Genomic DNA, 72,089 nt, shown 5'->3' on the forward strand with positions numbered 1-72,089 from the left:
ATATGAGTCAAAATAATCTGAATATGATTAGCTATAAGGTATAGGCCATCTTATACTGCCTTTGAGGAGGTCTTTTTTAAAAAATCCATCATAAATTATCATTAGTCCTGTCTCTTATAAAGTGGTTCCACACCATGAATCCTAAGGATAGTATCAGCCAATCATCAGAAAGCCTCCGTGTGCTGGATTCTGGGAATACAAATGCAAAAGTGAGACATCTCTTGTCCTTAATAAAGCTTATACTCTAATGTAAGATTTTTCACGAGAATGAGTGGATATGTTTCATCACATTAGTGCAGAAAATACTTTCTTCCTCAGAATCCTAGGTTTAGAGATGGGAGGAACTGTTGAGGTCATTGAATCTTTCCCCTCTCGTCTTACAGTTGAGAAAACTGAAGCTCAAAGAGATTTGTGATGTCTCACATTTCGTAGGTGGTAAGTCAAAGAAACAAGATTTGAACCTGTGTCCTTTTACACCCAATCCTACAGATATTCCCCTTCACCACACATTTGCCTCTAGTTGTGGGCTATGAAAAACTCAGGTCATGAATTGACAATGAGGAGCTTCTATTCGACAGTTTCAAATGCCTGATTCCAAGAATTGCCAAATGGTAGGCAAAATCCAACAGATTCTTTTCAGGAAAAGAAAATGACAATACAGAATTAATGAATGCAGAAAAAAGGGAGAGGCTATGCATATTGGAAAGGGAAAAGGTCTACCCCCAAACCTTAGAAGCTTTTACACTACATTATTTTTATGGGAGAATTCTGATGTAATTAGTAGTGGCTTTCCACTGTTTTGCAGCTGAGCCCTTTTCACTTTGTACTGTAACCCACACAAATCATGGAGAATCCTCATGCAATAAATCAGTTAAACAGGTTGAATATATGTATGCAGTGGGTACAAAGAAACAGTAACATATTTAGTAATATATCAAAATGAAAGTAGATTTTTTTTTACCCATCATAGATAGAGACCTGTGATTTCATTGGTGTATTGAACTCCCAGTGAAGCACTTTCTTTGTCAATGCAGGTCACTATCATCTCTGTAATTCTGAAAGCTCCCATGAGTACCAAGAGCTTCAGTAACTTGCCTACTATGCATCAAAGGTGGAACTTACACCCAGGTCCTCCTGGCTTCAAAGCTGGCTCTGTATGCACTACCCCACATTGGCTCCTACACAAACACACACACACACACATATACACACACACACACATATATATGTATATATGCATACACCCATCATATATGAAATTAAACAGAACAGTCAAAGCAACCAGAAATGTTGAGTCTGCAGAAGACACATTTGCATTTCTACCCTGGGTATAAGAAGGCAGCATGTTGTAGGACAGGACTGGGAAACAGGATACCTAGGTCTGAGTCTCAGCTTTGCTATTAACCAGCTGAGAGACCTTGGGCAAGTCAACTGACATCTTTTGGTACCAGTTCCTCATCTGCAAAATGCTGAGGTTTAAATAAATGATCTCTAGCATCCTTTCTAACTTTAGAAGTAAAACAGTTATATCAAAATTTGATTGTGCTAAAAGCTACATCTAGAATGCATTCAAACTCTGCCTTTTTTTAAAACACTGTCATTACCTTGTGCATCATTATATATCCTATGTTTATAGGCATCTCTCAGGATTCTGTCCTGGGCCCTCTAGATTACTTCACTCAGTGATCTTATCCGCTCCCATGGATTTAATTACCGTTTCTCTGTTAGTGATTCTAAAATCTACCTATCCTGCCCCAAACTCTCTGATGACCTCCAATCTTGCGTTTCCAACTGCCCTTCAGACATCTCAAACTGAATGGCCAGTGGACATCTTAAACCCAGCATGTCCAAAACTGAACTCATTGTCTTTCCTCCTAAATCCTCCCCAGCTCTCCTACCTTCTCTGTTACTATAGAGGACAACACCATTCTGCCAGTTCCTCAGGCTTACAACCTAGGAGTCATTCTGGATTCCTCAGTATCTCACCCCCCATATACAATCAAAGGCCTGTTGATCTCACCTTTGCAACATCTCTCAATTATGCTCCCTTCTCTCCACTGCCACCAGTCCAGTGCAGGCCCTCGTCACCTCATGCCTTGATTATTGCAATAGCCTGGGAGCTGCTTTACCTGCCTGAAGTCTCTCCTCACTCCAATCCATCCTCCAGCCAGCCACTAATGTGATTTTCCTAAAACTCAGGTCTGATCATGTCACTCCTTTACTCAATAAATTCCACTGGCTTCCTGTTGCCCCCAAGATCAAATATAAAAGTGCTGCTTGGCATTTAAAGCCCTTTATAATCCAGCCACCTTTTACTTTTCCAGACTTTTTGCCCTTTACTCTCCATCATGTACTGTTTGATCCAGTGACGCTGGTCTCCTGGTTGTCCCATGAACAAGACATCCCATCTCTCTTCTCTGGGCATTTTCTCTGGCTGTCCTTCACTCCAGCAATGCTTTTCCTTCTCAGCTCTGCCTACTCACTTCCCTGGCTTCCTTTAAGTCCAAAGTAAAATTCCATTTTTTTACTGGAAGCCTTCTCCCACCCTTCTTAATTCTAGTGCTTTCCCTCTGTTCATTATTTCCTATTTATCCTATTTATTTGTGTGTGTGTGCGTGTGTGTGTGTGTGTGTGTGTGTGTGTGTGTGTGTGTGTGTGTAATGTTGTCTCCCCCCATTAGATTGTAAGCCCCTTGAGGGCAAGAACTGTCTTTTTGCCTTTTTTCATGTTCCCAGCACTTATCACAGTGACTAGCACATATTAGGCATTTAATAAATGTTTTATGATTGACTAGTGTTCCCCTGGGGTTGTATAACTCTGAGAAGTAATGCAGAAGGGCAAATGTGGCTGGTCAGACAGCATTGGATCTGGGTTATTGTGCCTTCCAGAACAATATTACATGTAACACCATAGGCCTGCGTTTATACATTTTTAAGACAACATCAATAAAACTGGCATACTCAGAGATTTCTTCTTAGGTCTGTTTAAGACCATGAGAGAACATACGGTCTGGACATCCAAACCCCGAATGTTTCCAAGATTTATAGAAAACATGCAGCTCACACATTCGCTATAGAAATAACCTTTGGTAAAAATGCAACCCTCAGTTATAATTTCTTTGTTACCTCCAGATTACATCACTCAGTCAGCTGAAATGATATCATTAGATCATTCTAAAAGCCAGTGATTGAAATAGTGTACAAGAGCCATTCACCAGATGAGACTCAAGTCTGAGAGCAAGTAGACACATCCCTTCAGGGTATTTATAGGGGCATTGGGGAGTAACAAGAGGCGGATGCCTGGAGCTCCTTTTATAAATCTACCTGGCTTATGAGATACTTAAAAAGTTAGTAAATCTTCAATAGGATATAAGCAGACTGTTTCTTGTCTTGAACTGTCCTCAGAACAAGGAAGACCTGGGCTTAACCCCATCTCTAACACATACTGTGTATGTTGACCATGGGTATGTTGTTTAACCAGTCAGTGCTCCAGACAACTCTCTAAAAATGTAGGAGTCCCAGGAAAGTCCAGCCTCTATTACTAGAGAAAGCTTCTTCAACCATAAATTCCCTTTATCAGTGAAATCACAGGTCTTTCATTCCTTCGTACCCCTAGAGCCCGGCACAGTGCCTGTCATATAGTAATCAGTCAGTCAACTAGAATTTATTAAGCACCTATTGTATACTAGGCACTGTGCAGCCTCTTTGGTTATAGAGAAATGGGCTTGGGGTGCAGGGGACCTGCAAAGAACAAATACCTGTTCCTGTTCTTGAGGAGCTCACAGACTAATTGGAAAAACAACATACAAACAGCTGTGTACAAACAATAAATATGCAGGATAAATTGGGGGTAGTCTTAAAGGGAAGGCACTAAGATTAAGGAGGACTAGAAAAGACTTCTTGCAGAAAGAAGGGCTTTATCTGAGATTTGAAAGAAACCAGGATGCAGAGGTGAGGAGGGAGAGTATTTCAGGCACTGGGGACAGTCAGTGGAACTGTTCGGAGTCCAGAGAGGAACTGTCATATGTGAAGATGAGCAAGGAATCTAGTGTCACTAGACTTCAGAGTGCATGGAATAAAGTTAGGTATAAGAAGGATAGAAGGATAGAAAGGCAACAGATTATAAAGGCTTTTAAAAGCAAAACCAAAGATTTCATATTTGATCCTGGAGGTAATGGGGACCTCCTGGAGTTTATTGAATAGGGAGGTGATATGGTCAGAAAGCATTTTAGTAAGATCAGTTTGACAGCTGAATGGAGATAGATTATAGTGAGGAGAGATTTGAGACAGGGAAACCAGCCAGCAGGAGTCCAAGTATGAGGTGCTGAGAGCCTACCCCAGGATGGAGGCAATGTCAGAGGGAGACGAGGGAGAGTACACAAGAGATGTTAGAATGGTAGGACCAGACAACTACTTGTATGTGGGGGTAGAGAGACAATGAGGAGTAAAGGATGACACCTCACTTTATATCTGCTGATATTTACTTATATGAGCATTTGTTGGAAAATATGTAGTTTGTATGTCTTTGTGTTCCCTAGTCTGAGAAGCAGGATGGTGTAGGGGATAGAAGAAGAGCCTCAGAGTCAAGAAGTTTTGTATTCAAGCTCCAACTCCATTGCGTGCTGGTTATATTACCCTGGCCAGGTCACTTAACCTGTCCAGTGTCCCCGGCTACTCCCTAAAACTGTGAGCTACAGAGTAACCAAATACCCCATCTAGTCCAGTGCCTTGCACACATTAAGTGCTCAATAAAGTTTTGTTGAATTGGTGTGTTGTTTTCCTCATTTTAGAGATAAGGTAACGGTAGCTCAGAGAGGTTAAGCAATTTGCCTATGGTCACAAAGTTAGCAGTTATCTGATCTGGGATTTGAATACAGATTTCCTCACAAGAATAACATTCTGTCCACCATACAGTAATGTGCTGCCAATGAGAATTTTACTATTGAAATATTCATGAGACGTAAAGAAAAGCTAAACAAATGGTCTTTTTACTCCTGAGTAATGATTTAGTTGGAATAAACAAGAGAAAACGATAGTGGAAGTTCAGGGAAGCTTTTCTTATCTTCATAGAAAGTATAACCACATATTAATAGCTAATAACTCCAAACATTTCACATACATAGTATATAATTTGTTGAGTTGAAATATAGATCTTTGAACATATATATATTCTATCATTTTAGCACATTTCAAGGATAGTAAAAAATGGATATGACTAAAAATATGACCATCTTAATGTAATATGACAAGACTTCAGTTCTCTATAATGTCATTTGACAGGCATTGTGAAAAAGGCAATTTTTCATCTGTCTTCCAGCCGATATAGTTCATGTGAGCAAACTGCCTTCTAAGTCATTGGGTCAGGAGCTTAGAAGTGAGGGCCCAGCTGAGTTACTGGCTCACAGCTGAAAAATGAAGGCATATGAAAAACTCATTTTTCATTAGTAATACCTTAAGAAGGTCATATTGATAAGTGTAGAATTGAAGACAATCTTGGGAATATCATTACTAGAAGGAAAATAGCAATCGATTTAATTGAGAACAAATACTGCATGGCTGTTTCAGTCATCTTAAAAAGAAAACATGAAGCCTGAACATGAAACTCATTCTTTGGCTCAAACTGCAGTGTGAACTTGTGTGAGATGTATCTTAAGATGTGTCATGATCATAGTTCTAGGGGCCTGCTAGATGATTTCCCCAGGGAATTCCCACACCTCATTCTCTCCACCCCCATTTATACAACGTGTCTCAGATGAAGTAGACATTGTAATTTCTTCATTGTGAATCATGGCAGTGGGTGGTTAGAAAGAATGAACCTCATTCCAGTAAAAAGATAATCATAAGCAATCTGGGAATACAGAAAAAGGATAAGTTGATTTTTTTCTGATGCTATGCTCCAAACCATGTCTGAACACTCAAATTGGGGAACAATAATCCTACTCTGCTTTTTCATTGATCCGCCAGTGCCAAAATGCTTTTAGTTGACATAATCACAATTGTCTTCCTCCAAGAGATACAAAAGAATTCTTTTTCAGTTCTTTTAAAAATATTTTAAATTACATGTAAAAACAACTTTTAGCATTTATTTTTTAAAATTTTGAGTTCCAAATTCTCGCTCTCCTTCCTTCCCTTCCCATCTCTTTGAGAAAGCAAGTAATTTGAAACAGTATACGTGTGCAATTATGCAAAATATATTTCCATATTAGTCATATTGTGAAAGAAACCAGACCCAAAAAAAATCCAAGAAAAATAAAGTTAAAAAAGTATACTTCCATCTGCATTCAGACTCCATTGGTTCCTTACCTGGAGGTGGATAGTAATTTTCATCATAAGTCCTTTGGAATTGATCACTGGACTGCTGAGAAGAGGTAAGTCATTCACAGTTGATCATCATATAATATTGCTGTTACTGTGTACTATGCTCTCCTGATTGTGCTTACTTCACTCTGCATCAGTTCATCTAAACCTTTCTAGGTCTTTCTGAAAACATCCTGCTCATCATTTGTTATAGCACAATAGTATTCCATCACAATCATATACCACAACCATTCTCCAATAGACGGGCACTGCCACAGTTTGCAATTCTTTGCCACCACAAAAAGAGCTGCTATAAATATTTTTGCACATATAGGTCTTTTTCCTTTTATTAAAAAAAAAATTTGGTATACAGATCTAGTAGTAGTAGTATTGCTGGGTCAAGAAGTACGTGCAGTTTTATAACCCTTTGGGCACAGTTCCAAATTTCTGTTCAGAAAGGTTGGATCTATTTATAACTCCACTAACAGTGCAGTAGTGTCCCATTTTCCCTATATCCCCTCCAAGACTTGTCATTTTTCTTTTCTGTCATATTAGCCAATCTGATAGGTGTGAATAGATACCTCAAAGTTGTTTTTATTTGCATTTCTCTAATCAATAGTGATTTAGAGCATTTTTTCATATGACTATAGATAGCTTTGGTTTCCTAGTCAGAAAACTGTGTGTTCATATCCTTTCACCATTTATCAATTGGGGAATGAATTGTATCCTTATCAATTTGACTTAGTTTTCTGTATTTTTGAGAAATCTTTATCAGAAAAACTTGCTGTAATTTTTTTCCAGTTATGATTATCATGTATTTCCCTCCATACTATTTCCCCCCTATTTATCCTTCTCTCTTTCTCTTTCCTTTTACCCTGGCCCTCCTCAAAAGTGTTTTGCTTCTGACTGCCAGCTCCCCCAATTTGCCCTCCCTTCTATCAGCAACCCCCACTTGTCTTGTCCCCTTACACTCCCACTTTCCTGTAGGGTATGATAGATTTCTATGCCTAACTCAGTGGGTTTATTATTCCCTCTTTGAGCCAATTCCAATGAAAGTAAGGTTCAAGCATTGTCTGCCACCACTACCCCATCTTCCCCTCCACTGCAAATGTTGTTTCATACCTCTTTTATATGAGGTAATTTATCCCATTTTATCTCTCCCTTCTTCAAGTGCATCCCTTTTCCTCACTGTTTAATTTTATTTTTTTAGATATCATCCCATCATAGTTAACTCATATCCATGCCTTCTGTCTATATATACTCTTTCAAACTGCCCTAATAATGATAAAGTTCTTGGGAATTACAAGTATCTTTTTCACATGTAGGGATGTAAAATAGTTAAACCATATTGAATCTGTTATGATTATTCTTTCATGTTTACCTTTTTATATTTCTCTTGAGTCTTGTATTTGGAAGTCAAATTACCTATTCTACTCTGATCTTTTCATCAGTAATGCTTGAAAGTCCTCTATTTCATTAACTATCCATTTTCCTCTCTGAAGGATTATATTCAGTATAATCTGGGTAGATAATTCTTAGTTGTAATCCTAGCTCTTTTGCCCTTTGGAATATCATTCCAAGACCTCCAAATCCTTTAATGTAGAAGCTGCTAAATCTTTTGTTATCCTGACTGTGGCTCCACAATATTTGGGTTGTTCCTTTCTAGCTACTTGCAATATTTTATCCTTGACCTGGGAGCTTTAAAATTTGGCTATATTATTCCTGGGAGTTTTCATTTTGTGATCTCTTTTTGGAGGTGATTGCTGAATTCTTTCAACTTCTTTTTTATCCTTCAGTTCTAGGATATCAGGGCGGTTTTACTTGATAATTTCTTAAAATATGATGTCTAGTTTATGTTTTTATCATGGCTTTCAGGTAGTCCAATAATTCTTGAATTATTACTCCTGGATTTATTTTCCAGGACATTTGTTCTCCTAATGAGATATTTCACATTTTCTTCTATTTTTTCATTATTTTAATTTAGTTTTAATGTTTCCTGGTATCTCTTGGAGTTATTAGCTTCTACTTGTCCAATTCTAATTTCTAAGGAATTATTTTCTACAATAAGCTTTTGTGCCTCCTTTTCTACTTAGCCAATTCTGCTTTTTAAGGAGTTCTTCTCTTCAGTGAATTTTTGTTCCTCTTTTACCCTTTGGCCAATTCTATTGTTTAAGGTGTTCTTTTCTGTTCTTTTCTTCAGTCTTTTTGTGCCTCCTTTATAAAAGCTGTTGACTCTTTTTTTTCATGATTTTTTTTGTATCACTCTCATTTTTCCCAATTTTTCTTTTTATCTCTTATTTAATTTTTTAAGTTATTTTAAGCTCTTCCAGGAATTCTTTTCTTTTTTTGGCCTGAAACCAATTCATATTTTTTCTTTGAGGTTTTGGATGCAGTAGTTTTGATTTTGTTGTCATATTCTGAGTTTGTGTTTTGACCTTCCCTATCAACACAGTAACTTTCTATGGTCAGGTTCTTTTTCATTGTTTGCCCATTTTCTGGCCTATTTCTTGATTTTTAACTTTATGTTAAAATTGGGCTCTGCTCCTGGGGTAGAAGGGGAACTCTCTTAAGCTTCAGGTTTTCCATGCTGCTGTTTTCTGAGCTAGTTCTAGGAGTCTGTAAGTTTTTAATTCTTCCAAGTCTGCTCTCCTGTCTTGTTCTCTGGTCTATGATTGACCACAAGGACTCTTTTCTTCCCCTGGAACTATGATCAGGATTCTCACTTCCCTGTGGCCACACATTCTAGTATGCTTCTCCTCACTCTGTGACCCAGGACTATGACCTAGAACTGAGTGTGGCTAATGAAACAGTCTTGCATCTAGTGCCAGCAAAGGGACCCCTGTAATCTCTTTCTGACCAGCTGTCTAATCCCCTACCATCTGTGGGCTGAGATCTCTGGAAGCTACCACTGTCAATTCAGTTGCCCCCAAGGCCTGCTGCTGGCTTACCGGGGCCTAGGTTGTGCTCAACTCTCATCCAGTGAGACAGACCTTTCCTGCTGAGCTTCTAAGTTGTCTTGGGCTAGAAAGTTGTTTCACATTCCTTTATTTGGTTCTGCCACTCCAGAATTCATTTTGAGGCATTATTTTAAAGTTGTTTATAGGGGAATTTGTAAGAGTCCAGGCAAATCCCTGCCTTTACTCCACCATTTTGGCTCCATCGCACTACAAAAGAATTAATAAAAATTTATCTAGCACCACTACAGGCAAATATTTGTGCTAGTAATTTGGGAGAATACAATGAATAAGATATGGTCTCTGTCTTCAAGTGGTTTATTGCTAATTGATTGTTTTTTATGCTTTGTGTTGTGTCTAACCACTGAGAAGTACTATTCCCTTAACTACCACACAAAACTGACTCTTGGTAAAAATGACAACAGACAACATGTTAGGCTTTCATTTCAATTTCTGGCTATGGTGGAAGGTAATCTGACATGCTGAGGCAGTGACTCATTTGAATCCCAAAACACCACAATAGGCAAAAACAAACTTTCCCAACAGAACAAAATAAAGGGGGCACACATTTTTATGCCTCAGGGAAAGGGATCTATAAAATTTACTGCAGTCTTCTACTGGTGTGGAGGTGTTTACATATAGGAGGCATCCTCCTGGACCCACACACATCCCCAAATGGAAGAGGCAGAGGCTATTCAACCCCACTGATTTGTACAAGAGAAAACATGTAGACATTGGAAGTCATAAGAAAAGAGTTCAAAGAGTGTGGAGGGAAAACATATTCAAATGGTTGAGAATAGATGAAAAAGGTGAATCAATCAGTAAATAGGCATTTTTGAGCACCTACTATGTGCCAGGCTAGGTGCTAGGTTATGAGTATACAAAGAAAAAAATGAAAGAAATAGCACAATAGAAAGAAAATACAGTTGTTTAAAAGAGAAAACCTGAAAAGACAGAGGAGCCACTGATGCCTCCTATTGACCATTGAACCATCATCTGCCTGCTGACACAGAATTTACAGTCATTGATAAAATTGAGCTGAGTTGATACATAAGTGGGTAGGATTAGCTAATATAATAAAAATTACAATACCACCTAAATAGATGTACTTATCCAATGCAATGCTATTTAAATTACCAAGGAATTACTTTATGGAACCATAAAAAAATTTTAAAATTCATATGGAGGCCAAAAAACTCAGGAATCTCAAGGAAAATAATGGGAAAAAGTGGGCTTAGCAGTAACAGAACTTAAACTATACTACAAAGCAGTAATTCTCAAAATAATTTGATACAAACAATTTGACACAATTTTGTTTTTAAAATAGAGATATCCAACATTGGAATAGATTAGGTACAGAGGCAAATGAACATAGGAATGTAGTATTCATTAAACACAAAGACCTCAGCTACTGGGGTAAAGACTCGTTATCAGAAAAAAGCTGCTGAGAAAATTGGACAGCAGTTTTGAAAAAAGTAGATTAAGACCAGCACCCTACACCTTACATCAAGATAAGGTTCAAATGGATATTTGAACTAGATATAAAAATTCATTTAAAAAACAAATTGGAGAAATAAGGGGAAATGATTTTTAGATTTGTGGATAGAAGAAAAGTCCTAACCACAAATGGATAGAGAAGATCACAGAAGACAAAACTGATAATTTTGATTACATAAAATTAAAAAGATTTTGCCCAAATTAATCCACTAATATTAAGAGTAAAAGTGACAAAATTAACTGAGAAAGTATCTTTGCAGCAAGTTTCTCCAACAAAGCTCTCATCTCTGAAATATAAGGAACTGATTCAGATTTATAAGGATAATGACCATTCCCCAATTGATAAATGGTTTAAGGACATGAAGAGGCAGTTCTCAAGAAAAGAAACTCAGGCTATCCATAGCCATTGGGAAAAAAAAGCTCCAAACCACTACTAATTAGAGAAATGTAAATTAAAGCATTTTCTGAAGTTCTACATCAGCTCCATTAGTTTGGCAAAGATGACAAAAAAAGAAGATGACAAATGCTACAGAGACTGTGGGAAAACAGGCACATTGATACACTATTGAAGAAGTTTCGAATATTTAGATATTTATAAAACAACCGTTCTGAAAAGCAATTTTAAGTTATACACAAAAAGTTGCTAAAGAGTACAATCCTTCGACACAGTTTTACCAATGCTGTCTATGCCCAGACAGAGCAAATAAAGAAGAATAAAAGTTCCTATTGTCCAAAAATATCTACAGTAACTTCTTTTGCGGTGGTCTTCATTTTCTATCTGTACCTCCACTTGTTCCACTCCATAGATCATCATAACCCCCAGTCTTCATCCCCTCCACTTTTCAGCTTCCTTTTGTGCATTGTCTTCTCCTATTAGATTGTAAGTTCCTTCTGGGTGGGATTGTCTTTCATTTTCTTATTTGTGTCCCTAGTGCTTAGTGCAGTGTCTGGCATATAGTAAGCACTATAGAAATGCTAGCTGTCATCATCATCATCATCATCACTACTCTTCTATGAAAAATGAGGGAAAAGATGATTTCAGAGAGTCATGGAAAGGCTTATATGAACTGATGAGTGAAATGCACATTGTTCTGACATCAATATCATGAAAATGAATAATTTTGAAAACTTGTATAAAGTGATGAAGAATTAAAGAAAAGCCCAGAACCATGAGAATAATTTATACAATAACACCAACACTATAAAAACAAATTTTGAAAGCTGTAAGAACTCTGATCAGTGCTGTGATCATCCATGGTTCCCTGGGACCGATGATGAATCATTCTATCTATATCCTGACAAAAGTGAGGGATTTAGAGTTCGGAATGAGACATATAATTTTTGGACCACTCAAGAAGGGAATATGTTTTTCTTGATTATGCATCTTCCTTTTACTAAAAATTTGTATCTTTGTAGGTAATATAAAAACAAAGATATCAATAAAAATCTAAAGTGAACGCTATTCAGGATTTAAAGAAAGATGGAACGCAAAAAGTGTAAGATAGAGTTCTTCTGTATTCTTTCCTGGTCACTCTGTTAACTTTTTGTAATATTAATTAAGGTGGGACTTTTTTTTTTACTGTTTTCTCTTTTAGCACTTATTTAATCAAATGCCCTTGATGAGTCTGGCCTTTGTTTCTTTGATTAAATTAGGAGTCTTTGATGACCTCCTTGCCTCAAGGGAAAGCCTGGTTTGCATGGGTTTGAGTGACATGTTTGTGATGCCAAAGGCTTTTAGGCCAGTTGGGTTTGAGTCCCATGTTTGTGATGTTTTTAGGCCACATGGGTTTGAGTCGCACATTGTGACTCCCTTTGACCCTGAACAAGATATATAAACCCAGAGGTTGGTGTTCTCCCTTGGGGCTCTCAGTCACTGGAAGAGTGGTGTGGGACTCTGGGCAGCCTTTTTAAGAGCTCCCCACTTGTAAACTCAAATTGTTGATGCTTTCCTGGTAACTGTGAATTGTGACTTGGTCTGTTTATATTGTGTATGTTTGTAATTTGTTTGTATTTGCTCTGAAGTTCAGGTTGCTGGCTTTTTCCTCCTGAGCTAAGTGGGTTATATTTATATGTTGGATTAAAATAAGATTGTTAACCCATTAACATTGCTTTCCTTAGTAAAGCAGTGCTGGCAGCTCTTGTTGCTTGTCTTGTTGGGTCTTGCACCCCACAACAGCTGCTAGCCGAATTGTTGCTACACTTTTGTGAACCACATTTTAGGAAGGATGTAGATAAGCTAAGATACCTGAAGAGAAGGGCATCCTGGATAGTGAGAGGATGGGTGACCAGATCAATAGATCAATAAATGTTTTTTATTCACTTCCTATGTGCTGGGCACTGTGCTATTTACTGGGAATAAAAATGCTAGTTAAAAGAAAAAATTTCCCCCATCTCAAAGAGCTTACATTCTAATGACAGGAGCCAGCACAGAAAAGGGAGCTAAACAGCCGGGGGCAGGGGAAAGGAGAAGAGGAAATGGAGGCAAAGTCTGGAGAGTCAGGAACAAAGTCAGGAAAGGAATGAAGAATGACTGGCTTGGGTACTTCCTCAAAATGGAGATTCCTGCAGGAATTAACCAGTGGAAAGAGGAATCTCTGTGGATGCAAGTATCTTCCAGGATGAGAAGACAGCTGAGGTATGGTGAAGTCCAGAGACCAAAAATTGACCATGCCAAAAAATTATCAATTTAAGGTACCTATGGATATTTAACATGAACAAGAGAAAGTTTATGAGAAAAAATATAAACAGTAATTGTCTTTATGTATCTGAAGAACTATCATGCAAAAAGAAAATAAGAATTTCCTTACTTGACCCCAGAGGAAAGAACCAGGAGCAAAGCAATAGGATGATATTTCATAAGGTAGATTTTAGGTTTGATGAAAGGAAAAATTAGAGCCCAAACTAAGATGGGTGGCTCTGGGAGGTGGTTTTCCCGTTTTGTGACATTTTGAGGAGCCTAGATTAGATGACCACTTATCATTGCTATTGTGAGAAGAGAATCTTAGTAAGTGATCTAACTCCCTCATTTCTACTCCAGAAAATTGTCGCATTATCATCCCCTCTTTCTTCCCAATATTCATTTTCTTCCTAGCAAATATTTCCTTCCTGCCTGCCTATGACCATCCCTACATCTCCCCTATCATTAAAGAAATCCTTACTAGATCCTACTATCCTTAGTAGCCATAGTCCTAAATCTCTCTTTCCCCTCTCTGTAAGATTATGTAGGCCACTTAATCTGTATCTTTTCTTTGCCCCAACAAGCCTATATTCTGTTAAACTCATTTGCGTACAAGTTTGCATTCCATCCCCAGGAGAATATAAACCCATAGCATAATTCAGTGTTGAACTGAATGATGCCCCTGAATTTTGTCCTACTTGGATCTCATCTGTAGTTTAGTTTAGTCCTGGGTCTCACATTTTAGGAAGGACACTGAGAAGCTGAACTTTCATTAGAAGGATACAATAGGGTCCTAACTCTTGCCTCAAGTTTCCCTCCACTCCAATCCAGATTCCAGAGAGCTGTCAAGGAGAATGTCCTTAAGTTCTTATCTGACCATATCATTCTCCTCTCGGTAAATTCCAGTGGCTTCCTGTTGCCCCTAGGATAAAATGCAAACTCCTCTTTGTCATTTAAAACTCTTCAGAATTTGGCCTCATCCTACCTTTCCAACTTCATTATACATTATTTTTCTTTCTCCACTCTATGGCTAAGCCAAATTTGTCTTGCTGTTCCTCGCACATAATATTCTATCCCGCACCTCCGTGCCTTTTTTAGCTGCATCCATGCCTGAAATACATTCCCTCCTTCTCACTCCTAGAATCTCTTCCTTCCTTCAAGACTCAGCTCAAGCATCTTTAATGTGAAGTATTTTTCACGTTTCTTGAGTGGTGTAACTCAGGAAATAGTGAGTTCTTCATTACTGGAGATCTACAAGCAGAATATAGATAGACATTTACTGGAAATATATCATGATATTCCTGCTTGAAGGGGAAGTATGGGGCAATGGCTAGAGTCATTCTCAAAGCTGGGAAGACCTAGGTTCAAATATGACCATCAACACATTATGGCTACGTGACTCTTGGAGAATCAGAATCTCTCGGTGCTCTTGGTAACCCTCTAAGACTATAAATAGCAGAGAAGAAGCCAACATGCATTGGTACGGAGTGCTTTCTGACCTAGGAATTTCCTATACTTTTAGAATCCAATAAGTCCAATCCCTATCCCTAACCTTATTCCTATTTAAGTTTGATTTGAACTAATGGATCTCAGATATCTGTTCTTGTTTTAAGATTCTATGATTCTTAGGCCCCTGCATAAAATAGATATGTATCTATAGGTATATATCTATCACAGGGAAAAAAACAAACACTCAACCACTCAACTCCTGCCTAGTAGATGGCACAGTGGATAAGACACTGGAGTAAAGAAAAACTGAATTAGATTCTTGCCTCAAACTTACTGCCTGTGTGACCTTGGGCAAATCACTCAACTTTTATTTGTCTCCATTTCTTCATCTGTAAATGGGGATAATAATGGTACTTACTTTCCAGAGTTGTTTGAGGATTAGATGAGATATTTGTATAGTGCTTTCCAAGCCTTAAAGAGCTATATAAATGCTAGTGATTATTATTGTTAATATTATAAATTGGTTAGATGTGGTCAAGAGAAGACTGAAGGCTTAGATCTATGAAGACAGTGTAAGAAAACTATTTTAAATGAGTTCAGGAAAATAGCCCTAAATAACACATCACAGATTACTAAAAATATTTGATGTGATTCCTGACCATTGATAATCTTTGAGGAATCCTGGAAAATAGGATTGCTAGGTTTGAGACAGCAAAATGTCATGATTTTCAAGGGTGGAAAAGGATTCTGGAGAATGGAGGTGTGTTGGTGACCAAAAATGGGCTCCTTAGCACTTAGTCAACAAGTGCCCTTGACTAGTTTGGCTTTTTCCCCTGAACTGAATACTGTTTGTACGTTGGATTGGAGTAAGCTTGTCAGCCCCTTCACCTTGCTTCCCTTGCTTAAGCCAATTGAAAGAACCTGTGCTTTCCCGGTCAACCCCTTCACCTTGCTTAAGCAGATTGAAAGAACCTGTGCTTTCCCCGGTGTACCTTACACCCCCACAGAAGCTGGATGGTTAAAAACAGCTTCCGTTGGAGCCAGAGGCTGCTACAGCTACAGCCACAGCCGAAGCTGAAGCAGGAGCTGCCGGTAGCAGAGCTGACCTACGGGAGGAAGCTGAACAAGGACTTGAGGCCAGTGGGTAATCTTTTTTACCATAGAGGGGAAACATGTATATGATTTTGCTGTACACCATCATGCTTCTCTGTGGCCTCCTGGTTACTCTTGTGAGGCGTACCTATTGGGCCTGGAAGCTTTTGATCAATATATCAAAATGGGGATGCTGGTTTGTGGATCTGTTACTCTGGAGCCTAAATATATGCTTTGATTCTTCTGCCTCCTACTTTGAGAGTTTCTTATATCCGGCGGTCCCGAACCTTTCAGACATGTATATGATCCTCTTTGAAATTATAAACTCTGCCCTCCTAATACAGGAGGCTGTTGAGTTTGACATTAATATATGGAAATTTTCTTGAATGGACTTTAAAATCATTGGTTTGTGAACATTTGGAAAAAGAAGCTAATGATACTGACAATGATGACTGGCATTTTTATAACACTTTAAGGTTTTCAAAACACTTTACAAATACTGTTATCTCATTTTGTCCTCACATCAACATGGGAGGTAGGTGGTATTTATGACAAGGAAACTGAGACAGATAAATGTTAAATTACCGGTCAAAAGTCACACAGCTGGTAAGTGTCTGGGGCCAAATCTGAACTCAGAAGACTCCAGGTCCAATGCTCTATCTACTGTACCACACAGCAAACCAATGTTTGATCAATAATAATGAGTCAAACTAAACTAATTTCCTTTTCCTTTTGTTAATGGTGTGATTATTAGCTAGATTTTGTAAATGCTCTAGGCTTAAAGTGTCTTGATATCTGTAAAGAATTTGGGTAAGTGTCACCTTATATTTCAGAAAGATAAAGGCAAGAACTAAAGTATGAATTTTTGTCAACTTGGAGGGAAGCATTTAGTAGAACATAGCGTAGCCCTATCTTTATCTCTGTCCTGATAACCATTTTAATTAACAATTTAAATAAAGTTATAGTATGTATGTATACCCCAAAACACAACAGGATAGGATGATTTCAGATTTGATATGTCATTATCAAACTGGAATAAATGTCTAGCCATTTACTTAGGTTCAGAAAGTCAAATTCACAAATGAAGGGTGGAGATCTGGATTATGAGCAGTTCTTATAGGAAAAAAAAACCTTTGGTTTAACTACATGTTCAAGAAGAGTCATCATTTTGATATGGCAGCTAAAAAGCTAACCTTAGACTGAGTTAATTGAAGTAGATTGTTCACAACAAAGGATTTAATAAGCTGGAATATTTCATTCATCTCTGGATACCAAACTTTAAGATGGCTATCAATAAACTAGAGTGATGTAGTCATCTTCAGTAACAAGCGAAAAAATCAGCAAACAAAATTGCCAGAATAAGTATGCTGCACATACATATACAGTTGAAGAAAATACTATTTTGATTGTGAGAAATTGGAAGAGCAGACCACCACAGTCTTAACCTATCTCTGCCTTACCTTAGAATTACAGAACAACTAGGGAAAGAGAAGCTCAACATGAAATGACAAGTTCTGAGAAGTTTTTTTTTTGGTTTTTTTTTTTTTTATTGCAAGGATTCTGCCACCAGAAATTCCCTCCTACAGGAAATGTGGCCATGTAGTCTGAAGGGCTCAGGAACCAAAAGGAAATCTGTTGCACTGTGTTCATGTTCCTAGGGAAGAAAACCCTGACCCTGAGTATTCAATATTATTTGTAGGCCCAGAGTTTACTAAAAATAGAAATTAATTGTGTGGAAGCAGTGAGGCTGAAAATGATTTCCCTCTGTCATTTGGATCATTATAGGGGTGCTGTTGTCTTTTGATTCATCTAGTTTTAAGTTTTCTTAACGTTGTCTTGCTGATGATTAGGATGGAAAATATCTGTTGAACCAAAGAATCTGCTCTTCTTCCAGAGAAGGATATAAAATCCCTGAAGAAGAAAATTATACTTGACCTGTACCAGAAATTTGGGAAAACATGACAATAAAAATCAGAGAATCTCAGACCTGGAAAGAACCTCAGGGGCTGTCTAGTCTGAACAAGAATTTCTTCTATAACATACCAACAAGAGGTCATCCAGCCTTGGCTTGAAAACAGCTAGCATGGGGATTTTTGCTACTTCCTAAAGAAGTTCATTCCACTTTGGAATACCTCTAATTATTTGGAGAGGTTTCCCTTATATCAAGCCTAAAGATGTCTCTTGGTACCCATTCCCCTTAGTTCTGCTCACTGGGACCAAGTAGTACAAGTCCAATCCACCCCTCTTTCTAAACTATAGTCCTTCTGATACCTAAAGACAGCTCTTCTATCTTGTTTAAGTCTTCTCTTCTCCAAATGAAACACCCCAAGTTTCTTCAGTTGATCCTCATTTGACATTACTGACGTTTGACATTGTATTGAGGTCCTTCACCATTCTGGCTCAATTTCCTCTGGATGCTTCCTAATGTTTTTAGCCCAGACCTATGATTTAATTGCTCTACACCAATGGAATTTACTGCTACTGTGCAACGTATAGTCTTTGAAAGCCTCTCAACAACTTCATAACACATGACCTTTATTATTGAATGCAATACTCTATATTGTCCTGAGCAGGGCAGAGTACAATGAGCCTATTGCTTCTCTATTTCTGGGACATTATGTCTCTCTGTGTAACCAACCTATGATCGTTAGGGTTTGGATTTTCTTTGGCTGCCTTGTCACTGTTGACTTAAATTAAGCTTACAATCCATTAAAACCCCCAGATCTCTTATTCAAAAAAACTACTATCTAGTTATGCCTCTTACATGTTATATTTGTAAAACTGATTTTTTGAATCTAAGGTAATTTATTTATGTGTACCCCCATTAAATTTCACCTTACTGTATTTGACCTAATGTTTTAACCTTTTGAGAAACTTTTTTGTTTTCTGAGTCTGTCATGCACTGTTAGCTATCACAATATGTATAGCTAACTTTGTGTCACCTGCAACTTTGTTTTTAATCCAAATCATCAACTTAAAAAGTTGAACAACTGGACCAATCACACATTCCTAGGGCGTTTCACTAGAAACTTCTTTCCAAATAGATATCAAGCCATTTGTAGCACCTGTGTTTATGTGGGTAGATCTTTCCTTTACATCCCTGTGTTTTGCATTTAGACTAGCATATATTACTGCCATTGGACAAAGGAGATAAGAGACAATAATTGCATTTGTGAAGTGATGAGAATGCCGTTAATGGTCACCTTGAGCAGTTCCTTAAAGAGAAAAAAGAAAAGAAAACCAGACTGGACTACTTGATAGGTAGATACTTCATGTAATATCACACCCCATGGCACCATGCTAGGAAAAGACAATAGGACAGGAATTGTCCACCTATTGAGTGGGAGACATCCTCTTTTTTTTCCTCTCCCTCTCTCTTGGCAATGAAGGAATTAGAAATCATAGCCACCAAGATGCTGAATGTACCAAAGAAATCTTCAAGGAGAGGAGAAGCCCAGGAAGGAAAAATAGGATGCTGAGGTATTGAGAGGAAGGACAGTGGCAGCAAGAAGTCATTCTTGGGAGAAAATCAAAATAATTTTTGATGTTAATATCTCTGATACACTGCTTAATCAGCTATGCAGGGTGTGGTGAAATTGACACTTTTCCTATTTTATTACTGTTATATGGAAAGAAAGTCAGTGATGGCTTCTGGGAGCTTTTTTCATCATGAATCCTTTGGAAAATTTTGGAACAGTGTGTTGATTTTTCTTTCACAGTTGATCATAATTACAGTATTGTTTTTACTGTGTACAATGTTCTCCTTGCTCTGCTCCCTTTACATCAGTTCAAATAAGTCTTCCCAGATTTTATGAAATCATTCTGCTCATCATTTCCTGTAGCATAATAGTATTCCAACACAATCATATGCCATAACTTGTTCAGCCATTCCCCAATTGATGGGCATCCTTTCAATTTCCAATTCTTTGCCACCACAAAAAGGGCTGCTATAAATATTTTTGTACATAGAAGTATGGTTGGACGAGTTCACAACTCCACCAACAGTGCATTAGGTACTTATTTCTCCAAATCCTCTTAAGATTTATCATTTTCCTTTTCTGTTGCATTAGCCAATGTTATAGGGTTGAGATAGTTCTTATGATTGTTTTAATTTGCATTTTTTCTAATTAGTAATCATTTAGAACATTATTGATAGCTTTAATTTCTTGTCCTGAAAACTGCCTGTTCATATCCTTTGACTATTATCAATTGGGGAATGGCTCTTATTTTTATAAATTTGGTTCGATTCACTATATATTTGAGAAATGAGGCCTTTATCAGAGAATTTTGTTATAAATTTCCCTCCACCCCAATTTCTTGCTTTCCTCCTAATTTTGGCTGCATTGGTTTTGTTTGTGCAAAACCCTTTTAAATTTCATGTAATAAAAATTATATAGATAATTTTGATTATGCTAAACTGAAAAGTTTTTGTATAAACAAAGCCAATGCAACAAAGATTAGGAGGGAAACAGAAAATTGGGAGAAAATCTTTACAACCAATGTCTGTGATAAAGGCCTCATATCTAAAATATACAGGGAACCGAGACAAATTTATAGGAATAAAGGTCATTCTCCAATTAAAAATGGTCAAAGGATATGGACAGTCAGTTTTCAGAGGAAGAAATTAAAGCTATCTATAGGCAAATGAAAAAATGTTCTCAATCACTATTGATTAGAGAAATGCAAGTCAAAACAACTCTTAGGTACCACATCTCTCCTGTCAGATTGGCTATCATGACAAAACAAGAAAATGATAAATGCTGGAGAGGATGTGGGAAAATTGGAACACTGTTACATTGTTGGTGGAGTTGTGAACAGATCAGCCATTTTGGAGAGCAATTTGGAACTATGCCCAAAGGGCTAAAAAATGTGCATACCCTTTGACCCAGCAATACCACTCCTAGGGCTACATTCCAAAGAGATCACACAAATGGGAAAGGGACCTGTATGTACAAAAATATTTATAGCTGCTCTTCTTGTGTTGGCAAAGAATTGGAAATCAAGGGGATGCCCATCAATTGGGGAATGGCTAAACAAATTGAGGTATATGAATGTAATGGAATACTATTGTGCTATAAGAAATGGGGAAGATACAGACTTCATAATAACCTGGAAAGACCTACATGATCTGATGCTGAGTGAGAGGAGCAGAACCAGGAGAACATTATATACAACTACAGACATATTGATTCTGTGATGACTAACTTTGATAGACTTGGCTCTCCTCAGCAATACAAGGCTCAAAGACAGCTCCAAAGGACTCATGGTGGAAAAAGCTAGCTACATCCAGAGAAAGAACTACAGAGTCTGAATGCACATTGAGGCAAATTATCTGCTCTCTTTTTTTTTCCTCTTTTTTTTGGTTTTGTTTCTTCTCTCTCATGATTCATTCCATTGGTCATAATTCTTCTTTGCAACTTGACTATTGCATAAATAAGTTTAATGTGAAGGTTTATATAGAATCTATATTGGACTGCATGCCATTTTGGGAGGGAGGGGAGAGGGGAGGGAAGGGAAGAAAATTTGAAACTCAAGAACATGTAAAACTAAAAATAAAAAATCTTATTAAAAAATAAAGATCGCAAGGCTAAAAAAAATTTCCATTTTACTTCTCATGATGCTCTCTATCTCTTGTTTGGTCATAAGCTCTTCTATCCATAGGACTGAAAGGTAAATTTTTTTATGCTTTCCTAATTTACTTATGATATCATCTTTTACTTCTAAATCATGTGCTCATTTTGAGTTTATCTCAGGAAATTATGACATGTTAGTCTATGCCTGGTTTCTGCCAAATTGCTATCTAATTCCAGCAATATTTGTCAAATGATGAGATCTTGCCCCCACAGCTTAGATCTTGGGGTTTATCAAACACAATTATGGTCATTTACTGTTGTGTATTGTGTACCTAATCTTTCCACTGACCCACCACTCTATTCCTTAGCCAGTACCAGATTGTTTTACTGATTACTGCTTTGTTGTTGTTGTTCATCCTTCATTTTCAGAGAGACATTTCAAATGACATCATAGGGTAACACGTGAATTGGATTTAAGTGAGGCAGAGTTGGCAAAATCATCAGCTTTGTAATATAGTTTGAATTCTGGTATTGCTAGGCTGCCTTCTATCACATTTTAAAAAATTGATTCCCTTAATATTTTTTTACCTTTGGTTCTTCCTGATGGATTTTATTATTTTTCTAGGTATAAAAAAGAATTCTTTGGTAGTTCAATTGGTATAGAAATAGATAAGTAAATTAACTTAGGTAGAATTGTTATTTGTATTACATTGGCTCAGCCTATCCATGAACAATTAATATTTCTCCAATTGTTCATATCTGTCTTTATTTGTGTGAAAAATGTTTTGTAATTTTATTCATCTGGTCCCTGCTTTTTTCTTGCAGGTAGACAGACTCTAAAGTATTTTACATTGTCTGCAGTTACTTCATTTATTTGGGGATTTTTATATATTATTATGTATTTCCCAACTACATTTTTTAAAAATTGACATTCATTTTTTAAAAATTGAGTTTCAAATTCTCTCCCTCCTTTCTGCCCCTCCCCCACCCCAAGAGAAGGAAAGCAGTATGATATCAATTATACATGTGAAGTCAAAAAAATCATATTTCCACATTAGCCATTTTCCAAAAGAAAACACACATATGCAAAAAAAAACCCAAAACAAGAAAAACAAAATGAAAAAAGTATGCTTCAATCTTCACTTATGACATGAATTTTCTCTCTGGAAATGGTAAGCATTTTTCATCATGGGTCCTTTGGAATTATCTTGAATTATCAGAATAGTTAAGTCTCTCATAGTTGATCATCATTACAATATTGCTGTTACTGTGTACAGTAAAAGGTTATGTATATTTCACTTTATATCAGTTCATATATACCTTCAATTCTTATAGCACAATAGTTTTCCAACACAGTCATGTACCACAACTTGTTCAGCCATTCCCCAACTGGTAGGCATCCCTTGATTTTCAATGCTTAGCCACCACCAAAAGAGTTCCTATAAATATTTTTGTACATGTAGATCTTTTCCCCTTTTCTTTGATCTCTTTGGGATACAAGCTTAGTGATGGTAGTGCTGGGTAAAAGGGTGTGCATAGTTTTATAGCCCTTTGGATATAGTTTCAAATTGTACTCCAGAATGGTTGGACCAATTCACAACTCTACGGAAAATGCATCAGTGTGCCTATTTTTGCAAAACCCCTACAGATTTGGCATTTTCCCTTCCTGTCTTGTTAGCTAGTGTGATAAGTGTGAGGTGGTATCTCTAAGTTGTTTTAATTTGCATTTCTCTAATCAATATTTTTTTCGTGTTTTAATTTTTCTTTTCTCTGAAAATGTCTGCCATTATTTTAAATGGAATTTCTCTATCTCTTTCTGCTGATGATTTATGTGGATTTATTTCGCGTCCTGTAACTTTGTTAAAGTTATGATTTGTTTCAGCTTATTTTTAAGATGATTCTCTAAGGTTCTGTAAGTATAGTGTTATGTCATGTGCAAAGAGTGATAGTTCGGTTTCCTCATTGCCTGTTCTTATTCCTTTCATTTCTTTTTTCTTGTCTTATTGTTCTAGCTATCATTTCTAATACAATATTGAATAATAGTGGTGATAATGCAAATCTTTGCTTCATCCTTGATCTTATCGGAAAGACCTTCAGTTTATCCTCATTACAGATAATGCTTGCTCTAGGTTTAGATAGATGCTGCTTATCGTTTTAAGAAAGGCTGTATTTATTTTTATGTTCTTTCTAGTATTTTAATAGGAATGCTTGTTATATTTGGTCAAAAGCTTATTTTGCATTTATTGATATGATTTTTGTTGTTTTTATTTATGTGGTCAGTTATGCTGATTGTTTTCCTAATATTGAACCAGTCCTACATTCTTGGTATCAGTCCCACCTGGACCTGGTCCTAGTGTATTTATCTCACTTCTGAATTTTATATATTGCTCCTCCATTAGAATGTAAATAGCAAATGTTTTTGCTTTTTCTTTGTGTCTCCAGAGCTTCACACACTGCCTGGCACATAATAAATCCTTAACAAATGTTTCTTGATGACCAGTTCGTAGGTTATACTAACAAAGCACTTTATAAGCCTTAAAGCACCATATGAATGTAAGTTTTTTCATTCATTCATTTCCTATGCACATTGAATTTACTCTTCTTTAGTGGCAATTGATTTTCACTAATGGGCTATCCGTTCCAAGCTACCTTGTCCAGTCCCTGCTGTGATCAATCACAAATATTGGCAAGGTAGCTAGTGTTAACAGTGTAATCTTTGGTCACATTTGCAAACTCTATCAGGTGGCAGTTCCCAAGTTTAAGGGAGTGTGAGCTGTTGTCTCTGGGGGAGCAGAGACATTTTTAGAAGAAAGGATGAAGAAACTGGTGGGGGTGGGGAGTTGGGGGAATTATCTGGTTCTCTCCTGCCAGTGAAGTAGAACCCAGGGGAGTGTACAACAATACTGTGCTAACTGTTAGTGTGCACCTCTATATTCTTTATTTGTCTCACTGGTTCCTGGTGGGCCTCAGGAAATTCACCTTCTGTTTATGCTTCCAAGTGTTCCTTTTATCTCTAGATAAAAGTATACAAGGGAAGTTGCCAAAATTAGTCTACCTTTTGGCCCAGCTCACAGGCAAACAGATAAAAAGAGATCAAAGAGTTTTCATTCTGATCCAAATAGCTGATCCAAAGTATAGCTAGAGGAATTATGATATGATTGCAAGTCTCTGATTTGGAATCCCCTGGGCAAAGCCTGTTCAGTTGCTCTGCACAAAAAAAAAAAGAGACGGTATGTATCTGCCTTTGAAATAGCAGTATGCCATCCAGTACCAGTGAAAACGTGACTTACATTTGACAAAGAAACATTTTGCACAGATTTTGGCTCATAACAGCCGTGATTCACTGATCTGCAGGTCAGGTGGTGGGCATCCACACATTCAGGAAGGATATCCTTAAACTGGTTTTTCAATATCCCAAAGGAACCTCAGTCTTTCCCTTTTTCCCCCCTACTCCCTCCCCACCCCAGACTCATCCCATGTACTCACACACACAAACATATAGTGCACTAGTTTGGTTGGTGCTGGTTTTATTTCCCTAATTCTTTGTCTTCATTGTCTTGTTGGGGCTAGGGTGGATTCAATCCTACAGGTTACTAGTGGCCAGTCTCCTAGGCACGATGGCGCCCCCTGTATTCCTTCTACTAGACTTTCCCAGATCACTAGCATGTGGCGATGCAAGAGGTCACTAAGATTGGTATTCGTGTCTGCCATCTCAGGGTCTGGAGTGGGGTTGGGTGATGGGTGGGGTGGGAATAGGTTCTTAGAAGCTAAGCACATGTATCCTAATCTTCCATCACCGAATGATAATGTGTTCTCCCAGGGTTAAACAAATGACCTTTTTTTTTTTTTTAATGTTAGTACCAAACATAGCAACAACCAGCAAAGTTTGCATAATCAAGCTGGAGAACACTAGGAACACCGCCTCCTTGTTAAATGATTTTTGCTCCAGAATAGATTTTGTTGTTATAGTGGAGGTAAGTGTACAAAATGGCGTGGTAGCCTTTTAGATAGATTGTATTATAAAAAAATAAAAAGCCCAAACACCAAACCAGCCACTGCCCACAATTTACAAAGGAAGACTGAAGGGAAACAGTAGACCCTTTCTTGATCTGTTTCTAGCCCAGGGAGATGTACCTTTCATACCCAAGACAAAGCCCCTGCCCGAAACACCCAAATTCTGTTTTCTTGTCTTGTTGCTGCAGACGTTAAAGAGCAATGATGTTGCTGCTCTTTCCTTTTTTTTTTGTTTGCTTTCAGCTTTCCCTCTAAATATTCTGCATCATCCTGGATATTTTCCCAAGTTGTGGCCTGCTCACTGAAGGCCTCACATTCCTTTTATTTGTGGCATCAGCATGGGTTGCCATGGAAAAGACTGTTTATCATAAGGAAAAATTTAAAGGATAAAACCTCACCACCACAACCACCACCGCCACTCCGGGTCCTCCCCCTGTCTTTTTTCTTCCTCTACACGTTCACCCTGATGTCCTAAGCCAGCAGGCAAAATACAAATTATCCTAATCACAAACTACATCAGCAGAGTGTGAATTTCCTTTTAACCTATTTTCAAAACAGAGGAAATTTGGCTCTGTTTATTCTTCTCAAACTGGGCAGTGCCCTCTGGACTGCTATGACTAATCGACTTGTCATGGCTGGAATCTTCTCCCGGTTTGTTAAAACTCCTCCTGCCCCCTCCTGCCATTCCCAGGTAAATCAACTCACAATGACAGCGTAGAGTCTAGAGGGAGACCTGGGGAAGAAAAAGCCAACATATCTGACAAATACGTCTGTTTACCTTAAGGACTTTTCCCAAGACACCTGAAGCTTGGGGTCAAAACTGACAACCTTTCCTCCTCTTCACATTCCTGCAAAGGAACCAGTAGAGAGAAAGATAAGAGTTGTTGGTTGACACCCTGATTATGCCTCCTCCCTCCCCCCCTTTTTCAAACCTGGAAATTGACTTCATCCAATTAATAAGAGCAGGAAACAGTTTTTGTTTTCTCTTAGTAGGAAAACATTAAGTAACGGTTTTATCTTAATTTGTCAGGCATTGCCCTGGGGACTACAACGATGTGGCCAAGGGCCAGAAAATGGGCCAGGGCCATAGTATTAACACCCAGATAAAAAAAGAATCCTTTCTAATTAGTTTTCCAGTTGAAAAATAATAAGGTGTTTGGTGCCAAAAAATGCAACCTAGTCATGGAAACCCCAAGTTTATACAATAGGTCCTGATTGTGATCTTGGGGCTCCATTTATGTTCCCTTGTAGGGTGAAACAAAGGGAGGTGTTTCGATGGTCTGTCCTTTGTAGAAAGAGCCTGCTCCAGCTCTCAGGCTGGTCTTGCACCAGGCTTCCCACAGTCTTCCTGCCAAATCTACAAAATTTTTCCTGGCTGCCATTCAGGAAAGTACAGCTCCAGCCCGTAGGATGGAAAGTTAAAAGACTTTGCCTGGATACGCTGAAACATATACAAACACTGCTTGACGTATGGTGGCTGATTGGTTTTGCACAGGCTGTCCCCTCGTGCAGCCCTGAGGAGGGAACCTTACATGCTCCTTCAAGTGATTCTAGCTAAGAACTTGAAATGCTAGCCAGAAGGGTAAGCTAAGCAGTCACCAAACACCCTCTTTTATTCAACAAGTTCACACTAATGGCATCATTCAGATGACCTGTAAAAGTTCTCTGCTGGTATGTTATAAGGAGGAGAAGATCACAGTGTGCAGAAGTCTGCACCGGAGAAGACTCTGGGCCAACCTTAGTGATGAAAGTGAAATAAGGACTTGGACTAGAAGAGTTTGAGACAATTTAGAAAATGAAGGTCATTCTCCCAGGTTGTTGATAACAACTCAAGGCACACAATTGTTGTTATCTGTAATGACTGTAACTACTGGCTAGTGCTAGAAAGTCACGTATTTCCAGCTACTAGTACCATAATTCATAATATTATGGCCAGTGACCTAGTTCGGTTGTTAAAGATATAGCCCTGAGACCCTGTTGTCTAAACGCCAAAGGATCCAAAATAATAAAGAGATGTTTAAATGCATTCTGAAAACTCCCAGCTTCTGTTGAGGCATGCATAAAATTAAGTTGATCATGAGCTTCCACATGTCCAGAATAAACAGCTGCAGCAGAAATTGGCAAGAAAGTTGGCCATTTGTTATAAACAGGTGCTTTATGAGGGATGAGAGGGGGAATGATATTTCAGTGCTTCCTAGAGGACTGGATCAAAATGAGATGGCCTAACTTTTTAAAACTATGTCTTAGCTATCAAAGTCACTGAGATGCCATGACGTAGGAAGTGCATGAATCTCTTGCTCTCAAGAACCTCCAAAATTTTGTCCTAATTGGCCAACTTTATTTCCTCTAGACAAACCAGTCTCATGAGTGGCCTGCAAACATGCCATCAAGACTAGTCTCTAATATGTTCTTCCCCTCTCTAAGAGGGACCCTATGCCTGTGCAAACAGGATCCATCCTTCAACATCTTCTCTGATTACTCTTTTCTTCATTGCTCTCTTTCTTTGGATTCTTGTATGGTGCTTTAAGTGTTGGAGAAACAACACTTATTGAATTGGAGTGACATATTATATGATATGGTGGTCTTTGCAAGATCCTCAATTTCAATTATTTGGCAACCGTAGTCTTCCATGACTCATAGGCATACAACACTAGAAGAATATAAATATTTAAAAGATGGGTTTTTGCTTCAGGGAAATGTTCATGGTCATTAAAATAACTGTGAAATTTTCCAAAGACAGTCCTGCTCCTTTTCTCCTCTTGCTCAGCTAGAAGTCCAACTTTTTGTCCATCTGTAGTATCTTCCCAAGATTGAAATACTGATGGAAAAGTTCTATAGGTTGTTCATTGAAATGGGTGCCATAATCTGGGCAATAGGGTTTTCCTGTGTGGATACCTAGGTCAAACTCTTTAGAATGAGCCTGACTGTCATTCAGGAGGTTCCTTTCAGTGTTCCAGGGCTTGATGCATTCAGCACAATGTCATCTGCAACCACAAAAAAATGGCAATGAATACTAGCAGACCGTTACATAATACAGATGAATAATGATAAGAAGAATAACCAGCACTCGTCCAACACCCACTATGTGCTAGGCACTGCGCTAAGTGCTTTGCAAATATTGCTTAATGCTTACAACAACCTGGGAGATAGGTGCTAGTATTATCTCCACTTTACAGTTGAGGAAATTGAAGCAAATAGAAGTTAAACAACTGCCGAGGGTCACACATCTAGTGTCCAAGGTTGGATTTGAAATCAGGTCTTCCTGATTCCAGGCCCAGTATCCTTAAAGAAATATGAAGTCATAGGCACTATAGAATTGTGAAGAAGGAGGATAGCAATAAAATTTACTATTGAAAAAATCAGGGACTGCTCATATAACGAAAACAAAGGATAACCAACAGACAACTAGTTTGTGGGATGTATATTTTTGAGGTCAAGGCATGAGGGCTAGATTTTCTGTAGAGAAATTATGAGAGGACATGGACAAGAGTAGCCCAGGATGGATAGGAATTGATCAATTTTGATCTTAAGATCTCTCGTTCTAGATACTTTATTTCTATTAATATAAGGCAAGTAGGGCTCCAAAAGTCCTAATCCTATGTCTCATCGTAATAGAGAGGTAATCTGGGGTCCTCAAAGACTCTGTCAATAGAGCACAGAGCCAGTAGGTTCTTCCAAGATGAAATAGCTTTAAATATGCTTCTCCCTACAGACAATGTAGTCTGTTGTCGAAGGACCAGACTACATAGCTATAAGAAGTTTCATCAGAAAGAAGGCGGGCTGATAGGTGAAAAATTCTTTAGACATGGTGTCCTGAAAAACAGATAAAATACAAAATGTTCTGTGGTGTTGCATGGCACTATTATGTTTCTGAAGTGCCAGGGATATAGTGTTAGAAAAGAAGAAAGACAGTGCTAAGAGTTACTCGGTTTTTAAAAACACAGCGTACACACAAAGTTTCTTCTTGATATTCTAAATGCGAGGGGGTTTTGTGCAATGACAAAAACTACCAAATTTATAAGGGAAAGCAGAAGTTATTAAGGCATTAACAAATTACAGCTAAATAAAAAGACAGTTCGTAGGTTATTTTTGGAGAAGCAACTAATTTGTTGGTAGAGTTTTATTTCATTTTATAACCTAAAGGAAAAGTAATAACCCTTGGTTATCTCACTTTGAAGTGATATGAAGAGGCCATCACAAAAATGATTGTAGCTTTTCTGCCACCATTTGCTTCAGAAGATAAAGAAGCAGTGGAATTCTATGAACAATTAAACAAGGTCTTCCTAACCTAGTAAACAGGTCTTGGATTTGCTTATTTCAGTATAGAGAGAGACTCAGGGAAATGGGTCTATCACAAAAGTATTTTGGAACAAGGCGTTTTGAAAATGGCAAGGAAAAAACATAAAGGCTTGCAGACTATTCAGCAGCCTCTCTACTTTCTTCAAGGAAAGGAATGGAAAGCAATGAATATGGTGAACATTGAACAATATCAGAAAATAAATGAAATTAACCAGATCTTAACAGTTAGGAATGATTGCTTACCTATACGAGAATCATTTCACAACTAACTGCCTTTGGGCATTAAAATCATGAAAAGATTACAGTAAAGATAAAAATGAATAAATAAATCAAAATATACATACGATCAAAACATAAATAAATTATATTAGAAAAATTATGATAAAGATGAGAAAAATGCAGAATCATTTACAAAATATCTCAAAGAGGAGAAAATTCCAGAAGAATGGAAAAGATCACAGACATGTGGCATCGTTTTTTAAAGGTGGAGTGAGAAAGAGGTGACATTGAGAATGGCCAGCTCATATACCAAACACTCTGAGTTCTACAGGATTTTTTTTGAGGATGCTCTAAATGACTTCCACCAATATGGCTGAATGATGACTGTTGTACCTATGCTCCTTGTCATCAATTCAAAATGGGAAGAAAATGTGCCAAACAATGTTAAAAAGACAACAAAAAATAAGAGAAAGAATTCATCATAAGGAAATCCTCACAGAAAAATCAACAGAGAGACTGAGAAAGTGAGTAACTCAAGACAAAATAGACCACAATACAATGGATAAATATTATGGGATAAAAGAAAGCAAGAAGAAATCTTCAGAAGAGTAATATTATAGCAGCAACAACTAGACACCCCACCCTGAAATGATCATACAGCAACCATAAGAATTTCCAGAGTGATTTATTACCTCAATAAAAGAAGTGCAGGAAAAATAAGAAACGAAATTAGGACAGACAATAGAGCTCTCACAGAAGAATTTACGAAGACAAATGAGAACATCAGCTGTTTTGAATAGTGGGAAATCTTGTTAAAGCATATGACTCTCTGAAAAAGTGATCAGCATTTTCATAACTCAAAAATATAGTCAGTCAACAAACATTTATGAAGTGTCTATTATAAGCCAGGCACTGTGTTAAGTGCTGGAGTTGGAAGAATCAATATTTGAACAAAATCAAAGAGAACAGAATCATAAAAACAGTTGTGATCTCTATAAGTCAAAGTAATGGACAATGAAGACAGAAAATGACAAGATGGTCAAGGAATTATCTCTTAGAAAAAACACAAAGAAACAAAAAAATCTGAATATAATACTTCCTGAAATCACACAAGAAAATTACCTAGAAGTGGTAAAAATGGGAGGCAAAGTCTATATTATCCTAATCTGTGGAGTGCTATTGGAATTCAATGGATAGAGTGCCAGACCTAGAGTCAGGAAAGTTCATCTTCCCGAGTTCAAATCTAGCCTCAGATGTACACTAGTTGTGTGACCCTGGGCAAGTCACTTAACCTTGTTTGCCTCAGTTTCCCCATCTGTAAAACAAGCTAGGGAAGAAATGAGAAACCACTCCAGTTTCTTTATCAAAAAGATACCAAATGGGTCATGAAGAGTTGGACATGACTGAACAAGAGTGGAATGCTTGCAGAGAGGAACTACAAATTCAACTTACCCAGAAATGTGTTTCAGTTTCATGGTATGTTGTGGTGGCATCATCTCAAAGAATTCAGAGTCAGGCCACCTCTAATCCAAATACAGACATTTATTGAAGATTAAGGCCTCTCAGATGTGGGCTAGGTTCCAAGAGGAACCAGCAACTTGAGAGAAAGCAAGATGGATTTTTATAGGGTAAAGATGCAATTACATAACAGAAATTAGGAGTATTAAAAAGGCAGGAGGGGTTTGTTAAGGGATTAGGTAATAGGGGAGGGGCCCCTTTTATGGTTCAATGGTCAGACATCCTGGTCACGCTGCCCTCTGATTGGCTAGCTATTGTGGTCCTGTCTGATCAAGATGGATAGTTAGGTATTGTGGTCTTGTCTTGGGCTAAATGGATGATGTGATTGTGGTTGAGTACAAGAACACACCTGTTCAAATATGTGAATTGAATCCGAGGGCAGTGGCTAGCTGGGGCAGTGGCTATATTGAGTCTGGGGGGCCTGTGGTGTGGTTAAAGCCAGATTGTGTGGTTAAATCAAGACATACCCACTGTTCGGTGGGGCCCATAAGGAAGTTAGAATATTGGGACTGGGGCAGCTTTATTAGGATTCCATCAAATGTACTTTAAATAAATAATTAAAGAAAAAATCTTACAGACACCCAGGGAATGGTTCTTTACCTATAAAATATCTCAGACTTAGTTGTAGAAGACTATTTGTTTAAAATAACAAAAGAAATGCTGGATTATGACATTCTGAAAAGTATTGGAAACTGCTATGTAACCCAAATAAAAAGTAATAATCAAAAATAATTGCCATAATTGCCAAAAAATTCCTGTAGGATAAGATAGATCCCTGTTGAACTTAACAACCAAAAGGGTAGAAAAATTGATTCCTAGGAAGAAAAGGGCATTTGAGTCATTTTTACTGAAGAAATCAAACAAGATCTAGAAATTTAGTATGGAGTTCATAAAAGAAGAAAAAAGAAAGGTAAACATGTCCATATAGTATGAAAACACCAAGGTTTTAAATTATGCTGTAAAGTGAAGAGGCTAGGGCTTTTTAGAAGTTTTACTTTTTCTTTTTTTGAGTTTTATTTAGTATTTTATTTTCCCCCAGTTACATGCAAAACCAATTTTCAACATTCAGTTTTTGAAACTTTGAGTTCTAAATTCTCTCCCTTCCTCCTTCCACACCCTGCCCCCACCCCATTGAGAAGGCAAGCAGTTCGATATAGGTTATACATTTGTAAACATGCAAAACATTGTCATAATAGTCATGTTCTCAAAGAAAACATAGACCAAAAATACCTTCAAGAAAAATAAGAAAGTTTAAAAAAAAGTATGTTTCCATCTGTATTCAGATACCATCAATTCTTTCTCTGGGGATGGATAGCACTTTTCACCATAAGTCCTTCAGAGTTGTCTTGGATCATTGTATTGCTGAAAATAGCTAAGTCATTCATAGCTGATCATCTTACAATACTGCTGTAACTTTGTACGAAGTATATTTTACTTTACATCAGCTCATGAAAGTCTCCCCAGGCTTTCCTGAGAGCATTCCACTCATCATTTCCCATAGCACAGTAGTATTCCATCACAATCACATACCACAACTTGTTCAAACATTCTCCACAATTTCCAATACTTTGCCATGAGAAAAGAGCTGCTATAAATATTTTTGCATACATGGGTCTTTTTCCTTTTTGTTTTTTTAAACTCTTTTGGTATTGATATTGCTAGGTCAGAGGGTATGCATGATTTTATAGCCTTTTGGGCTTAGTTCCAAATTGTTCTAGGGAATGGTTGAATCAGTTTACAACTCTACCAACAGTGCATTAATGGCCCCATTTTTTCCATATCTCCTCCACCATTTGTCATTTTCCTGTTCTGTCCTATTAGTTAATCTAATAGGTATGATGTAGTATCTCAGAATTTTGTTAATTTGCATTTCTCCAATCAGTAGTGAGTTAGAGCATTTTTTCATAGGACTATAGATAGCTTTAGCTATCTATATTTTTATTTGAAGACTGTTCATATCTTTTGATCATCTATTAATTGGAAGTGGCTCTTATTTTATAAATTTGACCCAGTTCTCTATGTGTTTGAGAAATGAGGCCTTTATCAGAAAAACGCTTCAAAATTTTTTTTTCAGTCACTGTTGCTAACTGTGTTTCCCTCCATCCTATTCTCACCCTGGACTGTTTATTCTATTCTCTCTCTCCTTTCCCTTCTATTCACCTCCCCATCTCTTATTCCCTTCCCCCCCTACATTCTTATAGAGTAAGATAAATTTCTATACCCAATTGAGTGTGTATGTTATTCCCTATTTCATTCAATTATGATGAGAAAAGGTTCCCCCTCACTTCCCTCCTCTTCCCCTCCACTGTAAAAGCTTTTTCTTGCCTCTTTTATGTGAGATAATTTACCCCATTCTACCTCTACCTTTCCCTTTCTCCCAGTACATTCCTCTAACCCCTTAATTTTACTTTTTTTAGATATCATCCCTTCATAATCAATTCATACCTGTGACCTCTTTCCATATATACTCCTTCTATCTGTCCTATATGAGAAAATTCTGATGAGTTACAAGTATCACCTTCCCATATAGGAATGTAAACAGCTGAATCTTACTAATTCTCTTATGATTTCCCTTTCCTATTTTTATGCTTCTCTTGAGTCTTGTATTTGAAAATCAAGTTTTCTATTCAGCTGTCTATTCATCTATTTCTATTCAGTTCTCTATTTCATTGAAAATCCATTTTCTTCCCTAAAGGATCACTCTTGGTTTCGCTGGGTAGGTGATTCTTGGTGATTCTAGGATTCTAATCCTAGCTCCTTTGCCCTCAAATATCATATTCTAAGCCTTCTGATCCTTTAATCTTGTATTAAAGGTGCTAAATCTTGTGTTATCCTGACTGTGGTTCCATGATACTTGAATTGTTCCTTTCTGGCTGCTTGCAATATTTTCTTCTTTACCTGGGAGCTCTGGGATTTGGCTATAATATTCCTGGGAGTTTTCATTTTGGGATCTCTTTCAGGAGGTGATCAGTGGATCCTTCCATTTTCTATTTTACCCTCTTGTTCTAAAATATCAGGGTAAATTTCTTTGGTAATTTCTTGAAAGATGATGTCTAGGCTCTTTTTTATTATTCTTATGGCTTTCAGACAGTCCAATAATTTTTAAATTCTCTCTCCTAAATCTATTTTCCAGGTCTGTTGTTTTTCCAGTGAGATATTTCACATTGTCTTCTATTTTTTTTCATTTTTTTTTTGTTTTGTTTGATTGTTTCTTGATTTCTCATATAGTCATTAGCTTCCATTTGCTCCATTCTCATTTTTGAGGAATTATTTTCTTCAGTGAGCTTTTGTACCTCCTTTTCCATTTGGCCAATTCTACTTTTTAAGTTTTTTTTTTTCTTCAGTGAATTTTTGTGCCTCTTTTTCCATTTGGCCTAGTCCATTTTTTCTTCAGCATTTTTTTGTGTTTCCTTTATGAAACTGTTGACTTGTATTTCAAGATTTTCATGCATCACTCTCATTTCTCTTCTCAACTTTTCCTCTACCTCTCTTACTTGATTTTCAAAATCCTTTTAGAGCTTTTCAATGGCCTGAGACCAATTCATATTTTTCTTGGAGGTTTTAGATGTAGGAGATTTGATTTTGTTATCTTCTTTTAAGTGTATGCTTTGATCTTCCTGTCACCATAGTAACTTTCTATGGTCAGAATTTTTTCTGTTACTTGCTCATATTTCCAGTCCATTACTTGACTTTTAACTCTTTGTTAAAGTAGATATCTTCTTCCAGGGTGGAGGGCTCACCATCCCGAGCTCCAAGGGTTTTTGCAGCTGTTCTCAGAAATACTTCTAGGAATCTGTAAATTTTCAGTTCTTCCAAGGTGATATGATCTAAGGAGAGGTGTTTACTACTCTCCTGTCCTGTGCTCTAGTCTATGAGCGATCACAAGCACTCTTTTCTGGCCTAGAACTGTGAGGAGGTTCCCCCCTCCTCTGCTGTAGCACTCTGTGGTATGCTAATGCTCCTTCTTGCCCTGGGACTGCCAACCAGGACTGTGACCTGGGTCCAAGTATGGGCAAAGCAACAGAATCCTGCCTCACTGCTAGTGAAGAGACCCCTTTAATCTCATTCTGACCACTTGTTTGACCTCCTTACTATCTGTGGGCTGAGAGCTCTAGAAATAGCTGCTGCCACTGCTGATTCAGTGGCTCCCAAAGCCTGCTTCTGGTTTGCTGGGGCCAGGGCTATGCTGGCATGGCCTGTACTGGACTGGGCTTCACTCTCACCCCAGTGTGACAGACCTTTCCTGCCAACCTTCTAAGTTGTCTTGGGCTGGAAAATTACTTCACTCCATCTTTTTATAGGTTATGCTGTTCTAGAATTTTTTTTAAGTATTTAAAGGTATTTTGGGGGGTTTGGGGGAGAGATCAAATGAGTGCTTGCCTTTACTCTGACATCTTGGCTCCACCCATTTCACTTTCTCTTCAAGGGATTACGGGAATGAAAACAATTTTTTTTAGTGAATCTCGGCTATGGAGATCAAATAAAAATATTACTGAGGAGGAAAGGAAACGAGGCAGGGAGAACACTAGATTATTTTTTCTTCTTAATCTTTTTTAAATAGTATTTTTTCTCAATTACATGTCAAGACAACTTTTAAAATTCATTTTTATAGGATTTTGAGTTCCAAATTTTTCTCCCTCTCTCCCCTCCCCTCTTCCTAAAATGGCAGGCAATTTGATTATATATTTGCTATCATGTGGAACATATTTCAATATTAGTCACAGTTGTGAAAGAAGAAACAGATCAAAAGGAAAAAAAAACATGAGAAAGAATAAAGTAAATGAAAAAAGTATTCTTTGATCTGTATGCAGAGCCCAACACTCTTTTTAACTGGATGTGGATAGCATTTTCCCTTATGAGTCCTTCATACTTGTCTTGAATCATTGCTGAGAAGAACTGAGTCATTCATAGTTGATCATCAAACAATGTTCCTGATATTGTGTACAATTCTTTCCTGGTTCTGCTTATTTCACTTTGCATCAATTCATACAAATCTTTCCAGATTCTTCTGAAATCTGCCTGTTCATTTATTATTGCACAATAGCATTCCATTACATTCATATACCACAGTTTGTTTAGCCATTCCCCAGTCGATACACATCCTCTCAATTTCGAATATTTTGCCACCACCAAAAGGGCTGCTAGAAATATTTTTGTGTATGTAGGTCCTTTTTACTTTTTGATGATCTCTTTGGGATGCAGACCTGCTAGAAGTATTGCTAGATCAAAAGGTATGCACAGTTTGGTTGCCCTTTGAGCATAGTTCCAAATAGACTAGATTATTATGTCTTATAATGGGATGTTGCATATGAAGGTCATTTAATCAAAGAAGTAGAAAGATAGAAAAGCAGCATGAATGGAGGATTCTGAATCGTACTCATATAAGCTTGGCAAAGGAGGAAACATTCACCTTTTCAGGTGGTCATTAAGATAACAAAATAAAAACATTAATAGATGGATTTCACAAAGGAGGATAAAGAAAGATCCTAGGCTTAGAACAAGGAATGAATGTGGAGACGAAAAAATTAAGGAGAGTAGGATCATAAATGTGCAGAGGGAGAGGGCCATGGAGATCATCTTGTCTAATTAGCTCATTTTACCTTTAGGAGGAAAGCCTATGAACCAGAATAATTGTTTAGGTTACTCAAAGATAGGGAAAGAATGAAAGGGGGGAAGAACTGAATTAATATTGCTTGAATTGGGGTATCAGAGATAAATTCTGGTCCTCTGAAACTGTGGCATTTCACAGTTTATGGCTGTATGGCATTACCATAGTAACATTTCTGTGAAAAGATGTGATTTTATAGCCATAAACAGCTTAGGATCAGTGAAAACACAGCATACTTTCCCCTATGTAATCTAGACTGATCCTCCTCATCAATTTGATTATGAACCCAACTCACTGTCAATCTCCAGTTCCCATATAAAATACACATGCAAATAGGTTATCTCTATTCCCAGCTGCTTTCATCCAAACAGCATGCATTGTCAATCCACGTTGTTTTGCCAGCATATGTGACTAGATCAATCTTTTTTGAGTAACCATGGAATTTTTTGAAGAAGCACTATCATATTCCAGGGCTTGATATAATCAGCACATTGTTATGTACAGACAGGACCATCTGGATAACCTCTCTGTCAAAAGGGAATCCTTCTATTTGATCATTGCCATGGACAACCTCCATAAGTCAGGCAAACATCTTTGGAGATCTTATGGTTCTCTGCTTTATGCGTTGCTTCATATTGGCACATAGCCTATCATTTGACGAAGTTATCTTTAGACTTGTATCTGTCAGGGAGTTTTGTATGATTGGTACATGTGTAGGAGACATGTTACTTGAGAACAGACTGATTTTTTCCCTGCCAAGTCAATATTTGGGATGGGTCAGAGCTGGTAATAAACAAAAAAAGGCATAGAGAGACCTCATATTCTTTATGCTTCTCTGTGTTATGTGATGATCTCCGTTAAGATATAGTATGTTATAGAAATTCATCTGCGAAAACCTTCCTGCCCATTTTCCATAAGTGTATAGTTTGGTGACAATAATTAGCATGTATGTGATACTTAAAGGTTTTCAAGACACTTTACAAATTTATCCCATTTTATCCTTAAAACAACCCTGGGAGCTAGGTGCTACTATCACCATGCATTTTACAGATGAGGAAACAAGCTGACAGAGGCTCCCACAGCTAGTAAATGTCTGAAGGCAGTTTTGAACTCAAATCTTCCTGACTTCAGGATCAGTGCTCTAGCCAATGTAGCACTTAGCTGTCTATAGTTGTTGACATCTTTTTGGTCACCTTTCCTCCCCTCAATCCTGTGTACAACAATTTTCCATTATTTTGGGATATTCCTTTGGTGGGGGGAGATAGCTTCAAATGGTAATTTCAGTTTATAAAGACAGTTGAAATAACTTTCATTTTTATCACTATTTCCTGTATTTTTAATATAAATTCCATTTTTTGGGTGATGTTGATAGTGTATCCTTCATATTCTGATTTCTTTCTTAAAGAGAGTACTGAAGATATTAGATGCTGGGTTTCTCCATAGTTCACAAAACTTTGGCCTCTTTTATTTCTTGAGATTAAACCATATTTTCCAATATCTAATATATTCACTTTTTTATTAAAGTCAACAAATATAAAGTGAAAGTACGCTGAGTTTAATAGATCTTGTCAAATTCTTTTTAAAATTTCTCTACTTATTCATCCTTTGCAAAAGATGTTGGTCCACTAGCTGTAATTATCTACATTTTGGTCACCAAATGGCCCATGAAATGTGGTTCCTTGTTGGCTTAGAGTGCCAGATGAAAGTGGCTTCCCTAACCCCTTTATTTCTCAGAGGAGAATCTGTGAGCCATCCTTCTAATGAGCTACCACTACTTTATAACTTTTTATTTTATTTATGGCAAGAATGTCAAGAAGAATCTGTTTCATTTCCACCAGTTGTATATCAAGTTCTTAGAGTTATATATTAAGACATTTTATTTTGTTCTGAAGCTGTGATTTCATTGCTGTAGGGAACTCCCCATGAGGAAACCTCCTCTACCAACCAAGATCGGTTATTACTCTGCGACATACTGTCTTAGAGAATTTCTAGGACCACAATAAAGTTAAGTGATTGCCCAGTGTCACAAAGCCCATAGATGTCAGAGGCAAGACTCTAAGCCAAGGCTTCCTGACTGATTCTTGGCTCTCTATCCACTGTGCTACTCAGCCTCTCACATATTAGATTCTAATGATTCGATTAACTCTGCCAGTGTGCAGCAAGTCAAGTCAGCAAGCATCTATTAACTCTGCTATGTGCCAGGTACTGCGGGGGAAGCATTGGGGATACAAAGAAAGGCAAAAAAAAACAGTTTTTGCTCTCAGTGACCCCGAATTCTAATGGAAGCTAATGTAATGGTTGGTCTCCCTGCCTCAAGTATCTTCCCCTTTCAGTTCAATCTCCACTCTGCTGTCTGACTAGTCTTTCTAAAGCACAGATCTGATCATGTCATACCCTTCTCCCTGCCCTCTTTCTCCATTCAGTAAACTCCAGTGGTTCCATATTACCTCCAGGATCAAACATATAATCCTCTAGTAGGCTTTTAAAGCCCTTCCTAACCTGCTACCTTTCTGATTTTCTAGTCTTTTTTGCACCTTATCACCTTCCCCTCCCCCCCCATCCTACCCTCCACCTACTCTTTGATCCTGTGACACTGGTCTATGTTCTATTCCCTGAACAAGACGCTCCATCTCCCAACTCTTCATTTTCACTCACTGTGCTCCATGCCTGATATGCGATACCTCATTCACGCCCTCTACCTTCCCTGGCTTTCTAAAAATCTCAGCTAACGGCCAATTTCTTCAAGTAACTTTTCCTAGTCCTCCTTAATCTTAGAGCCTTCTGATATGAACAAGCAGTTTTCGGAAAAGAAATCAGAGCTATCTATAGCCACATGAAAAAATGCTTTAAATCACTATTGATTAGAGAAATGCAACTTAAAACAACTTTGAGGTACCATCTCACACCTATCAAATTGGCTAATGTGACCCAAAAATGGGAAAATATTGGATGTTGGAGAGGTTATGGGGAAATTGGAACACTAATACACTGTTGGTAGAATTGTGAACTGATCCAACCATTCTGGAGAGCAATTTAGAACTAGGTCCAAAGGATTATAATACTGTGAATACCTTTGATCCAGCAGTATTACTGCTAGGTCTATATCCCAAAGACATCAAAAAAAGGGGAAAAGACCTATTTGTACAAAAATACTTACAGCAACTCTTTTTGTGGTGGCTAAGAATTGGAAATTGAGGGGATGTCCATCAATTGGGGAATGGCTAAACAAATTGTGATATATGATTGTAACGAATATTATTGTGCTACAAGAAATGACAAGCAGGATGATTTCAGAAAAACCTGGAAAGGCTTAACGTGAACTGATGCATAGTGAAGTAAACAGAACCAGGAGAACATTGTACACAGTAACAGCAATATTGATCAATGAAGAACTGTGAATAACTTAGCTATACTCAGCTATACAATGATCCAAGACAATCTCAAAGGACTAATGATGAAGCATACTGTAGGCCTCCAGAGAAAGAGCTGACATTGATGCTGTTTTTCATGTTCTTTCTTTCTTTTTTTCTTGTATTTGAGTCTTCTTGTACAAAATGACTAATATGGAAATGTTTTACGTAATTTCGCATGTAGAACCTATATCTGATTGCTAACCATCTCAGGGAAGGGGAAGGGATAGAATTTGCAACTCAGAACTTTAAATAATTTTTTTAAAAAAAATCTTAGAGCTTTCCTTCTGAGATTACCTCCAATTTATCCCGTTGATATCTTGTTTGTACACAGTTCTTTGCATGTTATCTCCCTCATCATATCGTGTGCCCCTTGAGAGCTGCAACTGCCTCTTCCTTTCTTTGTGTCTCCAGCATTTAGCAAAGGGACTGGCATATATTAGGTGTTTAATAGATGCTTGTTGACGACTTATGTACAGACGAGATTAGGATAGGATACATTGTGGACAGTGCCTGCTTCCATTCAGTAACAAGTTCCACAGATCCCAAGGCCTCTCTCAGAATACTGCAGCTACTGTTGCCCCTTTGGCTCACCCTCAAAGGTTTTGTCCCCTCTTCCTTATTGTAGTTTGTAGTTTGGTATGGATTTATCAAATCAGATTCTTGGCTCTGTGTGCCCTACCTAATTTCCCTTTGTACCATCCCTGCTACATTTCGTTTGATGTTATTTACAAAGGCATAATTCCATGCAGCTCTTTAATCTTATAACATTAGAAATGATTTTTTAAAAATAGGTGAAGGCACTCTGAGTACCCAGTCTGTATAATTCTCCTCAGACTGGTTCTCACACCCCATTCATCAAGCAATTCAAAACCCAAAAAACATAGTCTGGGTGCTCAGATTCAAACTCCCCCTCTTACTGCTTTAGTGGTTGGTGAGGCATCAGATATTCAATGTCCCACAGCCAGGTTAGATACTGGCTGGATTCTATCCTAGAGCTGTTCTTCCTCATTGATCTCTACTCTGCTCATTACTGGTGTGAGCACTGGACCTGGAATTAGGAAGACCGGAGCTCAAATCTGGCCTTGAACATTTATTAGTTATGTGTCCTTGGTCAAGTCATTCAACCCCTGTCTTCCTCAGTTTCCTCATTTGTAAAATGGAGACAATAATAGAACCTACCTCCCAGGGTTGTTGGGGGCAATAAATGAGAAAATTTAGATATAGATACGTGCACACACACACACATATATAAATGTTAATATATATAGATACACACATGCACATATGTATAGCATTTGGCGAACTTTAAATTGTTATAGAATTATTAGCTATTACTATTATTTTTAATACTAATGTAGTTGTTAGCTCTGATCTTGGCATATGTTTTGTTTCTTGTTCAGCTTTGCAAGCATTTACTGTATGCCCACAGATCTGGCTCATGCCCAGAGGGTTCACTATTGCACTATTGAAGTTTCATTAAAGAGAAATCGATGGAATGAAAACTAATTGATACACTCTGAGGCAAAGAAGAGCCTGGGTAAGTGCTGACAACCACTTTGCCTCTCTGTTAATCAGCTCCCCCATTGGTTTGCACGTCCCGTATTCTCTATCACATGCTCTGGGAAGCTCTGTTCTAATGATTTTCCTACAAGTATATATGCTAATCATCCCCAACCCCAACCTTATCTGCTAATGCAGCCTTGGTGTTCACTTTCTATTTAGACAGGGAGATGAGGTGGTTGCAGAGGTCAGGAGGCATATTATATAATGCTTATAGACAGTCTGATCAATCCACAAGCATCTATTAAATGCCCACTCTATGCCAGGCATTGAAGAACATTGTGACCGTTGGCACCATTTGTGGGATTAGGGGTCACAAAGAAGTCCAGTCTGAGCGATATCCTGTGCTTGATATCTGAGGGTTAATCTAGATAAGTACAGAGGGGCTCAGTAACTGTGGATTGATGGCATTTGTGATCACGACATTTATGACAAACATCAGCTTATTAATGCCTACCTCATGGGGTTTGGGTGAGGAAATCAATGTCAAAACAAAGGCAGAAAGGAGAATGAAGAAGAAGGCAAAGCACTACTTCTTTGTGACCAGTAGAGAGGAGAAGGGGCATTTGGCACTTTGAAGGACTCCTAGTCAAATAACACTGATATTTGAAATTATAAAGAAGGTTTATATAGACCTCTGGGACTAATGGTTACTGATTCAGGGGTTTTTGTTTTGTTTCCTCCTTTTGATAAAACTTTCTTCTAGAATGTTGTAGGGTTGATGCTAATTAATGGGAAATGAGCTTGTGATCATGACTCAGACATTTTCTTAGGTTTCCCAGCTGGAACAAATAAGACAAAAATCAGTATGCAAACTCTGGGAATTAGAGCTGTGGAGGATCTATAGGTCATCTAGTCCAACCCATTACATTTCTAGAGGAGGAAACTCAATCAGTCCATAAGTGTGCATTAAGTACCCACCATGTGCCAGGGAATGTACTACTGTACTCAGCAGTGAGGATCCAAAGAAAGGCAAACAGCATTCCCTGTTTTTAAAGAGTTCACCATCTACCAGGTGAAACAAGGAGCATAGGAATACATTCAAACAAGTTAAATATCTGATAAACAGTAAATAATTAATGGGGGGAAGGCACTGGAATTAAGAGGGATTGGGAAAGGCTTACTGTAGAAGGTGGGACTTTAGTTAGGACTTAAAGGAAGCCAGCAGATAGAGATGAGACAGAGAACATTCCTGGCATGTAGGACGACCAGGCAGAGAAAGTACCTGAGACCAAGAGATGGAGGGTCTTGTTCATGGAACAGCTAGGAGGCCAGTGGCCCCTCCATCAAAGAGTACGTGGCAGGGAGTAAGGTATAAGAAGACTGGAAAGGTAGGAGGAAGCTAAGTTGTGAAGGACTTTGAATGTCAAAGAGAACATTTTGTATTTGATCTTGAAGGTGATAAGCAGTCACTGGGAGTTTATTGAGTATGAGGGTAACCTTATGGTCAGACCTGTAAGAACTTGGGCTCGGAGACATTAAGAGAACTATTCAACAAAATAAAAGTAATAAGTAACAGAAGCAGTGCATAAACTCAGATCCTCCAATTTGAAATTCATTGCTCTTTCCATTAAACTATACTGCCTTTACTCCTCAGAGTTTTCCCGGGCCCTCAGTGCTATACTCCATAAGAGTTTTGTGTTATGAGCTTTGTATGTATCCTACAGGACTTTTTTCCCCACTAGCTGTCGCCTAAGACCCTCTAAATTCTTTGGGTTCATATGGATTGGATTGGATCTGAGGGACTGATCTAAGAAGCTTCAGCTTCTTTTTTTTCTTTTGACTTGTTAACCCCACCCACCTCCCAGAGTTTACTGTAGTGCCACATCCTCAAATCTGTATACGTAGCTTAGGCATAGCTCGTGTCTAGGTTTCCCCAAATATGGCTAATAGGGTCTTCAGCTCCCATAAAAGAACTTAAGGCAATAAATGCAAACTGATGACAAGGCAGATTTTATATTAACTTACAGAAAATGAAGACCACCCAAAGGATTCAGAAAACAGGAAGGGAATGGAGTAATCCTTTATATAGCAGCTTCTGTGTATAAGGCTCTGTGCTAAGTGCTTTCCAAATAATACCTGATTTGATCCTCACAACATCCTTGCAAGGTAGGTGCTGTCATTCTTCCTATTTTACCATTTACCGAGGCAAACTGAGGTAAACAGGTTAAATGACTTGCCCAGGGTCACACAGCTGGTGAAGGTCTTTGGCCAGATTTTAATTCAGGTCTCCCTAACTTCAGACGCAATGCTGACTATCCACTGTACCACCTAGCTGCAGAAGAAAACTCATTAACCTATGTAGAAAACAAGGCACTCAATGGCAATACGGAAATACAGAAAATCCGTCTAGCACTCAGATATTCTGCCCAGGAAGTAATCGTGTTTTGGAGTTGTTAAACAAACAACGCCACTTCCCATTGGGGCAATATCATCTGAATTACTCACTTAAATGGCAGGGTGTGGCCAGAACTACATCATTGACTTTCTAAAATCATAAGTCCTCTTTACTGCTCCTCCAGCCATGGGGGCCATATGGGTGATTTTCTTTCTTTCTCAGTGGTTACACTTATATTTCTCAGCATGTCTTCTTCCCATTCTAGAAGCCGAGTTTTCAGATTTTCAAATTCTGGAATTTAGGGTCATCCATGAGGCAACTCCCATGGTGAATACTACCCAGGAAATCTCTTTTCTCTAGCTAGAAGAATAGATTCTTGGATCATACTACTTAGGAAATAAAAAAATAGCTTTCTTCTTTACACAGGAGTTCAGATTTCAGGGATATTGTCACTGACTGACCCTTTCAGGGGTAAAAATCTTCCTGGTTTTACCGTGTGCTTTTAGAGAAACTCAATGCCCTGGCTGCTTTCATCTTTTGGAATGGGAAAGCCCACTCAACAGAGCGAGTTCAGAGGATGAGAGCGCATAACTCCCAAGAGTTCATGCCCTAAAACAGTCACTGGGAGGGAGGAAGGGAGGGGACTGGGAGATTACACAAATATACAGGAAAACCTGCAAAGAAGTCATGTTATTTGTTAGATTATTTTCTGAAGAGGGAAAAGGCAGAAGGGCTAGTAGGTCTTTCAACTCACTTACAAACCAAGGGGATTTGTTCGGTGAAGTTTGGATTCAGTCACAGGGCTGCACTTGAGGACCTAGAGGGCCACATGTGGCCTTGAGGCTGCAGGTTCTCCATTCCTGAACTATGGCAAGGGGCAGCTCCTCCAAGGTTATTACCTGTTCTCCTAGATCTCAGTCAGCCAACCATCTTGTAGGCAGCCCCAGTCACTGAAAACCAAATTGGAATGATCCAGTGTTTTCTAAAGAAGACACCAGCGGACAAAACCATACTCTCCATGGACAGGTGCTTTCCTGACAAAAAAACAAAGGCTCTTGAACTGAGACTTCATTCAAAATAATCAAGGATTCCTCTAAGCAAGCCTTCTTACATTTCTATTATAAGGGATTAATTTAAATTTCCCAAGGTAATAATCACAGATTAATAACTTTTATTTTAGCTATTTTGCGAATATGTTATCCCAGTCACAAGAGAATTTCATTTATCTCCTACCTAATTGACCATTCCTTCTCAGTCTCGTTTGCTGGTTCTTCATCAAGTTTATGCCCACTATCTCTGGGTATCTCACAGAGCTCTGTCCTGGGCCCCTTTCATTTTTCCTCTATATTATTTCATTTAATGATTTTCATGGCTATAAATATCAACTTTATATTGATGATTCTCAAATCTACTTATCCATCTCTAACCTTTTTGCTGACTTCAAGTCTTGGATCTCTAACTGTCTGTTGGTCATCTCAAACTGGTTGTTTTGTAGATATCTAAAACTCAGAATGAAGAAACTGAACTCATTATTTTTGCCCCCAAACCTTTTGCTCCTCCTAACTTCTCTGTTACTATTTTTAAAATTTTTATTTATTTTATTCTGAATTTAAGAAATAAAACAAGCGTTTCCATAACATAGTAGAACAAAAAAAAGATGGCTGCACATGAAACTGCAAATCTGTTATGCACAAATTGCTATCCCTTTTAAATATATAATAAAGTTATCGTGTAACTATATTTCCCTTTTTTTCCTCCCCCCTCCAGAGATGGCTATCACTAAACACAAATGTGTGTATATATTTATGAATATATGTACACATATATGTAAAATCATTCTACACATGCTTTTATTTATCAGTTATTTCTCTAGATGCAGATAGTATCTCCCTTCATAGGTCCTTTGTAGTTAATTTGGGTATTTATAATAGTCATGGATTCCACCATTCTCGCAGTCAGCCAGGCTCACCATCTAGGTGTTATCCTTGATTCTTCAGTGTCTCACCCCGCCCCCCATGTCTGATATTCTGCCAGGTCCTGCTGATTTTCCCGTTGTCACATCTCTACAGAGGCCCTCCTCTCTCCTCTGACACTGCCATAGCCCTGAAATAGCCTGCTGGGTTGGTCTCTCTGTACTCCAGTCCATCCTCCAAATAGCTACCAAATTGTTTTTCCTAAAGGGCGAGGTCTAACCTATGCCACCTTCCAACTTGGGAAACACCAATATTTCCCTATCACTCCCAGGTTAAAATATAAAATTCTGGGACATTCAGAGCCCTTCACAACCTGGTCCCCTCCCAACTTTCCACTCTTCTTACCCCTTACACTCCTCCTTGTACTCTTCGAGCCAGTGACACAGGCCTCCTTGTTATTTCTCCAACAAGAAACTCCATCTCCCGACTCCTGGCATTTTTTACTGGCTATCTCCCATGCCTGGAATGGTTTCCCTCTTTATTTCTACTTTATGGCTTCCCTGACTTCCTTCAAATCCCAGCTAAAATTCTGTCTTTCAACAGGAAGCCTTTCCCAACTCCTCTTAATTCTACTGCCTTCCCTCTCAGACTACTTACAATTTATCTTATATATAGCTTGTTGGTACTTAGCTGTTTGCGTGTTGTCTCCTGCATTAGAGTATGAGCTCCTTGACAGCAGTTACTGTCCCTTGACTTTCTTTGTATCTCTAGTGTTTAGCCCAGTGCCTAGCACATAGTAGGCACTTAATAAATATTTACTGACTTACTGACTTGCTAGAGCAAATACATCACTATTCCTGAAAAAAACAAAATCTGTTTATGTGTTGATGGTGAAGGCAGTGATACCAGTTTTAAATAGAAAAAGCAGAACATTTTTTCTTGGCTATGTCACACAGCAGGTGTGATATATCTGGTGTATAGTCAGCTATCTAAAAGGTTAAAGTTTCATGGTCATGTTTTTGATAGTTCTATTAGGAAATTCCATGCACTTTGCATCAAAAATACTGGCCTATCCCAAAAATTCCTTTAGTTTTTCCTTCAGAACCTTGTCCTTTTGTGAACTATTCCAGTGTTTCAAGGATCACCTGGTATACTTGCTCTTTCTCTCCAGGCCGTTCCAGGGTGATACCATCTTTACATATAAAACTACTACACATATAACACTAAGATCTGTCCCTGGGCACAGCTCACATATTCTGTTATTTCAAAAACATCTTACACTATGATATTTTGCCATTCCCTCACAGTAAACATAGCATAGAAAAAAGAACTTATTTTTTTTCTCCTGGAATGTTCCATTTCGGGTCCAGTTGAGATAACCACAAGACCTCTCTCTTTTTTGCGCAAAGCCCTGGAGCCACCCACTACTCTTTGGTTGGATGTTTCTCCTCACATGCTTTATATTATGAAATCTTGCTTTGTCCAACTCTATGATTCCCTTTATATGAATTTACATTACCAAGATTCTTATTCTAAGTAAGTCATGATCACTCAGACTATACTAACTCTCCCACCAATCTTTCTTCTTCCAACCATATTGGTTAACTTAAAATATTGTTACTAAAATTGTCTTTTTCAATTGTTATGCTAACTACATTTTTTAAAAAAAATAGTGAGTCGTCTCTCTTGAGGATATTTGAACAATCCTCTATGAATGATCTGCACCACTGAGAGGCAACGTGCTCTGGTGGATCCAGAGCTACACCAAGAGTAAGAAGGACCTGGATTCAAGTCCTATCTCTGACAAAAGCAGTTGAAGAAATTACTTAACATTATAGTGCCTGAGGCTTGAAGACTCTCCACTCAACCACAACCCTAGTTCAATCGCTTATCACCTCTTTCCTAGACTAAAGCCTTCCAACCAATCCTACAGACTCACATCTTTCCTCACTCTGATGCATCTTCTGCTCAGCTGCCAATGTGATTTTTCTAACACATAGGTCTGACCGTGTCCCTCCCTGCAGAATGAGCTCTATTACCTCCCTTATTACTTTCAAGATCAAATACAAAGTCATTTCTTTGGCATTTACAATTCTTTATTATTTGGTCCCTTCCTACATTTTCTAGCCTTCTCATATCTTACTCTCCTCCACAACTGCTTCAGTTCAGTGACACTGTCCTACCTGGATAGGGGTCCTCAAACATATCCCATCTTTTCTCTGTTTTTGCATAGTCTGTCCCACATGCCTAGAATGCTCTCATTCCTCATTTCTTTTTCCTAATTTCTCTAGTTACTTTCAAGACTCAACTCAAGTCTCACCTTCTGCAAGAGGCCTTTCTTGATCTCTTAGGCAAATAGGAGGTTCATTGGATAAAACACTGAAGATGGAGTCAGGAAGACTTGAATTCAAATCCAGCTTTGGTATGCCTCTGTTTGCCTCGGTGTCCTCAACCGTTAAATGATATGATAAAGAGTACCTACCTACCAGGGTTATGGTAAGGATCAAAAGAGATAGCACAATGCCTGGTACATAGTAGGCATTATATAAATGCTAGCCATCATTATTCTTATTCTTATCATCATCATTATCATAATCATTCTTTAGTTGCTGTAATGACCTCTCCTTTCATGTTATCTTCATCTGCTCTCTCTATATATCTGATATCCCCCCCCCAATTGGGATATGCCCTTGAGGGCAGGTTTTTTTCTGTTTTTGTTGTTGTATCCTTACTCTTTACCACAGCACCTGGAACATAATAAGCACTTAATAAATGCTTGTTGACTAGGACTGACCTGAATTGTTAGGGGAGTTTCCTTATGAGAAATTCCATACACCATTGAAATTACAGGTCCAGTTAAAGAAAAAACTGGAAGCCACATTTCTGGCAATTCCAACTCTGGAACGTAGCCCTGAACCAGAAAGTAATGAAAGAGACCTCTGAGACCTCTGAAAATAACTGCCTAAAAAAACCTCATGCACCTAAGCCAAATTCTTAGCCTTTCTCTGAGTTTTACTAAGGCTTACTTATCTTACACTGTTAGCAAGTTTCACTGTTTGTTTTCCTAGTCCACTGAAGATTAGAAACCACAAAGTAGAAGCAGGGTAGAGGCTCCTCAAAAGAAATAAATTAATGCCAATGAAAAATGATGCTCAACACATTGACACTGATGTAGGAAACCAAAACACTCAAAAGTAGATGGAAAATAGTACTGTATGTTATGTGTTACCTTGAATTACAATTGTAGCCTGTGTCCACCCTAACAACCTTTGGAGTTGGACCAACAGTATTTGATCTAAGAGTATGGCCCTAAAAGAATACTCAGCTCTTGACTTACATGGTCCCTACCCTGGATTTACTCTGGTAAAATCACCAAATAGAGCTTGTGTCTAGGACTCCACAAATGTGGGTCAAAAAGCCCCCGGTTTTCACTTTCTTGGGATTTAGGCTTAGTCTAGACCAAAGGTTGTGGTAGTTACTTTTTAAGCATGTTTCCACACTGCCTTCAGATTGGGTGAACTAATTCACAGTTCTACCCTAGTTCAATCATATATCTATTCTTTCAACAGTATCTATCTTTCCATAACATCTATCTTTCTGTAGCATCTTTCTAGCCCCAATATAGTCTATTCTCATCTTTTGTTGTCTTTGCCATTTTACAGGCTGTGAATCCTCTGAGTTTCACATATTCTGTTATTTCAAAAATGTCTTACGCTAAGATATTTTGCCATTCCCTCACAGTAAACATAGCAAAGAAGAAAGAACTCGTTTTTTTCTCCTGGAACGTTCACAGGAAGTGAATCCTCAGAGGTTTTTGACTTGTATTTCTCTTATGATTAGTGAATGGGAGCAAGCTTTCGTATGATTATAAATAATTTATAATTCTTCCTGTGTTTATTCATATCCATTGATTATTCATTGGACACTATCTCTTGGATTCATTTGTTTTTGTCAATTCCCTAAGATGTTCGGTTTCAGACCCTTATCAAAGACATTTGACACATGTATTTTCCCCAATTATTAGCTTACCTTCTTATCCTAGTTGCATTAATTTTTGTCAGTGCAAAAGTTTTTATTTCATGAAGTGAAATTATCTGTTTTATCTTTTGTGATCATTGTCCCTTATTTGGGTAATAACACTCCCCTTAACAATAATGTGAAAATTAAGTGATCTCATATTCCAATATTTTTTGGATAACATGACCATTCACATTCAGTTTGAGTATCTATTTTGAGCTTATTGTGGGAAATGGTAGAAAACATTGGTTTAAACTTAATGCCTGCCAATCTGCTTTCTAGATTTCCTAGCAGTTCTTGTCAAGTCAAATAGGGAGTTCTTTGCTGTTATAGTCTATTTTATATTACTATATATATATAATATATAATATACACATACATAATGTATGTATATATGTACACACACACACACACACACACACATATATATATATATATATACATATATATGTATATAATTTTGGTCTTGCTTTTTAGGTTATTAGCTCCTTAAAGACAATGAATAATCATGTTTTTGTATCTTCTCTATCCTGGCACAGTGCCTTGATCATTGTAGGCACTTAAAAATATGTACATTGGATGAAGGAACACATAGTTAGTCAAAGGTCCCATTGTTGTTGTGTTGTTCAGTTGTGTCCAACTCTTTGTGACCTTCTGCACCAAAACACACCAATGCTGTCCATGAGCTTTTCTTGGCAAAGATACTGGAGTGGTTTGCTATTTCCTTCTCTAGTGGATTAAGGCAAACAGAGGTTAAGTGGCTTGCCCAGGGTCACATAGCTAGTAAGTGTCCGAGGCTGGATTTGAACTCAGATCTTCCTGACTCTAGGTCTGGCACTTCATTCGTTGAACCACCTAGCTGCCTCCAAAGATCCTATTAACCAATGATTAATCTAGTGATAAAGCCTGAATGACATAGCCAACCAACATAAAATCTCATCAAAAAAGCAAGTCAAACACTAGTGAACCTAAAAATATTACTACTTTCAATAATGAGTCACTTTACCATTCAGTATGCATAAAGGAAAAATACAGGTTAGTTTGTAGTTATCTGACTGAGAAATCTGGGGATGCCCCTTCAGCAGATAGCACGGTATTCCGAAGTTAGCTCTCCAATAGCAAACATTATGACCACAACATACCAAAATCAATTTTATTAAGAGAAAAGAATTCCAACATTTATCAAATATTGAGGCAGTACAGGTGGTGCAGTGGATAGAGTGTTGGGCCCAGAGTCAGGAAGACCCATCTTCCTGAGTTCAAATCCAGCCTCAGAAACTTACTAGCTGGGCAAGTCACCTAACCCTGTTTACCTTAGTTTCCTCATCTGTAAAATGAGCTAGAGAAGGAAATGGCAAACTACTCCAGTATCTCCACCAAGAAAACCCCAAATGGGGTCACAAAGAGCAACAAAAAGTTCTATAATACTCATCATTAGGTATTGCTAAATGTCATAATTCCAAGAGAAAAGATTTCTTTTGAATGTTGGAATCAACTGGTTGTTCACCATTAGTATTATATCCCCAAATATTTTTCTCTCTCCTTCCTTCTGGTGAGGCTATCCCCACATCAACTGCCTACTACCCTCAGTTAAAAATTGATCTCATGTGGCCTTCTCATCTTCTTTGTGTTCCTTAATCCATCTAATGTTGACAGTCATCCTCAGATACTTTAATTGATTCCATTCAGATTTAGTCAATGATTAGAACTGTTTAATTAACTTGTTTCAGCAAAATTTCTGCTATCCTATTAGCCTGGGTTCTAAAGCACTAAATTGGGGAGGATGTGTGTGCGTGCGTGCGTGTGTGTGTGTGTGTGTGCGTGTGTGTGCTGTGTGTTCTGTGGCTCCTCATAGAGTGGCAGATCCCTACCCTTTAAAGTTTATTCATATTTTCACTTAACTAAAAGATGATTTTCACAATCTCCATGCTCAGGCATTAGAAGTATGTTTCTCTTAAAATCTAATGTCCTTTCAAACCTAATTATAAAAGAGTAAAGTATCATTCCCCAAGAGACCACACCCTAGGAAAACGGGTTGCTTGGCTATTCCAGTTATTACTGTTTATTCCCATAATGCTACAAGGTACTTTATTCAAATTAAGGAGGAAAAATAAACACCACTATGAACTACTACAATAGCTAAGGTTTATGTAGTACTTCAAGGTTTACAAAGTACTTTATATATATTTTCTTATCTTATTCTCAGAACAACCCTGGGAAGCAGATGCTATTATTATCCCATTAGGAAGATAGGGATAATAATAGATGAAGACACTGAAAGATTAGGAAGCTGAGGCTGAGAGAGGTTAAATGACTTGCCCAAGGTTACATAGCTAGTAAGTATCTGCAGCTTCATTCAAACTAGTATCTTCCTGACTCCACATCCAATTCTTTATCCTTTGTACCACAGCTTCTGCATGTATATCAGTATTTGGAGTGAACAGAAAGGGGTGGAACGTTATGTTAATTTTCTCATACAACATTGCTTCTGTCTGGTCAATGAACTGTATCTCCCATGCTTCCCTCCTGATACTCAGCCTATATCACATAATTGACTATTAACACTAAGATGAAACATGATTTTCTATAGTTTTGCATATTTCTCACCTGAGTTACCTCCTGGATGACATGATCTCCAGAAACTCATCATTCTGCAAAATGAAATTAACATTGAAATTCACTCTTCCTCTGTATTTCTTGACCCCTGCGGTCCACCCCCCCCCCCCCCGCTTTTCAGCTTCTTTTTATGAGATATGTCATGTAGTAGCTTGAGAGTTCTTTAAGGGCAGAGACTGTCATATATCGTTCTCTGTATCCCCAGTACTTAGGATAATAGCTGGCACATAGTAGGTGCTTAATAAATATTTATTGACTACAGTAGGAAAAAATTTGAAGTTTTTTAGAAGACAATCTAAAGCACATGCAGCTATTTTTAAAAGAATGAATAAACACTTCACCAAAGAGGAAAAAGGAGGTACCCCAAACAGGAAGTCCTTTCCAGTGCTCCAGTTATAAATTTCCTAACCCTGAATTATTATCCAAGTTGAATAATATAATGGTTAAAAGCCTGCCCTGACAGATAAAACCTACTGAAGGACACTGTAAAGGAAGAGGCACAAATTCAGAGGAAGAACATGGTTAAAAAAAACCATAGAGTAGCAGACATTAAAGAATGTGTAATTTATTTTGATTTATTCCTCTTATCATTGTTTAGCTACTGTCAGTATGATTTCCCTGTTGGTAACTGCAGGGATTTCTTGTGCTTTGCTGCTGCTATTGCGGCTGCTGCTGTCATCATAGAGACCTAGATTACTCATTTCCACTTCCATCTTCGTGTCACTCAGTATAATTACTGACCTTTTCACTCAAGTTTTTTTTTGTAAAAGAAGGAAAATCACTGCACCTGCCACAGATTGAAACCTTCTGAAAGATTTAAGTAGGAAGGTATAGACCTTAGATTATTTTGGATAAAGTCCTCTAAATTTTAAAATACACTAATTTGATTAAAGCATTAAGCTTGGGAAGTATCAGCCTTGTTCTTGTTACTGAACTCGGGCCAGAAAAGTGCCTAAAAGAATTATGTTGAATATAATACTTATTTGGGTAAAAACGATGGCCATTTTTTAGGTAACTCAGTATTCTCTTCCCTTTCACTCACCTGGCCTCCGAGTTCATGTGTGGTGGGCCATGTCCAAAACCATGTTAAAATTCTGATTTTATCTCCTCACTTCCTAGTGCTCTCCTAGCCAGGATCATGCTGACCTGCCAAGACTGGAACAAACAAAAAGCTGGCGACTAACAGCATATGTATCAGTACTTTGTCCCAGTACTAAACAAGGCAAATGAAAAAAATTAAACATGGATAAGAAAAGCAATTAGCAATTTGGTTATCAGTTTAGGTTAAAACAGTCTTTCTTCCGTCCTTCTCTCCTCCACCTAAATTCAATCACACACACACACACACACACACACACACACACACACACAGAGCTTTTGCTCCCTTACTCTGTGAAGGGGAAAAAAAAACAGCCCACAAAACTTCTAAAGTGGTCACAATGGTTGGTTTTTTATGTCTGTAACTGAGTGTAAATCAAAACTTTGTGTTTGGGGTAGTTTATCCTGTCATCACTAAAACCCCATCCTTTCTTGGTTTTTTATTAGTGTGGTAATGTAGAATAATCATACCATGGGAGCACAACCAGAAAATAACCATTCCATCATTTTAAGTGCAGCAAACCCTGAGTAACATTGCCCCGATCAATGACATTTCACCAAGTTGGCTCTAATAGATGGGGACCCGTCTTAGTAGTAACATCTGTTCATCTTTTAGCCAATGAGGGAACCTATTACCCCTTTCACCAGCCCTTCCCTCCCAATCCCAAGGGCACAATGGGGTCTAGATTACTTTGACCACCTTCTACCTTCTGCCTGGGACTGCTGTTCCCATCATTGCCCTCTGCCACGCTTTTCCCTGCTGTTCTCTCTCTGTGGTACCAGTCAAAGCCATAAGGGATTGTATACCTATAATTGCCTTGGAATTAATTGATTTAGCTGGGGTGACTAAAGGAAAGTCTTTTTATCAGGAATCAGGCAGAGGAGTTTTGCTTGCTTTGCAAGATAAACAGGATATGATCCAGATGCCTACACTTATAATTAAATAATTAAACACTAACTAAAATAACATAACATGATTCTCACAGAGAATTTGGCTTCTTAGAATGGGAAATTAATTATCTCTTTGTTAGAGTAATATGGCATGATTCTTACCATGTCTTTGGATAGGCTGAGTCATTTTCTATTTGCATATTCCCAAGTTATGGCCTAGAAAAGAGCAGCTTTAAGGAAGGAATCAGAATATGTAAACTCACTGGAGACATTTGTGTAAATGTTAGTAATGAAATATAGCTTTGGAAGTTTATTCACAGCTCTCACTTCTAAGAATACTTTTTTATAATTTAATTTGTATAGTTTGCAGTTTTTCAGCAATTAGCAAGAATCAGACATGTCCATAATTTTTATGGTTTTGGCAGCTAACTCCACCATGATTTACAGCTTTAAGAATTATATGTAGTAAGAAAGTGAAAACACCACCTCATTCGGGGGCACCAGCTCTTCATTTTATGTTGCTTCTTAGTTGATTTGTAAGGGGGAAAAATCATCTCTGCAATGACTGTTGTTTACTTCAGAACTCCAGAGATTGTTAAATTCAGAAGTATGCATGCTCCTCTCCACTAATGGAGATCAAAATGTAGTAGATGGTCTTGAAGAGTTGTTTTGGCTAGCAACTTTGTCACCATGTGGCAAACCTGGTGAGGGGGTCACTCCAGCCATAAGTGGGTGGTCTGATGGCCAGTATACAATTGATCACCAGCTTTTACTCACAGATTTTTCTAGGTTTGTGGACTGTGCCAGAGCTTGCACTCTGACCACATAACTTTTAAAGATACAAGGCCATCTTCATGCCTCAGAGGAGCACTGTTGTCTATTGGAGGGAAAGTTAACTATAATTGCCAGTTAAGAAAGTTTCAAAGAATGAAACAATTATCACAACAAAGAAAACTAGAAAGGGGGAATTATTTGAGTTCAGATCTGAAAAAGTACCTCAGAGGTCATCAAGTTCAGTCCCTTATTTTACAGATCTGGTAGTTGAGGTGCAGAACCATGGAATGACTTCCCTAAGACTACATAGTTCATAAATTATCCAAGGCAGGATTTGAACCCAGGCCTTCCTGACACCAAGTCCAGCACTCTGTATACTACTGGATTAGCCAGCAGTAGAAGAGGCATGGTTTTGAATCCAGAGGAATTCAGAATTGGAGCTGGGAAGAAAATGATGAGTTCCTTCGGTTGCTCCTGTTTGCTAGTGAAATTTTTACTTATTGCACCAAGCCCTGGAACATTGCAACATCTACTAGGTAAGATCCCTAATCACACAAAATAGTTGAGGTTCTCTTCTTCTTACCCATAACCTTGTCAAAAATTACAAAACTGGAAAAAATGAAAGTGGAGGAGCTGTGTAGAAAATATGCACATTGTTGCACTGCTGATGGAGCTGTGAATTAGTCCAACCATTCCAAGTAATTTGGAACTGAACCCTAAAAGTCACTGCTATGTGCCTACTCACTGACCCTAGGAAGTCAAAGACATAAGGAAAGGGCCCATGGTGAATTTAATTTATAGTTTTAAAAGACAAAAATAAGTAGCATGTACTAGAGATTCATAGTTTCACATATAGCCTCCTTTTTTGTTCTTTGTTTATGGACCATTTACATTGTCTTTTAAAAATACTTATCAAGTTTATAATAATAAAATGAAAATAGTTTTAAAAAACATCCTAATAGTAGCAATAAGAATTTTTTAAAAAAGATGGACCTTTGCTTGAGCAAGAAGTTAGGGATTATTGCAGTAGTATTTTAAGACAATCAAGCCCACTCTCCTCCTTTTATTCAGTTCTTGGCCCAACTTGTCCATTTGTAGTGCCTGTCCAAGATTGTCTATCTATCTCCAACTATCTATCTATCTACCTATCTCTATCTAACTCTATATATACATATATACACATACACATGCATATATATTATACACACACAAATACAAACACATACAATGATGAGTACTACAGTTTCTCCATCTAACCACATATCATAATCTGGTAAATAAATAGATAGTCAATTTACTTAACTTCTTCTGTTTGGACGGTTGTCAAAATCTTTTGAGTGATTGGGGATCTCATCTAGTAAGTGTTGAAACATTCTCGGACTTGTTTAGGAGTATCTGGAGCACATGTGTATGTATGTATGTATGTGATAGAGACCTTTGACAGTGTGGTAAACCTATGGATGCCTTTTCAAAATCTTATATTCCTAATGAAAGAAATGCTCAGTTTTTGTTAGAAATTAGTGAAAATAAAAATGTATTTTTTCTTATATCCTAGTTCATAGACATTCTGAAATTTTTCTTGAACCTCAGTTTGAGAATCCCTTATGTACAGGGAAATTTCCTTCAATTTCAACTTTTCATGTATGCATGAGAGACACCTTTCTGGAAGGGAATTTTTAGGTGACATTTTGCTCTTGTAAATCAAATGCCTTTTCACACTCAACAAACAATAAGTACAATGGAATCTTGTATTGTCTACATCTTTGAGTAAATTGGGTGAGAGTAACAAAACTGTGGAATATCATTTCCAAATCTTCTTGATTTGTGGAGTTGGGAAAATAGATGTTTGCATTGGTAGTTATTGTTATTTTCTTAGTCACTATTTTGTTAAAAGTAAAATCTGGAGAAATCTAGGAGGTTATCACCTACTTAAAGTTATACAAGTAAGAAGCATCACAGAAAAGATATGACCCAGATCCTCTGACCTCTGAACTAGGCTTCATTCTACTGTCCCAAACTGCTTCACAAATACTGATTACTGTAAGAAAAGGATAAACCTGGCATTTCTGTGATTAACCTTAGAAGGTGAGGTATCACAAGCAGTACTGTTCCTAAGCAGATATCACCAGGAGGACAGCCTTTTCACTGAGTATGCTATGTATGATATTATGAGATTTAGAATCCAGTTGTTCTGAAAAATAGGTCCCATTACAACAAAAATGTTAAGAAGAAATGGTTGTTTTATTCATTGGTCTTTTTATGGTAGTTAGAATGAGAAAGTAATATTAGAGGGACTCAGGTCTAACCCCCTCATTTTACAGGTAAGGAAACAGGCCCAAAGAGGTTAAATCATTTTCCCTTGGTCACTTAAATAGTAAAAAGTAGCTTATAGAACAAAATTTAAATCTCTTACCTTGTCATGCAAATCTTGCAGAAATGAAAACCAGACAAAGATGCATAATTAGTATAAATGTTAACTCTACTGTGTAGTGGTCTTAACCATGCTATTTATTAAGGATGCAACATGACTTGAAAGTTGTATACCTCCAATTGCCCATGACTTCCATCATTCTGATCTGCATTCTTCTCTCAATTCTCTTTATAAAAATATTCTTTATACATCCCTCAAATTGCCATCAGTATGCAAATATCTATTATAATTTTATTATTGTGATGATTTTTTAAAAAATATCTCCTCTGGACAGGGGCAGAGCCAAGATGGCAGCTGGAAAGCAGGGACTAACTTAAGCACTCCCCCAAATCCCTCCAAATACTTATAAAATGGCTTTGAACAAATTCTAGAGCTGCAGAACCCCTGAAATAGCAGAGGGAAACAGCTCAAGCTCAAGGGTCAAGTAGTTGTCTGGGAACATGGACAGGCAGTGAAAATGAACTCAGACTCAAACTCAAACTCTAGATTCCTTTTTTGGTGACAAAGAAGATCAAAACATACTGCCAGAAGAAGTCAACAAAGTCAAAGAGCCTATATCAAAAGCTTCCAAGAAAAATACAAATTGGGCTCAGGCCATTGAAGAGCTCAAAAAGGATTTGGAAAAGCAAGTTAGAGAAGTAGAGGAAAAATTGGGAAGAGAAATGAGAGAGATGCAAGAAAATCATGAAAAACAAGTCAATGACTTGCTAAAGGAGACCCAAAAAAACACTGAAGAAAATAACACCTTAAAGAATAGATTAACCCAAATGTCAAAAGAGCTCCAAAGAGCCAATGAGGAGAAGAATGCCTTGAAAGGCAGAAGTAGCCAAATGGAAAAGGAGGTCCAAAAGACCACTGAAGAAAATGCCACCTTAAAAATCAGATTAGAGCAAGTGGAAGCTAGTGACTTTATGAGAAATCAAGATATTATGAAACAGAACCAAAGGAATGAAAAAATGGAAGACAATGTGAAATATCTCACTGGAAAAACCACTGACCTGGACAATAGATCCAGGAGAGATAATTTAAAAATTATTCAACTACCTGAAAGCCATGATCAAAAAAAGAGCCTAGACATCATCTTTCAAGAAATTATCAAGGAGAACTGCCCTGATATTCTAGAACCATAAGGTAAAATAGAAATTGAAAGAATCCACATATCGCCTCCTGAAAAAGATCCCAAAAAGAAAACTCTTAGAAATATTGTCGCCAAATTCCAGAGTTTCCAGATCAAGGAGAAAATACTGCAAGCAGCGAGAAAGAAATAATTTGAGTGCTGTGGAAACATAATCAGAATAACACAAAATCTAGCAGTTTCTACATTAAGGGATCGAAGAGCTTGGAATGTGATGTTCCAGATGTCAATGGAGCTAGGATTAAAACCAAGAATCCCCTACCCAGCAAAACTGAGTATAATGCTACAAGGCAAAATATGGATTTTCAATAAAATAGAGGATTTTCAAGCTTTCTCAATGAAAAGACCAGAGCTGAACAGAAAATTTGACTTTCAAATACAAGAATCAAGAGGAACATGAAAAGGAAAACAAGAAAGAGAATTCATAATGGACTTACTAAAGTTGAACTGTTTCATTTACATTCCTACATGCTTTGTGTAATTCATGAGACCTTTCTTGGTATTGGGGTAGTTGAAGGGAATATACATATATATAGACAGAGGGCACAGAGTGAATTGAATATGAAGGGATGATATCTAAAAAATAAAACAAAATTAAGGGGTGAGAGAGGAATATATTGAGAGAGGGAGAAAGGGAGAGATAGAATGGGGTAAATTATCTCACACAAAAGCGGCAAGAAAAAGCAGTTCTGTGGGAAGGGAAGAGGGGGCAGGTGAGGGGAAATGAGTGAATCTTGTTTTCATGGGATTTGACTTCAGGAGGGAATAACACACTCAATTGGGTATCTTACTCCACAGGAAAGTAAGGGGAAGGGGATAAGAAAGGGGGGATGATAGATGGGAGGGAAGATAGGAGGAGGAGGTAATCAAAAGCAAACACTTTTGAAAAGGGACAGGGTCAAGAGAGAAAATTGAATAAAGGGGGACAGGATAGGATGGAAGGAAATATAGTTAGCCTTTCACAACATGATTATTGTGGAAGTGTCTTACATAATGATACATGTCTGACCTATGTTGAATTGCTTGCCTTCCTAGGGAGCATGGGTGGAAAGGGAAGAGGGGAGAGAATTTGGAACGCAAAGTTATAAAAGCAGATGCTCAAAAAAGAAGTTGTTTTTGCATACAGCTGGGAAACAGAATATATAGGGAATGGGACATAGAAATCTATCCTGCCCTATAAGAAAGTAAGGGGAAAGGGGATGGGGCAGGAGGGGGGGAGTGGGGTGACAGAAGGGAGGGCTGACTGGGGAATGAGGAAATCAGAATATATGCCATCTTGGAATGGGGGGAGGAGGGTAGAAATGGGGAGAAAATTTGTAACTCAAAATCAATGTTGAAAACTAAAATATTAAATAAAAAATGAAAAAATAAAAATATCTCCTCTGTGTAGCATTTCCTTCTAGTGATAGTAACCCTCTAGGACTTAGTAAAAGGTTATAAAAAATCTCTAGATCCAAAAATGTGTCACCCTGAGGCCAAGCCTAGTGATGAGCCTCTGTGAAATTAGCTAGGTTGGTTCCCTAATGATAAAAATATAGTTCATGATCATGTTTAGAAGTGTGAAGCTCTTCCACTCCTAGAGGGTGGGACTTTCCAGAACTTAATACTAGTATTGCCTTCAAAAACTTAGGGTTCATTTCTGCTTCACCATGAGGTGGAAGAGTAGGCTTTGGGGAAGACTATAATGATCACAAAAATAACATCAATACAGTGAGCTCTTAATTTTCTAAGTGAGTATAATCCTGGGCTAGTTTCTCTTAATGCTGTAATAACACGATACAGCATTTTAAGGCTTGCAAAATGCTTTATGTCTCTTATCCCCATTTGATCTTCACAACAAGCTAAAAAAGTATGTGTTCATATTATCCTCATTTTAAAGATTAGGAAATTGAAATAAATTAAATGACTTACATAGGATCATAGAGGTAAAAAGCATCTGAGGGAGGGTTTAAACCTAAGTCTGTTCTCCCTTCAAGTCTAGTGTTCTTTGCACTATGTTACCATCTTATCTTTTGGTATCTTTTGGGTATATCTCGATACTCTACTGTCTCAACCATTTAGCTAAAGCACGCATACAGAATATAAACTTGTTATCACATTAACTTTAAGAAAATACAATGGAGAAGGTAATTATGATGCCATCACAGCACAGAGTACCTCTGAAACCGAATATAAATGCCCTTTGGAATATTCGATGGATCATCCATTCAGTGGCTCACTAACCTTGCTAAAAATATTAAAATAATAAAAAATCATAGAAGTAAAAGCTCTTTGAGACAATTAAGATTTCTGGTGAAATAAAAAGGTGTTATTATTATTTATTATTTGTCATTGATATTTTCAGTAAATGTTAGTGAAGCCAGTCTCAAACCTTATCTCTGTACAGACCGATAAATTTCATCTGTTTCATGGTCACATACTATGCCCTTAACCTCAGTCAGTCAACCCGCAAATTTGAGCCTTGGGCCATGAGAGAGAGAGAGAGACAGAGACAGAGAGAGAAAGACAGAGACACACACACACACACACACACACACACACACACACACACACACACACACACAGAGAGAGAGAGAGAGAGAGAGAGAGAAGAGAGAGTTATTTCTCTAGCAGGATAACTTTCAAGATGAGTTTTGCAAGGTAGGATTGACAAATAGTCTAAATGCTCTTTGTTGAGGTATACTGATCTTGTGTTGATGTTTTCATCTCTAGATCAGTTAAAATGACAGATTTCCTAAATCCAGACTTCAGGAAAATTTTACATTTTATTTGAAAAGTATGAAGGTATGGAGCACTTCAGCAATATTTTAGAATTCAGCAAATCTTTTTTTGACAAATATTTCCTATTAAAACTTCAAACATAGCTTCTCCAGCATTTTCCCCCTAGATTTTAAATCTCAAGGGAAATTCAATCCATGTGTTCCTCATTATTTTGTACTTAATTCATCCAAAAGTTTTGTAAGAACTATTTGAGGTCCAATGACCTTTCTAAGACTTCTTTGGGGCTATTTCTTAGAACCATGATGATCAAAATACGGCCAGAAAAAATGTGAAGATCAAATTTGTTCTTAACTTATGTAAAAGCCATGAAGTTCAAGTGGATTCTGAAACGTGTTTTCCTCACCTTATTTTAAACTACAACTTATATAATTGCCATTCTTGCGCCATTAGCTTTCAAAATAGTCTATCAACTATCTAAATGTTTTCATTTTATTTCTAAATTATAATCCATAATTTTTAGATTAGTGATCTACTTTATATAACCAATCTAGAGCTTCTAAAAACATTCTATGATGCTTCCCACTGCCCTCCAGACAAAACTTATAGGAGATTACCTATGTATGCACTTTACCAAGTTAGTCAATCAGTAAACATTTAGTAAGCACCTACTATGTTCCAGGCACTGTGATAAGCACTGGGGATAGAGAAAGAGGCAAAAGATGGTCCCTGCACTTTAGGATCTTACAACCTACTGGGAGAGACAACATGTAAACAAATATATACAAAGCAAGCTATATACAGGATAAATAGGAAATCATTAAGAGAGGGAAGACACTAGGATTAAGAGGGGTTGGGGAAGTCTTCCTGGAGAAGGCGAAATTTTAGTTGGGATTTAAAGGAAGCCAGGGAGGTCATGAGAGCTAAGGAAGGAGAGCATTCTAGGCATGGGAGACAGCCATCAAGAATGCCCAGAGTGAAGAGATGTCTTGTTTGTGGAACAGATAGGAAGACAATGTCACCGGACCGAATGAAAAGTATGTGTTGAAGAGTAAGACAGAAGATTGAAAAGGTAGGAGAGCGCTAAGTTATAAAGGACTTTTAATGCCAAGCAATAGAATCTGTATTTGCTCCTGGAGGCAATAGGAAACCACTGGAGTTTATGAAGTAGCGGGACGTGTGTGTGACATGATCAGACCTGCACTTTAGGAAAATCACTTTAGTGGCCAGACAGAGGGTGTATAGGGTTGGGAAAAGATTTGAGGCAGGCAGACCCACCAGCAAGCTATTGAAATAATCCAAGTGTGAGGTAATGAGAGCCTGCACCAGAGTAGTGGCAGTGTCAGAAGAGAGAAGGGGGTTTATTTAAGAGGTGTTGCAAAGGTGAAATTAACAGTGCTTGGCAACAGGTTAAATGGGGGGTTAGGGGGGAGAGTAGAGTTAAAGACAGGGAGGGATCCAGGATGACTCCTAGGTTGGGAGCCTGAGGGACTAGGGGCAGGAGTGCCCTCTACAGTAATAGGGAAGGTAGGAGTAGAGAGGTTTTGGGGAGAAAGATAATGAATCCTATTGTGATATATTGAGTTTAAAATATCTACTGCACATCCAGATGAAGACGAATGAAAGGCAGTTGGAAATGTGAGATTGCAGGGAGGTCAGAGAGAGATTGGGGCAGGATAGGTAGACTTCAGTATCATCAGCATAGAGATGGTAATCAAATGCATGGAGCTATTGAGATCACCAAGTGAACTAGCATAGAAGGAGAAGAGGACCCAGGACAGAACGCTGGAGAGATCTGAAAAGATAATTTGACTATACATAAGGCTCTAACAGATGATGATGATCGTGGTGATGATAACGACGATGATGATGATGATAACGATGACGATGATGGTGATAACGATGATGATGATGACGATGATGATGATAATGATGATGATGATGATGACGATGACGATGATGATGACGACGATGATGATGATGATGATGATGATAGCTAACAGTAATATAGTGGTTACCATGTGCCAAGTACTGTGCTACGGGCTTTACATATATTATCTCACTTGATAATATCTCACTTCTAACAACAGCTTTGGCAAGTAAGTGCTATTGTTGTCACCCCATTTTTATAGGAGGAAATTGAGACAGAGGTTAAGTGATTTGCCTTAGAGTCACATACCTAGTAAGTGTATGAGGCCAGATTTGAACTCATGTTTTTCTGATTCCAGACCCATTGCTCTATGTGCTGTGCCACCTAACCACTCCCATTAACATCATTATTGTGACCATTAATAGGCTCATTTGAATCACTTTAAAAAATCTAAAGAGCGACAAGCCTTACAGATTAGTAGGAGATGCAGCATCATCATTTTCCATATAGTGATACAAGTTTATTACTCCACAATGCCTGAAGTGTATGCGAACTAAAAAGCAGAATCTCTGTACTCCCCCCATTTCGAACTCCCTGCCTAATTTATTAAATATTGCCAGCATGGTGCCTTTACATCACAAAAGAGGTACTATAGGAATCCAACAACCACCCATTAATAAATCCAGGTACTTGGTACCCACAAATTCCCAATGCTGCTCAGGGAATACTTATATGCTTAAAGGCTCTTCTTTAATAAACTTTCATCTAATAAGGTCACATGCACTCAGTAGAAAATTGTCTTTCATCATAGTAGGGTAGAGTGGAATTACGGATAACATGATAGGCTTGGAATCAGGCAAATGGGGGGAGGGTTCAAGTTTCACATTTGACACTTATTGTTGACCAGTGGTAAGTCCCTTAACCTCTTTGAGCCTCCTATAATTCCCCAAATGCATACATTTTAGAAAGGTTGCAATCAGCGTTGTGGAAGAAGTTCTCATGCTGGTGATTCCAAGTACAAAAATCATAGATCCTGGATGGATAACAGTGTGCAATCATTTGCTGTTAAAATAACTAAAATGGGTCCCACGCCATAGCTTTATGTTTGGTTGTGCTATTATATTTGTCAGAGATAAACCATATTACTAGCAGCTAACTCCCTCCCTTAGATCTAAGCACCATTTAATATCAGCAAACACTCTTTAATACAGTAGATAACACATTACCTTGCTCCCACCCTAGTGGGCCTTATTTATAAAGAAATTTACAACTCTACATGGCCCATATTTTATATGACTATATTGCCTTTCCTTGGTAAATATTTCTAAATTAGAATTTACTAAGAACATGAATATTTATGTCTGAATATTAGTTTGTCAAGAATATTAGCTGGCCCTGACATTTCAGGTGGAAAATACAAAATAATAGTATAGGCACCTTCTACTTATTATTTAATGGCATTTTATTGGCTAGCATGAAGGTCAGTCTTTATACATAGTTGGATAAGGCAGACAACAATGTGGTGTACTGGTAAGCAGGCCTCCTTGCTTAGAAACATGTCTTTCCCACCTATTCCTTAAAGACTTAAATTCCTTTTACAGGGATACATTTTTCCATGCCAAAATTAAGCCCAAGGTGTTAGGCACCAAGGCCCCTTCAAAAGGCAATAAATCCATTGACTTATAGCCACACTAAGGTGTAAATGACTGTTATTGAATCCTCCCTCAAAAGAGGCTTAACAGAAAGAACAATACTGAATGCCTAATGGTGTGAGTAAATGATAATTCAATGAGAGTAAAGAACACAAAATATGCCTGCTTTACTCTTTTCTTTAATTAATTCTGGTTTTCTCTAGTCCTGTGTATGCCTCTCAAAGGTAGAAAAGTGTAGCTGAGTCATGGGACTCCAAAATGTGTGGCACTGCTCTCTAGTGGTTAGTTTACAATCCTATTTCTCTTTTCAATCCAAATACTTTTCACTGAGGAAATAATCAACTACTAAATGAGTTTCTGTTACATGCAAGGCCCCCTGCTAAGTGTTGTGGTGTACATGAGAAAACATAAAGGCAATATCACATAATAACAGAATTAAACCATTATCTGTGAAACTGGGAAAATTTCTGTAACCTATCTAGATAATTATGATCAAAAATCAATTTAAGAACTGAATTTTCAGTTACACCTCTTCTCAAATCTTCGAAGTGTTTTGCCTGTTTAAATCAGATGAATGCGACAAGTGCATAATTAATAATTTCTATTGTATTCTATTTAAATATGCTAATATTGCTGGCATAGGAGCATATGGGTTGCCAGGCTTTTTATAAGGTGCCACTTACGACTGAGATTGTCTATTTTAAAAAATTTAAATAAAATTATCTGGTTATGGCTTAATATGAAGTCCTAAAGGAATCTTGGTCAATCTCACAAAGTTGCTTTTAATGTTTTCAGTTCCTTTTCCTCATCTCTTCCAATATCTAATTAAAGTTTTTACACACCATGATTTGGGATATAAAATCCATTTCCCCCTTTCAAATAAAGAACACAATAGCTTCCCCAAATTCTTTCATTGGAGATGTTTTATTAAGCTAAAACGGTAATGATAACTTTCAAACTTAAATATAATATCATTCGTAGAATGAAATAGAATACTATTCATATAGTCATAGAATAATAGTGTTATTTCTAACCCAGTTCTATAGTGTTATTTCTAGTCCAATTCTTTCCATAATTCCTATTTTAATTTACACAACTTTTGTTCACAAACACGTCAGTGCCAGCCCACAGCAATGTTTATTGTCTTTGATTTTCACTACATGCATTTCTAAGACTGGTAGTCTATATTTACTTTCAAAGGACATAAACCTTATATTTTATGTAAGGGCAGGAACTGTGTTTTATTTATCCTGATGTCTATCCCATTACCTTTCTTGATACCTTTAGCTGCTCCATCTCTCTTCCCTTCTCTTCAAATTATCATGTTTATACTTGGTAGTGTACAAGTTTTTTTCCCTTACTAGAATGTAAGCTCCTAGAGGGCAGCGATTATTTTTCATTTTGTCTTTGAATCCTAGAACCTAACATAGTTATGCACATGATTGTCATTTGAAAAGTGCTTGTTGGAGTGAATTGAGTTACTTATTATAGTCACTGTTTATCTTTATGAAGTTTGTTAAATACTGAATGTTATATCAGTGATGAAGTCAATTTTGGCCAACTCCATTATCTGTTAAACTGGGGCATGATAATCCCCTTTTGACCCAGTACCTGACCTCAAAGACATCAAAGAAAGAGGAAAGGAACCCATATGTACAAAAGTATATTGAGAAGCTTTTTTTAGTGGCAAAACTGGTAACTTAAGGTTGTGTTCACCATTTGGGGAATGACTGAAAAAGTATGATTTGTGAATGTAATGGCGCCCTTTTGTGCTAGGAGATATAAAGAAAAGCATAGTTGCAGAGAAACCAGAGAAGACTTGCATGAACCGATGAAGAATGGAATGAGTGGAATCAGGAGAACAATTTATACAAAGACAACAAATTGTAAAGCCAAACAACTTTGAAAGACTTAAGAACTCTGACCGGTGCAATGACCAACAAAAGAGCAGATGTATTTAAGGTTTGGAATGAGACACTCATTTCTAGATGTGGAATTTGTTTTGCTCGGTTATCAACATTTGTTACAAGAGTTTTTGTTTTTATTTTCATTAAGAGAGGAACAAGGGTAGAGAAAATAGATTTTTTGTTTATTGAAAAAAATCAAATAATTTAAATAAAATAAAATAAACAGACCCTGCCACTAGTCGGTGCAGATAATTCAGGATACAAAATTACTTTTAAGAAACTAGAAAAGTAATTCCCCTAGTGGAGTTGGAAGGAGCAAATTATCAGTGGCCATTGCTCAATTTCCTTTTTGCAATATTGTGGAATATGGACAGATGAGCTCTCATCTCATTGCACAAACCTTTGCTTCATAATAACAAGGTGGATTAGATGAGAAAAAAAATTTTGGTGTGAAATATTTTTAAATAAAGTACCCCTGCAGTTGGTGTTAAACTTCAAAGTTAAGAACAATGTAAAAAAAAAGGAGGAGGAGGACAAGGAAGAGGAGGAGAAAAGGAAGAGGAGGAGGCCAAGATTGCCCAGTCAGGTAGTTCCTGTGACTTTTTCTTGGGATTGTTTTTGTATATAAATGCTATCCCCTCCCCTTCCCATCACCCCTGAAGGTGTCTAGAATGAACTTCCCCTTCATTGCTTCCTGATAGAATCCTCAGCTTTCTTCAAAGCACATCTCAGGTGTCACCTACACACACATACACACACACACACACACACACACACTCTCTCTCTCTCTCTCTCTCTCTCTCTTTCTTTCTTTTTGTCTCCCTTTCTCTCTCTCTCTTTCTGTCCCTCTCTCTCTCTATTCCTCTCCCTCCCCCCTCTCTCTCCCTCTCCTTCTCCTCTCTCTTTTTCCCTCTCTCTCCTTTTCCCTCTTTCTCTCTTTCTCTCTCTCTCTGAATATGTATTTTTAAAAGGTCCTTAATGATCTCCCAAGTCAAATCAAGCCAGCATACATTAATTAAGCACCTACTATGTGCCATGTACTGAGCAAACTCTGAGATACAAAGCAAGGCTAAAATAGTATCTGCTCTCAAGGAGCTCACAAAGTAAGAGGAGAAAGAACATTCAAAAAAACATATACAAACAAGACATACAGGAAAAACTGTGGAGATAACCTCAGAGAAAAGACACTAGCATTAGGGAGGACCAGGAAAGGCTTCTTGAAGGAGGTGAGAATTTAGCTGAGATATGGAGGAAACCAGAGAAGCCAGGAGGTCAAAATGAGGAAAGAGAAAATCCCAGACATAGAGGAAAACCAATGAAAATGCTCTGAGTCAGAAAATGGAGGCTCTCATGGGAGGAACAGCCAGGAGACCAACTACTTGTTTTTTGCCCCTTTTGGAATTACTTTATATATACTTTGTGTTTATCTGTATATGTGTTCTATCTCGCACTTTGAAATCAAAGCCTCCTTGAGGGCAAGGATGATTTCAAGGGTGATCTTTTTATCTCTAGCACTTTGAACAGGGCCTTGGACGCAGTAGTCACTTTTAATAAATGTTTGTAGAATTGGATTTATTGTTGAGTTCTGTTCTTCTGATCCTCTTGAATTTAAAATCAAACAACATATCATGTTCTACATTCCCCACCCCAAAATGAAATGTGAAATGAGAAAATTCAAGGCATTAGAAATCTTCTTCCAACTTGCCACCAACCCCAAGAATTCTACAATGATTCATAACTGATAAATTTTGTATCTTATGAAATAAAAGAGCTCATATGAAAAATCTCCAGATTGGAAGTGGCTTTTTGTTTAAGCTAGAAAACTTCAAAGAAAAAAAACATTAGACCAAAGCAGTTAATACCACTTATTAGGCATGTTGAACTTGAATTCTTAGCCTGTGACTCACAGCTTTATTCATAACCCGTTCCAGGAGAGAACTTTTAGTCATCAGGAACAGTGTTCCAAAATACCCTCAGGATAAGAATGTATCCATTTGCTCTTGGGGTTTGGGGGTATGTGATTTCAGTCACTAAATTATGAAACCACTGGGGTCTAACTTAAATAGGCTGAAATACAGTGTAGTTTAAGCTATTAATGCTTAAAACTTCACTGAGACCATTGGACCACCCTGCATACTTGTGTATGTGTGTTTCTGTATGTCTGTCCTTTGCAGTCCATCTGAGGAGTATAGGGGCTATGATCCTGAATAGCTTGTAATTGTAAAAATCCATCATTTTCACAATGACATTCTGCAAGAGATGCTATGTGGTTTTGATGCCTGGAATACTACAGTCCTAGAAGAATTAAAATTTCAAATAAACCAAACTGCAGTGAAAAGACATATAGTGAGCCTGTTATATAGACTGCAGAATTTTCCAATAATGGTGTGCATGTAAGAAATGGTTTAAAGACCATTATGCATGACTGGAAAAGGATACAGACTGGTCATGGTGTAAAAATAGGATGATACATTGGTGCCCCCAAGATACTAAAAGAGCAAGAAGAGAATTTGAGAATGTAGAATAGATTCTATATGTAGGATTTGTGGAAAATAATATATATGTATATGTATTTGTTGTTCAGTCGTATCTGACTCTGTGACCTCATTTGAGGTTTTCTTGGCAAAGATACTAGAGTGGTTTGCGATTTCCTTCTCTAAAAGAATGGATAAATGAATGAAAGAATGAAACATTTATTAAGCACTTAATGTGTGCAAAGCTCTATGCTAAACACTGGGAAAGCAAATACAAGGTATCCCAAAAGTCTTAAAGCAGTTTTAAGATTGAATCTACAATTTCTAGTGCTTAATTTTGAGGATCTTATCTCTTTCAAACAAATCAGATTTATTAAACCCTTGTTTCTAAGAAGCATCTGGGTGGTCTAATTTTCCCCAGCAGTACCTTGTATGCCTGGATTCCATGCATCCCCTTAGGTAGCTTTTTCTTTAGCAATAAAAAAGAGGCCCTGTAATTGGGTACATTTTAATGCTCACCACAGTTAGTCATAGAGGTGGTGAGTCATCAGGTTGGCTCAAAAAGTGAAAGCAGACTTAGCCTTCATAGGGTTTGACTGTTGGCAAATGCTTGTTTCCCCTCTGTGAATCAGACTGGTGTTTGTTTGAGTAATCAAGAAGGAACTGTCTTGTGACCTTACAGGCTGGTGAAAGGGAACAACTGAGTGATTTTGGCATAGCAAAGTTATCAGAACAATACAAAACTTTAGGCTACAGAGTGCTCCATTTGGCCAATTATTCTGAACGTATCTGCATGCCACATTACCCTCTGATAGTCTGTAGGATATATTTTCCCCCTTTTCCCGAAATCCATTTTAATATAATTACAATATATTTCAGCCTCCAGAAGGCAATTTTTTATATCTTCTAAGTGGGTATTTTACTGAATACTTCTCCCTCCCCCAATATAAAGACTTAGAGTCTTCCTCAAATGAATATTTGTATCCAACTGTGAAAGAACCAGTAAGAAACTGTTTATAACAAGCAGGCCATTTGGCAAAAAATAACCCTGCCAGAGGATGAATGAATCTGGTACAAATGAAGGAGAAGCAAAGTAAACCACACCAAGCATCTGATTTGAAACCATTACAAGGCTAGACAGCTATTGGATATGAGAGACCATGTTGATAGCCCGAGTAAGGTGATGAAAGTATTGACACTGACCAAAGTGAATGGCAGAATGACAAGGGTAAAGTAAAATGAGCACCAGATTCGAAATCAGAGGACCTGAGTTCAATTTCAGCAGTGACTCTCACTACCCAATTTACCCTGGGAAGTCGTTTAACCTCTCTGGGACTCAGTTTCCTCATCTGAAAATGAGGACATTGAGTAAGATGAACTCTCTGTTATGTCTCAGCTCTAAATCTATGGGCCAATATAGCAGAAGTAAAAATGAGCTGCTTTGGCTCCATTCATTAGTCTTGTTCCACTAAAACCCCTGTCCTGAGGGAAACAAAAACTCAAAACAACAATCAAGAAAATCACTCTGGAATCCTGGACTCTGTCAGACATTTTGAATCTGTAAATGATCTGCAATAGGTTAAGTTGGTGCCAACAAACTCATTTCACTGCCACAACTGTGCTCGTTCCTCAGGCTTTTTCAATCTGGGATTTCTAAACGATCTTTGGCAAGATATGATCTGGCAACCACTGGATGTGTCTGTAGTCATGGTATTTTCCTGAAAAAAAAATGTGATTTGAAAAGTAACATTCATGAATAGGCACAGGATTTCCTAAAATTATCTCAGGAAAATGCAAAGTCCATCCATGTGAAAATATGGAAACCATTAAGTGTTGTTGCAAAATTTCCTATGGAATCATATCTTCAGAGACCAAGTCCCGCTGAAAATTTAAAGTTTTCATAAAAAGTGAGATGACCTTAATTTGAGAAAGGAAAATTTGCAAATGCCCATATTCAGGAGGTTCATTACTGGTTTGGTGCAAGAGGATTACTTGTTAAACTTTAAAATACTTCTTACATAGTTCACATAGTTAAGGGATCTGTGATTTTGTTGGTTTGGTTACTCTCTCCTCCAGTGCAGATCAC

At 37.7% G+C, this 72,089-nt stretch overlaps 1 long non-coding RNA gene across 1 annotated transcript; it reads right to left on the reverse strand.

Annotated features, from left to right (window-relative positions):
* Positions 1-26,535: 26,535 nt before the first annotated feature.
* Positions 26,536-54,208, reverse strand: LOC118852034. The gene is made up of 3 exons (XR_005010517.1): positions 54,096-54,208; positions 53,045-53,088; positions 26,536-28,536 (listed from the first exon to the last, which is right to left on the reverse strand). It is a non-coding gene; the product is annotated as an uncharacterized LOC118852034 (long non-coding RNA).
* Between the last annotated feature and the right edge of the window lie 17,881 nt (positions 54,209-72,089).

The sequence above is a fragment of the Trichosurus vulpecula genome, chromosome 5 (assembly GCF_011100635.1).
Source record: "Trichosurus vulpecula isolate mTriVul1 chromosome 5, mTriVul1.pri, whole genome shotgun sequence".
Lineage (NCBI taxonomy): Eukaryota > Metazoa > Chordata > Mammalia > Diprotodontia > Phalangeridae > Trichosurus > Trichosurus vulpecula.